At 43.1% G+C, this 72,089-nt stretch overlaps 1 protein-coding gene across 1 annotated transcript; it reads left to right on the plus strand.

The window, feature by feature from the left end:
* Positions 1-31,382: 31,382 nt before the first annotated feature.
* On the plus strand, positions 31,383-55,325 carry Tnfsf8 (TNF superfamily member 8). The gene is made up of 4 exons (XM_057785572.1): positions 31,383-31,592; positions 41,376-41,418; positions 52,528-52,599; positions 54,931-55,325. Exons 1-4 carry the CDS (start codon positions 31,383-31,385, stop codon positions 55,323-55,325), a joined length of 720 nt encoding a protein of 239 aa, XP_057641555.1.
* The last annotated feature ends 16,764 nt before the right edge of the window (positions 55,326-72,089 follow it).

Raw genomic sequence — 72,089 nt, forward strand, 5'->3', positions numbered from 1 at the left:
AAACTACATGAGACGTAGAAAAAGACAAGATCTCCTGAGTAAATTGGGAGTATGAGGGACCATGGAATAGGGTAGAAGTGGATGGGGAGGACGTAGGGGAGTGGAGAAAAATGTATAGCTTAATAAAAACAGTTTGAGTGAGGTAACCCAGACCCCAAAAGATGAACATGGGATGTACTCACTCATAATTGATTTTTAGCCATATAGGACAGTGAGCCTATAATTTGTGATCCTAGAGAAGCTAAACAAGAAGGTGACCCCAAAGAAAAACATATAGTTATCCCCCTGGATATTGGAAGTAGTAAAGATTACTGGGCAAAAATTTGGGAAGGGGGTGGGGTGGGATGGGGGAAAGGGGAGATGGGGAGAGAAAAGTGAGAAGGGGAGGATAGGGAGAACTTGGGGGAATGGGATGGTTGGGATAATGGCAGGTTGGATATGGGAGCAGGAAAATATATATCGTAATTAAGGGAGCCATTTTAGGGTTGGCAAGAGCCTTGACTCTAGAGGGGTTCCCATGGGTTCAGAGACATGTACCCAACTAGGTCCTTGGGCAGCTGAGGAGAGAGAGCCAGATATGGCCCGATCTTATAGCCATACTAACGAATATCTTGCATATCACCATAGAACCTTCATTTGACGATGGATGGAGATAGAGACAGAGACCCACATTGGGGCAATGGACTGAGCTCCCAAGGTCCAAATGAGGAACAGAAGGAGGGAGAACATGAGCAAGGAAGTCAAGACCGCAAGGGGGCACCCACCCACTGAGACGGTGCGGCTGATCTATTAGGAGATCACCAAGGCCAGCTGGACTGGGACTGAAAATGCATGGGATAAAACCGGACTCACTGAATATGGTGGACAATGAGGACTGCTGAGAAGCCAAGGACAATGGCACTGAGTTTTGATCCTACTGCATGTACTGGCTTTGTGGGAGCCTAGCCGGTTTGGATGCTCACCTTCCTAGACCTGGATGGAGGGGGGAGGACCTTGGACTGCCCACAGGGCAGGGAACCCTGACTGCTCTTTGGAGTGGAGAGGGAGGGGGAGGGGAGTGGGGCGTGGGGAGTGAGGGGAGGGGGAAGGAAAGGGAGGCGGGGAGGAGGCGGAAATTTTTAATAAAAAAAAAATAATAAAAAAACAATAAAATTAAAAAACATCGAGCATCAAGCAGAGAGAGGAAACTGGGAGTGGCACAAGGCTCTCAACTCTCACTCACTCACTTTCTCCAATAATGCCACATCTCCTAAAGCTCCTGGCATCCTGTGACGTCATTGCTTTCCTAATAACAACACCAGCTATGGAACAAGTTTCAAATATCTGAGCCTGCTGGGAATACTTTTTCAAAGCACCACACTAGAGGAACTACAAACTCACTTCCACCTTCAGAGAAGATGGCTCTAAGAAAATGAGACTTAAATGAGAATTTCAAAACTAGCCGGCCTTGTTGAGGAAGGAACCATTCAAGTAGAGGGGCAAATGCATGCCTATGAAGTGGAGCATCAATCACTCCGAGTAAGGAAACTTGATGTGATTGACTGGCTCAAAGGGAAGTGTGAAGGTGAAAGGCTTTTGGAACAATGTAGCAAAAACAGTGCTGGTTCTCAGTCCAAAGTCAACACTGTGTCTCTGCATGACTATATCAGTGTATTTATTTAAAAAAAAAAAAAAAAAAAACGTGCTTGCAAGGTCATTAACAGCGTTTGTAGCTTCTTCCTTTCATAGTCTTAGTTTAATTATTTGTTATGAAATATATCCTAGCAAATGCAACTTAAGGAAGAAAGAGTTTATTTTGGCTCACAATTTGAGGGTACAGTTCTTCATGACAAGGAAGTCCTGGAAGCAGAAGTTTGAGCTGGTCAGATTGCATCCCCAGCCTGCGCTCAGTTGGCTTTTCACCTTATAGATAGTCTAGGACCCAAGGGCAAGGAATGGTGCTGCCCACTTTAATGAGTCTTCTACCTCAGTTAACCTGACCAAATTAGTCCCTCACAGGCATATCCAGAGGTGTGTTTCCTAGGTAATTCTAGATCTTATCAAGTTGGTAATATCAACCATAGCATATCATTTTTACATATTAACAGAATCAAATCCACAACCTAACAGGAGAAACTACCAGCCCATGAGAAACACAGCCAGTCTGTCTCTCTTTCCCAACACAACATGTCAAACTCAACCACAGCTGATGAACTGTTCTCTCCATGTCCCTGACATCTTCTGGAAATGGTCACTGACTCCTGAGGAATGTCTTCTTCCATTTATGAGTGGTGGATCCTTTGGAAGCTGCTTTTTCAAGTAAATTCCAACTGTGTTGCTGTCCTACCTGCTCCTGTCACTTACCTCTCTTGGAGTGTTGCGTACAAGATCCCCTATAACCTCTCTTGTGTTGATTCTTGCGCCCTACAACAGCAGCAGTAAGCACCTACATCACCACCACTGGCTTTTTGTGTTGGAATTATTGAAGAGAAAGTACTTTTTATTGTGCTGGGACTAGAGAACAGTGGATTAATAACATAAGCAGTGGTCATCAATTGTTTTGGTCTGAAAATTCTTTTTGAAAACAACGAATCCAAAGAACTTTTATGCTTATGACTTTAGCCATGTCATATCAAGAAGCTTTTAATATTTTGTAAACTGATTTTAACATAACAATATTGATCCCATTACATATTAAGATAAATATATCAAATTGAAAAAACAATTTTTAAAATTACTAAGAAGAGTGACATTGGTTTTACAATTATACAACCCTGTGCTGAGGTGACATCTGTTAATGCGAGGCAGGGGAATTCTTATATTCTGTGCCTTCATTCAGTCTTTTGCACACAACACATATCATCAAACGTCTGACAACTCCATTTACACCTGTAAGAAAATGAGATGAAAAAAGCCCAGAGCAGGTTGGAGCTGCAGTGGAAATAGATTAATCTCGCTGGTGCCATGAATTTAGTGGTTGCTGTGGTTTAGATGTGAACATCCCACATCCTCCATAGGCCCATAAGTGTGAATACTTGACCTCCAGCTGGTGTTTTGGAATGTATGGACCCTTGGAAAAGTGGAGTCCAGTGGATAAATGAGGTGCTGAGTGGCAGGCCTTGAGGCTTATATCAACCTAACTTCCATCCCTCCTGCCTCCTGCTTCCCAGCAGGAGGAGGGGTCCCCTTTGTCTATCTTCCCTGATGGGGAACCTCAGCCAATCACATTCTGTTTTGGATGTGTTTTCCTGTGCTCCGCTGGAACCCTGGCTTTGTAAGTTCTGCTTCGTCCCTTTATTAAAGCTGAATATTTTATATTAAAGCTAGTCTGGTTAATTCTAATTGCCAGTCGTTTATGCCCCTTCACTTCCCAAACCGTGAGCCAAAGCAAACCCTTCCTCTTTTAAGTTGCTTTTGTTTACAGTATCGAGGAACACAGCTATTACAGGGAGATTCCTGAGTCACGTGCTGAGAACCATGGACCCAACTACCATAGAGAAAAATTCACTTACACAAACATTTTGTTTTGATATTCATTGTGAGTATGCCACTTAGATCCACCATCCATCCCATTATCTCAATTCCTCTGCATATGAATGAATATGAACACGTATGTGGCAGGCAAAAGTCAGCATTGGTACGCTCATCTGTCACTCTCCACCTTACTTTCCAAGACAAGATCGTGTGGTTAATCCAGGGCTCGCTGACCCAGCTGGACTGTCTGGCTAACAAGCCATCGAAGGCTTCCTATTTCTTCCTCCCAAGAGCACAAATGTCAGCTTGTGTTTATTTATTGGTTGATTGATGATTGATCGATTGATTTAATGTGGGCTCCAATAATTAAACTCTGATTCTTCTACTTAATGCAGAAAGCACTTCAACAACTGAGCTATTTTCCTGGCTGCTCTTCCAGAGGACCCGGGTTTAATTCTTAGCAAGGATTGTTTTTTCTTCTCACCAAAAATTATCTCAGTAAACTTCAAAATCAGTGCCTTATTGTGTAGTCATAGCTGATACCCAGTCCCTATGAGACACTAAACAAGGATATCTTTGTGTTGGCTTTCAAACTCTTTATTCTAAAGTTGTATTTAGAAACTAGTTCTCTAACTAGTGGGTTTCCCTAAGGCTTAGCTTTGCTTCTTCTCCCCCATTTTCCTGCCTCATCACTACTTAATCCTTTAACCCTCAGGATCCTCACCTCTTATCTTTCCCCATGTGTTCTACTGACTTTAAGCTGGGATTTTCAGTCAGGAGATTCCATGTGGCTTTTCCTTTGTGTGAGCTCCTCCATCACTCACCCCTCATTTACCTCACACTCCCATACTCTTTTCTAGTTAAGCTTTTCTCAGTATCCCAACTTGGCATATTCATTCCACCTATGATCTTCTATCTAGCTTCCCTTAACATGCTCCTACACCCCACAAAGACCTCTTCTGCTTTCCTGACTCCTATTTATGCTCTTAACATTAGAGGTCGAGAGCCAGAGTTGAGAACATTTGTCAGGCATTTGTCTTTCTTGGCCTGAGTCACCGTATTCAATATTTTTTTCCAGTTCTATCCATTTCATTTTTGCATTTCATAATTTCATTTTTCTGTACATCTGAGTACTACCCCATTGTGCCTTTGTATCACATTTTCTAATCCTTTATAATTCTCACCCTATTTGTCTGCTGATGGACAGGCATATATAGGTTGATTCAGTTTCAGGATCTTCTGAACAGAGCAGTGATGAACATGGATATATGTGTCTCTATCATAGTCTAGAAAATGAATAGAGCATCAAAGAGTATGGATGCATGTGTCTCTACCATAGGCTGTAAAGCCCACTGGATGTGTTCCCTTGAACAGTAAAGCTGGGTCACATGGCAGTTCCATGTCTATGTTTTTCAAGGATGAAAGGGTATCTTTCATTTTGATTTCCAAGTCACTATATTGGTTTATACTCTCACCAAGAGAGAGTAACTACTCCCCTTTCACCACACCCATTCAACATTAGGTGTTATTTGTATTCTTGATAATAGACAACCCTTTTGACTGAAGTGAAAGAAATCGTAAAGAAATTTTAATTCATATTTCCCTGATGGTTAAGTAGGACTGACAAATACCTTTAAAAAAGAGACAGGATGCAGACTTAACACACAAAATTTAGTATCATTTCTATATATCAATGACAGACTGAAAGAGGAATATAGGAATAAAGGAAACAACCCCATTAATAACCACCAAAAAAGAAATAAAAATGTCTAGAGAACAAACTTAACTGGCAGGGGGAAAAACATCTATGATGAAAATTTTCAAACACTGAGGAAAAAATTAAGGAAGACATTGGAAGATAAAAGACATACCATGTTTATGAACTGGAAGAATTAACGTGGAAATGACCATTCTACCAAAATCAACCTGAAGATTCAGCCCATGTTCAATCAGAATCCCAATGTCATTCTTTACAGACATAAACAAAATTTTAAAGTATATAGAAGCACAAAAGACCAAGGCTAGCCTAACCCATCCTGAGCAAAAAGAACCCTGTTGGGATAGCACCATACCTGATTTCAGATCCTGCTATAGATACTAATAAAAACAGCAGGGAAGTGAGATGAAACAGACACACAAATCAATGAGAGAGAGAGTTAAGAACTCAGATATAAGTCCACACAATTAAAATTAACTGGTTTTTGGTAAAGATACCAAAATACACACTGGAAAAAGAATATTTTCAGCAAGCTTTCTGGGAAAGCTGAATTTCAAAATGCACAAAAATGCAGCTAGATCTTTATTTCTCCTCCTATACAAAACTCAATGTCAAGTGGATCAAGCACCTCAGATAAGACCTTATATGATGGAGGAGGGTCATTTTTCTATCTGTTGCTTTCATTGGTTAATTAATAAAGAAAACTGCTTGGCCTGATAGGGCAGAATTTAGATAGGCAGAGTAGACCAGAATGCTAAGAAGAAGGCAGTGAGGCAGATGCTATAGCTCTCCTCTCCAAGATGGACGCAGGTTAAGATCCTTCCTTGTAAGCCACCACCTCATGGTGCTACACGGATTTATAGAAATGGGTTAATCAAGATATGAGAGTTAGCCAATAAGAGGCTAGAACTAATGGCCCGAGCAGTGTTTAAAAGAATACAATTTGTGTGTTATTTTGGGTATAAAGTTAGCCATGCAGGAGCTGGGCAGGAACACAGCCTGCCACTCCTTCTACAGAGTGGCACTCCAACGTGATAAACTGGATCCATGTAAAACCTGAGAGAGCTTAATTTTAAACACAAGAAAAACGAGTTTAATGCAGCTTTTTGCTGTTTATGGGTGGTGTGCCACAGAGAGAAGTTCCTGACTCAGCAGCCTTTAAAAAAAAAAAAGCTGTGCGCGGTTTTAAAACGCGGCTTCCTGGGCCCTGCCTCTGGTGCAAACTCCAGCTATGGTGTGTTTGTGGGCCTGGGTGTTTGTGTTCCCACTTGGAATCAGGATCAGGAGGAAAGTACTCTGAGACCATGCCTGCGCTCCCCACCTGGGCAGACTGTGGGATCAGGCTTAGGCAGGCAGGAGAGCATGGTGATTCCTGCCCTCATACAGAGAGATGTTTCCAGACTGCAGTGCTCTGGGTGTCAGATTTGACTGTAACTTGGATGAAAAGAGTTTCTGTGCCACACACTCAGTCTCAGAATTAAATTACTGAATGTGACTCCTGCCTGGCAACCCCAGAGCTAGTAGAAAATGGTACGTCCTCCATTTTGAAATTGGAGAGAGGTAGAGCCAACATCCAGAGCAGCCTGCCGCTCTGCAGCTCAGAGGCACAACTGATTCAAAGGCGATCCCGATTTCGAGGGGGAACACAAACACCCAGGCCCACAAACGCACCACAGCCGGAGTTTGCACCAGTGGCAGGGCCCAGGCTCCACTCGCGGTACCTGTTTTGGAGCTAGGAATGTCACAGCATAGATTCTTAAGTGCTTAGTGATTTAAAGGCGCAAATCAAAAGTGCTCCTGGACAGTAAAAAATTACAGATTCACGATAGGACAGATTCAGACATAAAAGACCTGTAAATGGGTCACAGTGTTGGATGAATGTACGTAGGCTGGGAGAGAGAAGAAAAAGAATATAAAGAAAAAGTTAATGTCTTAAAAAAAGAGTAAAGTCTTTAAAGAGACAGAGTACAGATAGTTATAGGTTAAAAGAAATAAAGAAAAATAAGCCACGTAAAAATGGAAAATTCACAGAAAGTCTGGATTATGTACATTGTGTTTTCTTTAAAATTTTTGACTGTGAAGGAGCTAAGTACAGAAAGATATTTCATTATATGGGCTGCCAAGCTAAACCAGAATGGATATCATAAGTGTATGACTTCAGAATTTGGGTCTAAGGATATGATGCTTTGGAGAGGGTCTTCTTTTGTTTTCACAGAGGATGAGACCCTGTGGATTGCTTCTATCCCAATATGGTATGATAGACCATGCCCTCCTGAAAGGTTGGTATGAACACCTTCAGAAAATTACTGGTGCTGGGTGGTAGTGGCGCAGGCCTTTAATCCCAGCACTTGGGAGGCAGAGGCAGGCGGATCTCTGTGAGTTCGAGACCAGCCTGGTCTACAAGAGTTAGTTCCAGGACAGGCTCCAAAACCACAGAGAAACCCTGTCTCGAAAAAAGCAAAAAAAAAAAAAAAAAAAAAAAAAAAAAAAAACAGAAAATTACTGGTAACTGAGATGTACCTACCACACAGGTTATACCATGAAAGACCTAATTAACAGCGACCCCATTCAGCACAAAGCAGTTTGGAGAGAAATAACTGCGCCCATATTCCCAATATTGTTTATAAATGTTCTTTTACATTTAAAGGGGGATATGATATAGATATGAATAATTTGTATTGGTGTGGATTTTAAGGTCAATTTTGTTTTATCTATATGTATTTCTGATATTGATTAAGGTATTGTGATTGTGTGGTTCATTTAAAAATGTAATGTATAATTAGGAAATATAGGTTGTTAATGGATAATCGTCAATGATGATCAACCTTGTAGTCATGTTAGCTAGATTTTCTAGATTGATAGATATATTTCAGTTAGATAGGCATTCTTCATATCTTTCAAAGACTGCAGAATATGGCATTTTAAATATTTTAATAACTTAAGGCTTTTCATGACAATGAGACATATCTGCTCCTGGCAGCACCAATCTACTTCAAGCGGAAGATGGGCATCAAAGAGGCTCCTTATGGAGTTGGTTAGCCATTTGGGCAAGAAACTGCTCTTGCCTGGACTGATGCATAAACTGGACACAAAGAACCCACAGAGAGAGGACTGCTGAATTTGCCTAAAGGTGAGATGATTCTTTGGGGTTCCTGACTCATGAAAGAGTCTGCGAGACATTCTACAGGACACAAAAGAAAGTGACTGAACTGTCTTTGGAATTTCTGGCTTCATGGAAATGTCTGCTGGATACTATGGTCCTGAAGGCTGAAGATGGATGGCCCAATGGTACAGATGAACTCTGGGTGACTGTTCAGGCAATGAGATGTCTCTGTCATTTCTAGAGTTTTGGAAGTTGCTTACTTCTTGTTTGCTTAAGTAATATTATATCCTTCTGGAGTCTTTGATGGAGTTGAAGAATAGATAGATAGTTATAGTTTTCCATTGTTATGATAAAAGATAAAATAGATCTAAATATTATAACTGTAATTCTTGCTTAATAACTGTTTTGTTGTGTGTAATTTTACTATGTTAAAATGAACACCTTCTTTTTTCTTAAACAGAAAAGGGGAAATGATGGAGGAGGGTCATTTGTCTATCTGTTGCTTTCATTGATTAATTGGTTAATGAATAAAAAAACTGCTTGGCCTGATAGGATAGAACTTAGATAGGCAAAGTAGACCAAACAGAATGCTAAGAAGAAGGCAGTGAGGCAGACGCTATAGCTCTCCTCTCCAAGATGGACGCAGGTTAAGATCCTTCCTTATAAGCCACCACCTCGTGGTGCTACATGGATTTATAGAAATGGGTTAATCAAGATATGAGAGTTAGCCAATAAGAGGCTAGAACTAATGGGGTGAGCAGTGTTTAAAAGAATACAATTTGTGTGTTGTTATTTTGGGTATAAAGCTAGCCATGCAGGAGCTGGGCGGGAACACAGCCTGCCACTTTTTCTACACTTATATCCTAAAACGGCCAGAGGAAAAGGTAGAAAGCATGGTCCAACTACAGGCCCAGTAAGGGCTTTATGAATAAGATCTGTGAGCACAGGAAATAAGATGGGAAATCAATAAACAGCATCATGAGAAGCTGAAGTACAGCAAGGGAAGCAGTGGAGTGAATGAAGGGACCGAGTGGAAGGAAGAAAGCTTTGTCAAGTATTCACCTGAGAGAGGATTTATGTTAAAAATATACAAAGACTTCAAAAACTAATCCTTAAGAAAAGTAACCACAATGTAGGAGAAGACGTGCCAATAGACTCATTAGTAAGAACTTGAAGGAGAGAGGATGTGGAAGGAAGGTAAGGGTTTCAGAAAAGGAAGAGTTTACAAATGATTTGGGGTCTGCTTCAAAAGATAGAGAAGAAAAAAATCCACCCCAATTCAGCCTTCTCTTCTTCCTGCTAACAGTTTCAGCACACTTCACTTAGCACATCACATGTGTGCAGGCTTTCGCTCCACGCCAAGCATGCCATTCTGTGCCGGAGGACTTCAGTTGGATGCCCTCTAATTCAAGTCAATTATGAAACTCCATAAGTGAATCTAGCATCAGATGCCCCAGGTTCAGGCTCAGTGTCCATGGGGACCTTCCCCCCAGTTCAAGATGTATGCAAAGGCCCAGATGGGCACACTGTGCCTTCTAAACTAATTTTTAAAAACTTTTTATTGACTCTTTACAGGTTTCACATCATGCATCCTAATCCCACTCATCTCCCTATCCCCCTACTTCTGCCATCTGCTGTTGCAACCTTCCCCACAAAACAAAATTCAAAAGTAAAACCAAAAAAAACAAAAAAAATTAAAAATCTCAGCTTGGAAGCTGTAGTGTGGAATAGTAAGTCACACCATATGTCCTTTAATCTATGCATCTTTACTTGTAAGTGTTCATTTCAATGAGTCTTTGATCTTTTTTGAAACCTCTGGCTTCTGCTACGCTAGGGATACGGGACCCTCACTGGGACTACGTTTGTATATCCTATTGTATGTGTGATGGAGACCCTGTAGATTTGGATCTGCAAGTCCAGACTCTTCACAAACTCCAGAAGTTCACAGATGAGGTGGATGTTGGCGTGAGTTAACTCATAGTCCTGGTTCTAGGCCTGGGTGGTAGCTTGGTTGTTCAGCCTGCCCACTTTCCCTCACCATCACCACCCACACAAGCTCTTCAGCTGGCTCACCCAATATAATGGGCAGCAAGAAACTCAAGTAATATTTAATGCCAGAAAGTGTTCACAAGAGCTTTCCATTTCCTACATGGCCTGAATGTGGGTTTTTCTCTCTTCCCTCCCTCTCTTCTTCTTTTGTAAACCTTCCTTGGTCCCTCTCTTAGTCAAAAAAAAAAATAGTAAACTCCTTGCACACAACTAAACAATATTCTGACAACTCACGAATTTCTCACCACAACTCACTTGTATCACTCAAACAAGTAGAAGTCTGTGCTAAAACTTCACAGAAGTCATAGATTATATATAACAATGTTTCCATGCCCCCCGAATCAGACTAAAAGATTTCTATTCTATTTCATTGAAGACGAACTTCCTCATGCTTAGAAGTTGATATAGGAGGGTGGCGGTAAATGATAGCACATTTGAGACCACAGCCAGCATTTCAAAGATAAAACAAGGCCTGCTGCTAATAAAATCACAGGAGAGACAGCTCAATCTCTCCAGTGGTTTTCTGATAACCAGTCCACACTTTTCTCCTGGGAACCTATCCAGTCCTGTTCTGTTTGATGTTCCTATATGGAGCTTAGAAATGTTTCAGGAGTAGGAAGGAGGAGGGTGCTAAAGAGATGACTCAGTGGTTAAGAGCACTTGCTGCTCTTCCAGAGCATCTGGGTTCAGTTCTCAGCCGTGTCAGGTGGATTATAGCCTTCTGTAACTCCAACTCCAGGGGATCTGATGCCTTTGGCATTGTGTGTATATGGCCACATGCAGACATACATCCTCCACATAACTGAAAATGATAAAAATTGAATCTTTAAACCAAGTGCTACATCTTGTAGCAGAAACCAGCCCGACAGAGACGATTACTGAAAACCACAGCTGGTCAAAGTGCCCATGTGATGCCCAGCCCCATTGATCACCTTCAACACAACTCCTGCACCTAATTTCAGGGACACTGAGAAAAAGGGGCAGAAAGATTGTGCGATCCAGAGGAACACGGTGTCTGCTGTGAGATTTCCTTTCCTAGAAATGTCAGGAAAGTGTCCATGAAGTCTCAGCAATGTAGCAGCCTAAACGAGGAAAACACCAACAGACAAGCTAACATGGAAGGGGGAAGTTCATGGGCTCAGCCCTACAGAAGAAATTACAGGTAAGTAAGGAATTCTGAGGCAGGAGAAAATAGCCTTTCTCAGGAAAAGTCCACATCCCCCAATTGGTTATCCAACACCAAGTGCTCAGCCCTAACACTTGAACAGGTATGTACACACAAGAGGCCAGAGGCTATGGATTTGAGAAACAGCAAAATGGAGATGTGTAAAAGGAATTGGAGAGAGAAAAGAGAAAGGACAAAATGATAAAATTACACTTCAAAACATGAATAACATTTAAAATAGTATTTCAAAACAAAACTAGGCATGACTGCATGTACCTTTAATCTCAGCACTCAGGAGGCAAAGTCGGGTGAGTATCTGTGAGCTAGAGGCCAAGCCTAGTCTGTGTAGGAAGTTCCAGGTCAACCGCAGCTACTAAATGAGACTCTACCTCTACACACACGTGTGCACACACACACACACACACACGAAAATAAAAACCAACAAATACAAATGTTCTATGGATCTATTGAAAATGCTTATTTTTACAAATAGTTCCTACAATGACTGGTGACCTGTGTTCAACCCCTGAGGTGCACAGCATATAAGGAAAATATCTATTCCTACAAGTTATCCTCTGACCTACATTGCCATGGCACACACACATACAATAAATTAATTAATTCTGCCATAGTCAATGTCCTTTCCCAGGCCACACATCCAGCATACTGGCTGAGTCTGGTGTGCACTCCTGACCTAGTCTAGCCACATCTTATGCAACCTCCAGTTCTACCCAGGTTACACATCCTGTGTTCCAACCCAGTCTGATGAGCTCACCTAACCCTAGTCCCCCGTACCCTCCCCAAGCTCCAAACCTAGCCCATGCAGCACATCCTGGGCTCTGGTGAGTCCTGCCTGTACTGTTGCCCAACATCTTGGCTTAGCCCAGGCAACACATCCTGCCAGCTGGCCGAATCTGTGAGTTCCTTGGGTCCTAGCCTACCTGTACCATGTCTACCCTCCAGGCCTAGTCTGGGATACACATTTGTGCCTAGGCTGGTGAATCTCTGGGAGTTTACCTGCCTGTGCCACCTCCAATCCTCAGGCTTAGCCTCCATCTGTAGACTGCGCTGCAGACTGGCATCTCTTGGTGGGTACCTATTTTAGTGATTCTTCTATTACTGTAATAAAATACTGTGTTCAAGGTAACTTATAAGAAAGCATTAATTTCAGTTCAGAGTATCAGGGGGTAAGAGTCCATAATTGTGGAGCTGAGAGTGTATATCTTGATTTGAGGTAGAGGCAAAAAGAGAGACACTACGAATATCACAAGTCTTTTGGAATCTAAAAGCCTGCCCGCAGTGACACATCTCCTCCAGCAAGGCCACACCTCTTAATCCTTCCCAAACAGTTCCAGTAACTGGGAAGCAAGTATTCAGACTTATGAGTCTGTGGGTGTAGTTTTCATTCAAGCCACAGCAGTGTCCATGATCCCTAACCAACCACAGTATCCTCGCAGTCCCAGACACAGCTTCGGTAGAACAGCTGGCACACCAGCCTGAGTAGATCTTGTCATTTATCCCACTCACATTCTTTCCTGTTTACTGATGAACTGGAATCACCCTGTCCTTCCAATCCATAATCCATACTGAGTATCTGAAGGATCCACCTACCGATTCTTCATAGGTAATCTTAAATCAAACAAACTTGGGCAACAATAAAAATAGAAGTAAACTTCCTCTCAACAGAGGCAAACTAGAATCTCATATCAGACATGCAGACAATGAAATAAATCTGATTGCCTAGGTATCATTACAAAACCCAAACTATTAAAGGCCAAGACAGCATGCCCCACTCCCAATCCACTGGTGCTGTAGAAATGTTCTCCAGTGAGATTTAACTAGATGAACCTCAGAGCACATAGCTTAAAAGAACTATCACAAACTTCGTCCCGGAATTCTTTCTTATTTGTGATTCACATTTCTAAATCTTTAAATAAGTTGGAGTAAGCATACAAACAAGAGAAGTAAAAGGGACAGAGGTAGGGTCAAGAAGGAACTCTACATAGGAAAGCAGGAGGACTCAGAGGGAGTGAAGTGGGGAAGGAGAAAACAACTGGGGACTTTATCTTGGGAAACAAAAGAGAGAGCAATACTGAGGGAGGGGGAGGGAGAAAAGGGATGGAGGAGTAAGAATGAGTAAAAAGTCATGGGAAAACATTTTGTGTTTAAAATACATATATGTATGGATATATATGCTTATTTTACACACGCACGCCCCCCCATATATATATATATATATATATATATATATATATATATAGAGAGAGAGAGAGAGAGAGAGAGAGAGAGAGAGAGAGTCAAGCTATGCCATTTGGGGTGCTAATGATCTTCACAAGAGCCAAAAAACACCTAACAAACACTTCATTGTTAGCCATGAGATACATCCCTTGAAGCCATTTATCAGAGGACTCCAAGAGACTCCAGAAACGACACTGGCTATTGCCTCTCAAAATTTGCAGTAAGACCGTATTGCTGAAGACACCACCTGCTTCAGGCACAGGACTTGGAGGAATTCCAGCTAGTCTGGAAGCCTGATCCTGAAGATTAGTTCTCATATCTGAAGGCACTGTTCACGCCCTCAAGGAAATAAGCAGTTCAAAGTCCTACCCAGCTAGAAAGTCTACAAACCACAGCAAAGAGCAGCATTGCAAATTATATTCAGGGTCTCAACAGAAGCACTTATGTTTTGGGGGTTACCAACAACTATCTTCTTGGACTTAAGGCCAATTCAATAGGAAGTACACCATGTCTGCTACCATAGCCCTAGCTTCAACGCCTGTGGCTGGTGAAGTCTTAGCCCAAGAGGAGAACTCACTACTGTCACTTTCCTAAAGCAGTGTAATTCTTACCTGCATTCTGAGTGCTGTACTCACCTATGAAGTGATCAAAAGTAAACAAATAAACAAAATTTTTAAATTTAAAGCAGAGTTGCATGACTCACCACTGTCCACAGCATAAAGCCCTAACTCTCTTCCCTGGAATTACTGTACTCATGGGGGACGCCTTGTCTCTCTTCAGTTTGTCAACCTGCTTTTCCTCTCATGGCTCCTCTAGCAGCTTCCCACTGATTCCAAGTAGCCGACGGCAAAACATCCTGATGAAAGGCATGTGCGGTCTCTTTGGTTCACACACCAATTGCTTTGACTGGCAATGCCCAACACTGCTCTCCTTTCTTTTTCTTTTTTTTTTTTTTTTTTACTTATTTATTTATTTTTATTCTTTTTTAATTAAAATTTCCACCTGCTCCCCATTTCCCATTTCCCTCCCCTCCTCCCAAATATTGCCCTCCCCCCACTTCCCTCCCCCTATCCCCACTCCTCTTCTCCTCCCCCCACTCCATTCCCCCTCCCTCTCGATACTGAAGAGCAGTCCAAATTCCCTGCCCTGCGGGAAGACCAAGGTCCTTCTATCTACGTCCAGAAAGGTGAGCGTCCAAACAGGCTAAGCTCCCACAAAGCCAGTTCATGTATTAGGATCGAAACCTAGTGCCATTGTCCTTGGCTTCTCATCAGTCTTCATTGACCGCCATGCTCAGAGAGTCCGGAATCAACCCATGCTTATTCAGTCCCAGACCAGCTGGCCTTGGTGGGCTCCCAATAAATCAGTTCCACTGTCACAGTGGGTGGGTGCATCCCTCGTGGTCCTGATTTTTTGCTCATGTTCTCCCTCCTTCTGCTCCTCATTTGGACCTTAAGAGCTCAGACCGTTGCTCCAAATTGAGACTCTACCTCGATCCATCGCCAGATGAAGGTTCTAAGGTGACATGCAAGATATTCATCAGTATAGGATAGGGTCATTTCAGGTTCCCTCTCCTTAGTTGCCCAAGGTACCAGCTGGGGACATATTCCTGGACACCTGCGAACCCCTCAAGAGTCAAGTCTCTTGTCAACCCTAAGATGGCTCCCTTAGATAGGATATATACTTCGCTGCTCCCGTATCCATCCTTCCTATATCCCAACCATCCCAATCCTCCGAGCTCCTCCCATCCTCCCCTTCTCATATTTCTCATCCCATTTCCCCTTTGCCCCATGCCACCTCACCCGCAAGTTCCCAGTTTTGCCCTGGAATCTTGTCTACTTCCCCCTCTCCATGCGGATGACTATATGATTTTCTTTGGGTTCACTTTCTTATTTAGCTTCTATAGGATCACACATTATATGCTTAATGTCTTTTATTTTATGGCTAGAAACCGATTATGAGTGAGTACATCCCATGTTCCTCTTTTTGCACTGCTCTCCTTTCTCTGGTCTGTGTTTCCACTGTTGGTAGCCAAGACCTATCTATCTGTCTCGCAAAGTCCCAGTCACACGCTCGCACCCTGACCAAACCCTCCATAGTCACCTCATCTGTGGCGGTGTTAGATATTGCTTTGCCCCAGTCATCTGCTAACATTTTGTATACATCTGTCTCCCTATGGTCCAGGATTCTGCTAGGAAGAATTAGGCCTTTAATGCCTGTGGAGATGCCCTCCCCTCCCTGGTAATCTATATAGATCCCAGATACAAGTAGTGTTCATTGATGCTTTTGAGCATTTAATAGGATGATGAAATCAATCTGATTATAGCACCCTCCTTCCTAAATCCATCCATTTACTTCACTCAGACTGAAAATAAATTCCTTCCACTGTCACTGTCCATTTCCAGCCTCTTCTAGAACTACATCCTCTTTGTCCCTATATGTACAAACCTCCCCACCATGAATCAGGAACATAGAAACTTGTCCAGCCTCAAGACCATCAGATACATTTTGACATATTTTCTAAAACTCACTTCCTCCCATTAAGTACATAATCTATAAATTCTGACATTTTGGGTTTCAATACAAAAAATCATATACTCGAAAGACCCTTTGAAGTATACATCCATTGGGGTAATGTCAGGAACAAGATGTTGTAGACAAATGGGGTAAAATGTTCATAAACAGCTATAAACAGAACAGGTGGGGTTTAGAGACACCAGGAAGAGGAAGAGACAATATAGGTACCGTGGCTAGTGATAACAGGAAGAGGACTGAAGCAGGAGGGGGTACTTTTAATTCTAGCACTAAGGGGACAGAATCTCTGCGGGTTTGAGTCTAGCCTGGTCTACATAGCAAAGTCCGAAACATCTGTGAATACACAGCAAGACCCTGTCTCAAAAACAAACAAATCAGTAGCATTCAGTACAGGATTTCACTCAAGTTGGAGTGTCTCATAAGAATCTGATAGGGAATACCCAGCTATTTTCCTCCCACCATCTGGAGAGCAAATTCACAGCAGAGAGGAGAGAGATCTTCAGGAAACCCATGCAGATCAGGCTCCCTGGGCTAAGGGGTGGTGAAACGGGTACCCAGCACACTTCTCAGTCTAACAAGACTTGTTTACATGTCTCCCAGCAGCTCATCTATTTTCTTCTTAGTAGTCAGCAAAATTTCCACTTCTTTACTTGACTTTTTGGCTGATTTCATAAGCACCTTTCAAGTGTACATCTCATGGGCACAATATCATAAACCTCGTTTCACAAGCACATTCTGGGTTCCCCACAATCCAACCTATTGAAGATGCTAAATATTTGCCATAGAGAGGACTTTTCTGTATGGTTGACATGGGCCATCATCAGATTGCGATGCATATGCAATTATACATTTAGAAATCTCAGCTTCAAAGGGATAAACGTTAGATCTGAAATTAAGAAATACCAGAACTTTTCATACTTCAGTCAAGTCAGTGTGGGAATGCCGCCTGACGCAAAGCTTACCCTCTAACTTCAAACAGAACAGACTAAATTCTAAAACAGATGGGGAAGTTTTCCAATCACCTTCCCATAAAAACACGCAGCTAGATGAGCCATGACAAAGCACATTAAATCAGATCGTTGTCTTTAGTCCACAGTGCAGGTTATGTCAACAGAAGACTCCTCTTTGAACACTAACCTTATAACACCTTTATCTCTCCTTCAAAGGAAGAAAGATACTAGAAAATCTATTCTTAACAGTTCTACACATTTTCCCCAAACCTATATTTCCCTGGAGCCTTGTAGTAATGTTGTGAGGGCTCCACACAAAATCTTCTAATTAAGTTTTCCATGACGTCACGCTATATTACATGTTAATTTCACTTATGTTGCTGTGATAGAATGCCCTGACTGACTTAAAGCAATTAGAGAAGGAAAGGGTTTGTTTGATTTGGCTTACAATTTCAGGTTCTCTTCTATCAATGTGGGAATGTCGAGGCTGGACATAAAGAAGAACAAAAGGAACAAACACATCATGCTTTCTTCTTCATCAGGGATCAGCCTAGGGAGTGGTGTCGCCCAACGTGGGCTAGGTCTTCCTATATCCACTAAAAATCAGAATAATCAACCTGACCTATTAATTTCCAATGAAGACTCTTCATAGGCGATTCAAGGTAGTGCCAAGCTGGCAGCTAAACTTCACCGGCACGTATATTAATGCATTTTATATAGTTGTATTTGACATACAAACACAAACTTCCAAATTTTCTTCTTTCCTACTTTCTCCAACATAAACATACTTTAATGGGCAGCAAATAATTTTACTTTAGCATTTTGTTGGGTATGATCCCAGATACTTTCCTTCAGTTTCTCAAATGACTCGTGACACATAATCTTTCCAAACATAGGAAGTCTGCACTTCCTCCTTTTTACTGTGAAATGCACTTTTCCTTCTCCAAAAAACAATAAAAAACTATAAACAAAAAGATAATAACTAGGCCACGGTGATTAAATGACCTAAACAATACATAAAAATCACTTAGTATAAGGCTCAGAACATAGTAAGAGTTCAATAAGTGCTATTATTATCATCAATATTATTATCTTTTTCCTAATTATTCTTTGCAAGGAGTAAACCTCAGTGTCTAGTTGGCTACATTTGGCGTCACCAAGGAGATGAGATAACACTTCTGAGCATGCCACCAAGGGTGTTTCTAGAAAAGTTTAACTGAACAATGAAGACCTGCCTTGTATGTCAGTGCTACCATCTCATGGGCCGGGAGTCCTAGACAGAATACAAGATGGGGAGAGGAAAGCATGAGGAGCAGCACTCATCTCTCTGCTCCCTGGCTGCAGCTGCGATGTGAGCCTCCTGCCGCCATGCCCTCCAGATGTCAGCCACAGTAAACCTTCCTCCCCTGAGTGATTTGTGTCACAATGAGAAATGTAATAAAATCACCTGATCTCCAAGTCTCTGTGCAAGTATTATTCCCACCCCATAAAGTCCTATGTCCATTATCAAAGGGGACCAGTTGCCCTTATAGGTGTGTGTGTGTGCATATATAATATCCTGTTTCCTTTTTTACACCAAATTAATAAGACTACATCATTAAACAAAAAGCACAAAAGTAATACAAGTCTCTAAGAAAGAAAATCCCAAGAGGACTGTTCAGCAAGTGCATGAATTATTGGTCACCATTGTATCGAGTTTCTAGAAAATTGCTTTGGACTTAGTGCTCAGAAGACACTGGAAGAAGAGAAAAGCAATTCTCCCTCTCAGCCTGTGTCATGACAATCACATTGTTTACATTCATCTCCTCACTTCCCACTCTTTGAAGGCGTCTAAAGAGAGACAGTTAAGAAAACTAAGGCATCAAGAAGCCACATGAATAGAAATTCCAGTTTTCAGAACCACAAGAGGGCCAGAGCCCACTGAAGCATATTTCAAATCATGAAGTGTCCTGGGATGGGGAATAAAAATGCAAGAAAACATGCTATGGAGAAAAAACTTCTGTCCTCTCCAAATTTGTGTGCTGAATGGCTTATCCAATATGCTGTCGTTCAGAGGTAAAGAATTTGGAGGCTCTTGGGCTTACATAATATTATGGGGGAGAGGTTCTTATGATTAGCCCTTTCTCTCCCCTGTGAGCACAGCAGAGGACATTTGTCTTCAAGACAGAAGTCCCCAGAAGTCTGTGGTAATAGGAGCTGCGGGGCTGTGTCCCCAGCACCCAGCCGCCCACATGGCTAGCTTATGCCCCGAAATAATTACACGGAAACTGTATTCTTTTAATCACTGCCTGGCCCATTAGTTCCAGTCTCTTATTGGCTAGCTCTTACATATTGATCTAACCCATTTCTAATATTCTGTGTAGCACAACGAGTTGGCTTACCAGGGCAGATCTTAACCTGCGTCTGTCTGGAGTGGGAGAATCATGGCGACTCACTGACTCTGTTCCTTTCTCCCAGCATTCTGTCTGTTTACTCCACCCACCTAAGGGCTGGCCTATAAATGGGCCAAGGCAGTTTCTTTATTAAATGAAAGTAACTCCTCCATCAGAAGTCAAGCATGCTAGCACAAGACAGGAGAGAAATAAATGTCTGATGTTTAGTTCATCTTTAATCTTTATTTTATTACAGCCGCCCAAGCAGGCTCATGGTCTCCTATTAAAAATTGGAGTGTGAGGCCGGGCGGTGGTGGCGCACGCCTTTAATCCCAGCACTCGGGAGGCAGAGGCAGGCGGATCTCTGTGAGTTCGAGACCAGCCTGGTCTACAAGAGCGAGTTCCAGGACAGGCTCCAAAACCACAGAGAAACCTTGTCTCGAAAAACCAAAAAAAAAAAAAAAAAAAAAAAGAAATAAAAATTGGAGTGTGAGATTCTTTCTTTCAAGCATGTGACCATGAGAACTTCAGTCTTATTAAAGAATTTCCTATTAGTTGCCAAGGCCAGGTCTTAAAGCATAATTTTCTTTCTCTTTCTTTCTTTCTTTCTTTCTTTCTTTCTTTTCTCTTTAACTTTCTTTTTTGAGACAGGGTTTCTCTATGCAATAGCTCTGTAGAACATGCTGGCCTCAAAATCACAGAGATCCACCTGCCTCTGCCTCTCAAGTGGTGGGATTAAAGGCATGTGCCACCACATCTAGCAAAACATAATTTTCAAAACTAGTGAAAAATGCTTTATGATCACCACAGTATTTCTTCTTGCAGGATACACATACACACACATACACACGCACACATACACACATGCACATACACACATGTGCACATACACACGTGCACACATACATGCATGCGCACACATGCACATATACATGAATACACACATGCACACAGATGCACATATACATACGCACACACACATGCACATACATATGCACACACATTGTATTTCCCAGCATCACTTGTACTTGGATTGGGGTCAGATTCGTTTCCATCTATAGAATGCAGGCAGCAGTACAGTAACTCCCAAATGTGCCCCAGAGACTATTGCATGTGTGATGTTCCACAGTTACCTTGCTGCAAAGGTTTGAACATTGATGTTGCTTTTATTCACTTGCCAAAGGCTTGGTTCCAGGTTGTTGCTGTTGGGGATTAACAGAACCCTTAGAGAGTTGAACCAAGCGAGAGGTCATAAGGGCATCGATGCATGCTCTAAAAAGAAAGTGTGCCATTCCCTCCTCCTTCCTCTTTGGCCTCTTGACTATGAGAGCAGTTTGTTCTTCCATAGGTTCCCTGCCATTAACATCTGAGCCTCCACTTAGTCATAAAAAAAAATGGCTCTACCATATCATGAGCTGGAATCACTAGAAACATGGACAAAACAACCCTTTCCTTTGTGAAAGTCAGCATCTTAAGTAACTGGTTAAATTGAAAGGGAATTTACTAAAGCCTGCTCCCCACTTTCGAGGCTTCTGGAACTACCTGCCACAGATTACATCTCACAGAAATGAGAAATAAATTGATAGTTTTGATATTTAAAGGTTAGCAGTTTGTGGGTGCTTATCCTTGTACTGCCTTGACGCATTTGAAGACATGTGTTAGAACATTAGAAAAAGAAAGAAAAGGATCAAAAGTTTCAGGCCCACCTTTTTCTCAGTTTAGAGAATGAGACTAGAAAGTCATATCCTCTCTAGCCCCAAATTACTCACCTGTGTTGCTCACACATGAAGAGATGATCATACACAGCTCCTGATTTCCCCATCTCTATCTGGAAGCTGAAGTCAATGTTTCATTACAGCCTTCCCTCCCACACGTAGGCAAGACTCTCTGTGGACTGGTGAATCATGTGTTTTCACTGAAACAAAAATAGTCCATACCTAGAGGGGCCATCCATGTCCATCAGTTTGACTAGAACAGTTCCATTTATACCTAGGTATATACATACATACATACATACGTATGTATGTATGAATGACTGGTGTGTCTAGATGTGTGGCCTATGTGCGATGATCTTCCAATGTGTCTAACACTTCAAATCAACAAAAGAAAAGTTCAAGTATATTCTGAAAAATGCAAAATGTACCCACTTTGGACTTGGAGGGATCCCAACGTTTCTCCAGTCCACAACTTCCTCCCAACCCAAACCATACCAAAAGTAAAATGACCACTATATTCCAATGAAAGCAACCAAGATTTGGGATGACTGGATGCCTCCCCAGCTCAAAGACTGCAAGGACCTGCCCCACCTGGGGCTCTCATCAAATGCTTGCTTTGAAATAGAAGTAGAGGGAGACACGAGCTTGGCTCTATATTCTCTGGATTCCTTTATGAGTGATTTTTAAATACCCACCAGCTTCTAACATTTCATCGAGGCAAGATTTCTCAGCAAGACCCTCCACCTAAGGTTTCTAACTTGGGTCCCCACAAAGTTGTATCTCTAGCCCCATGACCCACAGGTAATAAGTACATTTGCACACTTGCGCATTTTTTAGCCTACCAGTGTGCTCTGCATTTCATAGCTGAAAGATCACTATTAGAAAAGGTAAAGTTGGGTAAGGATGTTTTTGTTCTCAGTAAAAATAATCACTGTGCAAAACGCATTGGTGTAGTCTCTTGTGTTCACCTGTTCCTCCCTGGCTTGGTCTTTCCCAGTCGTTAATATGCCCCTCCTGCCCGGCTAGCAGAGCTGACCGAGGCTTTACCTGACTGCCCTAACCATCTGCAGATAAATGGAGTTTTACTTCAAAGTCATGACTGTTGAGCTTACCTATTTCCTAGAAACTGAAAGAAGAAAATGTAGCCCACTTAAAAGAGAAAAATGTCACTTCCTGATTCTGCATCAGAAACGAGTTCTGTGGGGCATGGGTGTCTACTCACACCTCCCATGATTCTCTATGCGTCCAATACAGTGTGCAACGAGACTGCTCACATTAAATATTTCGTTAGACCCTGTCCAGCTGGCCTTGGTGAGTTCCCGAAAGATCATCCCCATTGTCTCAGTATGTGGGTGCACCCCTCGCGGTCCTGAGTTCCTTGCTCATGTTCTCTCTCCTTCCGCTCCTGATTTGGACCTTGGGATTTCAGTCCGGTGCTCCAATGTGGGTCTCTGTCTCTGTCTCCTTTCATCGCCTGATGAAGGTTAATATCCAGGAGGATGACTATATGTTTTTCTTTGGGTTCACCTTCTTATTTAATTTCTCTAGGATCACGAATTATAGGCTCAATGTCCTTTATTTATGGCTAGAAACCAGTTATGAGTGAGTACATCCCATGGACTGGGTCTAAAAAAGCATGGGATAAAACTGGACTCGCTGAACATAGCGGACAATGAGGACTGCTGAGAAGTCAAGAACAATGGCACTGGGTTTTGATCCTACTGCATGTACTGGCTTTATGGGAGCCTAGGCAGTTTGGATGCTCACCTTACTAGACCTGGAAGGAGGTGGGAGGTCCTTGGACTTCCCAAAGGGCAGGAAACCCTGACTGCTCTTCGGGCTGATGAGGGAGGGGGATTTGATTGGGGGAGGGGGAGGGAAATGGGAGGCGGTGGTGGGGAGGAGGCAAAAATCTTTAATAAATTAAAAAAAAACCTGTATCTCTAAAAGCAAAATAAAACCTACCAACCAAACAAGCAAACAAAAAGAAAGAAAGAAAGAATGAATGAAAGAAAGAAAGAAAGAAAGAAAGAAAGAAAGAAAGAAAGAAAGAAAGAAAGAACGATTTCATTAGTTGGGCCACAAAAGAGCTATTTTTGTAAAAACAACAGCAAAACGATTTCTACTAAGTGTCATTGTATAATCATATGGTTCCAGAACTGAGGTAGCTGAGGCAGGAGCATCATAAGTTTGAAACCAGCCTAAACTACAAGGTAAATCCTGTCTAATAATAGTAAATAATACTAATATGACTAATAATAAATAAAACAAATCAAAAACAACTCTCACACCCAAAACTTCCAAAATGTATGGCCCTCTTTGCCCTCCTCACTTCCCCCTCTCTGTAAATGACACTGGTTTGTCCAACTCTTCACAGTGGTTACCAGGCATCCATTCTGTCAGCAGTGTGAGAGTTTCGGGCTCTTCTCTTTAGAAGACATGCATGTTTGCTATGCAAAGGAAGGGCTACCATGGGGAGGGCCAGCACAGGGGAACATATATAAAAGCTGGCACTCAGGATTGTTGTAAAATTACCAAAACAGTGAACAAATATATTCAGGAGGGAATAACACACACTTGAAGTTTACCAAAATGCAGACAAGTTGTTGAATCTATAGAAATAATTGTTCTTCTTCTAAGTATTACTAGTAACCAGAGAAAGAAGCATGCTATAAACCCTAACAGAGGAGAGGTCAGTTGTAGTGATGCACACAGTAGGATTTGCTGAAGGAGGTAGAGACAGGAGGATCATGAGTTTGAGGTCAGCTTGGGTTACACATTTTTAAAAAAAAAAATAACAAAAAGAGAAAAGCAAGAGTTTTATTATTTACTGGAAGTGAAGGATAAAAGAATGGCAATATTTGAACAAGAACTTAAAACATGTACATACAATCAACATTCCCTGGTCTGAGCAGATTGTATTTATATATTTAGGAGTGTGTGTATGTGTGTGTGTGTGTGTGTGTGTAGCAACAACTAGAGAAAAATGCCATGAGGTTGGAAGATTGATTGCCTAGTGTTTAAGAGCACTTGTTGCTCTTTCAGAGGACCTAGGTTTAATTCACAATACCCACATATCAATTTATGATTATCTGTAACTCTAGTCTGAGTTAATCCCATGACTGCTTCTGACCTCCTCGGGTACCAGTTACATATGTGCTGTGAAGACATGCATGCAGGCAAAACACTTACACACATAAATAATAAAATTTCTAAACATATTGTTTTAAAAGAGAGGTTATAAATTTGAATGAGGGTTTCAAAAATTAAAATAAAAAAATTGTGGTGAGTTTCAAGAACGAGAGATGCAAGAAAGAGCTTCTGATGTTACCAAAGCAGTGTCATGGAAGAGGTTGACAGGTACATGTGTTGGAATAAAGCATTGCATCTCTAAGAAGGGAATGATTCAGTAGGATGGATCAGATGAGAAGCAGAGGGAGGCAAAGGAAGCCTTGCAAAATGATCCAGCTCAGATTCTGTAGGCAAAACAGATGCTGACAGATTTCAGTCCAGAAGGGGAATGAGTTGGGTGGCTTTGCTAAGAATTGGTGGTGGATTCCTTCTTGTTAGTAATTTACAGCTAGTATAGAAGTCAAAAAGATACTGCCGCCCCACCCCCACAAATGAACCCTAAAGAATGGTAGATCAGCACGAGTTCCCCATGTGTGCACACAGCACTCTGACCAACGTTAAGAGCACCATCCATGTTATCTTACAGGTACTTATTTAAATGAGCGTCATAGCAGCCTGCCCATAAGCCCCATGCAAGAAAGGATGATTCTTGGTTATCTCCGTGATGTGATGATGCTCACCTCCATCTTTGTCATCTCAATAATGTGATGATGTTCGCCCTCCTCACTGTTATCTTGATGATATGATGATGCTTGCCTCCCTCAATGTGCCTTGATGGTGTCCTGCACATAGACTCCCCATGCTCAGTGAGGATGCCTCTTCCTGTACTGTTACTTATCAGCAAGGAAAACCCTTTCCTCAACTTACCACACAAATGCAATGCTAACAGTATTCTGAAGGACAATTACAAGCATTTGAGTTTTCTATACCAACTAACTGGAAGAGGTCAGGGAATTAATATATTTTTTAATCTCTTGTTTCTTTGTTTGGTTTTCCGATTTTTATCATTAGTTTTGTGTCACTGAACTAATTAAGAAAGTAAATTTCTTTGCTGAGGCAAGTTCTCACTGGGTACTCTGGACTAGTTCCAAACTCTGGGTGCTCCTGACCCTGTCGTCCAGGTACTGAGATTATAAGCATGTCCTGACAGGTCTGGCTAAAGCTACATTTGTTTTTAAAACATGCTTCAATGTTTCTACTGGTTAAAGTTGGTTGTTATTCTACTTATTCAGAACGGCATGCTTTAAACAAACCTCAGTCATTTAAAAATATTATATATTTCAAAGCGTCTTTATAACAAGTAAATTGTGCATTTCTACTTTTGAGATCCTTGCTTTTCATGAGCAAAGAAGAGTGATGTAACCCACTATGCTCCTTTCTTGGCCCTGATGACCAAGAAGCTTATAGACACCGTCATACTCAAATGTATTTCTCAATTCATAAACCTTACCTCCTTCCGTTTAAATCTCTGACTTTATGTTGACCATTTCCATTATTACCAGTAAATTTTAATTGTCAGAAAACTTCTGCATGAAATCTATAAACAAAGGCATGGAAAGCTGAGAGTGTCTATGATATGTTTCTCCCAGATGCTTTTCACCCCACCTTATTCTCAGATGCTAAGTTCTTTCCCACAGTCAGCTTTTATATTGTGCCAACCCATATACATAGCTTCTCTACAACAGCAGAACCCTCAAAAGAATCTTATATGAAGTATTGGTCAATAAGGTAAACTTTCACAAGGATTTATGAAGGAAGTTTAACCCTTCATATGTCTCTGTTATTCCCCCCAAGCCTTCTTGACTGTTTTGCTTTGAGTATATTTTAGCATTCTAAATCAGTAGCCACCAAACTCTATAAGGTGCTAAATAGTAAAGATTTTAGATTGTAAAGACTATGATGTCCTTATTGTGTTGACTGAGGTTTCTGTCCAACCAGGTCCTTCAGCCGTCCAGTCCCAATGAAACACACAGAGGTCTACATTAATTATAAACTGATGGACGTAGTAGCTCAGGCTTCTTATTAATTCTTTTAATTTATATTAACCCATAATACTTGTCTGTATTAAACATGTGGCTTGGTATCTTTTTTGGCAAGGCAGTCACATCTTGCTTGCTCTGTGTCTGGCTTCTTCTGTGTCTGGATGAAGACTGTAGATTTAAGCTTCCATCTTTCCAGAATTCTTGTTGCCCTGCCTCTACATTCTGCCTGGTTGCCCCGCCTATACTTCCTGTCTGGCTACTGGCCAATCAGCATTTATTATAAATACAAGTGACAGGGTACAGACCATTGTCCCACAGCACTACTACAGCTACTTATCTCTACCATTATATATATAAAAAAAAAAAAAAAAAAAAAAAAAAAAAAAAAAACAAAAAAACACAGCCACAGAAAGTACATAAACAAATGTTCATGACTATTTCAATAAAACTTTATGGAATAAAATAGGTGATTGTCAGATTTAAACATGGGCCATATTTCACTGACCATGCTCCTAACCTGTCACTGTTTCACTCACAATGACTCTTAGAAAACTGCCAAGTCTATTGTCCAAGTTCTTGAAGCTAGCCCCAGAAAGACTGAAGGCTCTCAAGTCCTCCTCCAAAAGTAGTTTAGTTCTGGGCTTTGTTGCTTAAAACATACCTTAGGTGAATTCATCCCCTTTCACATATACTACATATTTTTAAAGTCTTTATTACATAAAGATATTTCAAACAAGCTATAGATAAAAAATTATCTCCATTTTGTTCTAGATATATCTCCATCTTCATGAGCAACAGTAGGTTTAGATCCCACAGTTGTAACTGAGGTTAGACAGATGGCTCACCAAAGTACCGGAAAAACAGTCCTCATACCAGCACTTCCCAACTATATGACTCTGTAGACTAACTTTATTCTTCACTTTTCACAGCTGCATAGTAGTACAGAATACCACTATATCATACCTGCCCAAAGCTGACCTTAGAGGCTCTTTCTTACTCATTATCCCCCTGTTTGTCAAACTTCCCAGGATACTCTGAGGTGCTTTCCCAAACATGTATTCCCTGATGCCAACTCAAGCAATTACTTCAGTAGCTCCAGGAGCTTTTAAATTTCACTCTTTCCCTAATGATGCTGATGCCAATGGTGCTGAGCTGGAGAACACCCCTTAAGTGCTCCTAGGTATGATGGAGTTCCCAAACTGCATGCTACTAGGAAGCAATGAAAGGTGGGAAGCCACAGCTGTGTCCTCCCTACTTTTTCAAAACAATGTTTACTCATCAAAGGATGAGAGATTAGCTTGTTTATCACAGTGTCAGGTGCTGGAAGCAACTGTTACCTTAGCAGCTACTAATACACTAGAAGGACACCAATGGAGAATTTCACTAGAGCATGCTGGAGTAGGAGTAGGGCTTGGGAGATAAGTATGGAAGGTGGGACATAGAAAACAGTGAAAAGCAAAAGAGACAGAAATGTCATCACACAACCCTCTAGAACGTTCTTGTTCTATAAACACCAAGACGACCCATTGATTGAGAGTTGACCATTTATAGACCCAGCCCTAAATCATGCAGATAGAATGGAGAGAATGAGAAAGTACATAGTGGCTTGGATATTCTGTTATCTCACAAGGTAGGGAAAAATTATACACATTCACACACTTGTAAATAAGTAGAGTTAGGTAGGTAATTAAATAATTAGGTCACAGGGCCTGGACTTGGGTCTCTAGAGAGTATGTTGGTGGACTGCTGAGCTATCGGCAAGTTTTACACAAGGAGATGAAGCCAGATGGCCAGAGGTCAGAGACTAGAAAGACAGAGCCAGAGAAGGTAAGAAAACATTCAAGGAAACCTGTATGGGCCCAGCATAGTGTCAGCACAGACAGTTGGAGAGCAAGAATGGGGGAGGGGAGAAATCTGTCTCTCTCCCTCCCTCTGTGAACCTAGTCATTCCTTTTGAGAAAGGGGTGTGTGTGGTGTGAATGTTCATGTGAATGTTACAGGTACATGGAGGCTACAGGTCAGCTTCCAATGTTATTCCTTAGGAACCATTGCTCTTGCTTTTGGACACAGGGTCTCTCAGTATCCTGAAACTCACTGGTTAGGCTGGGTGGACTAGTCAGCAAATTCCAGGGATCTATTTATCTTTGTCTCACCAGCTGTGCAATTATAAACCCATTCCACTGTGCCCACATTTTATACATGGGTTTTGGAGAACACACTTGAGTCCTCACGCTTGATCAATGTGTGAGTTCCCAACCCTTCAAGTCACTTCATTTCAGTGTTTCCATTTCCTTCTTTGAGAAATGAGTAATTTGAGCTAAACAATCAAAAGGCTCCATGTTTTGTTTATCTTGTAATGACTCTGGGTCTGATACACCTAGCAATCAGCTAGCATCAGCCTTTCTGCCTGGCCCTCCTCTGCTCCTACCAGCAAGTTCTTTTATTTTTTTCATTTTCCATTTCACATTTCCTGTGAAGTTTTACTCCAAGAAGGATTTGAAAATCACTCAGCAAAGAACTCTATGGGATCCTTCCATTTGCATATCGTGTGGCTTAAGTAGAAATTGAAAGGATCCTGTTAGCACAGGGAAATGACTCCTAGGTTATGGACCAAATTCTACAGGTGCAAATCACAGAGTAGTTGAGAACGAAGGAGTAGGGAATAGGGAGCCATGGAAATTTCATGAGCAGAGGAGTGCACCAACAAAAGAAGTGAAATTTGGCCCACAATCTGAAAATCTCAACTGTTGAGAGGGTTCTAAGAACAAAGGGTGATTTTCCCCCTTGTCAGCCTTCCCTCCCAGGACATTGTACTGTATGCAAAACTGTAAGCAGAAGACAAACATTTTTTTCCACTGCCTCCTCAACCCCACAGGCCTTCAGGAAGACCTGAACTTTAAGCAAAGCCCTTTTATTTTTCAACACCCACAGCTTCCATTCAGCAATCAGAAGTTTTCCATTTTGATCAAAGGGGCTAAACAGAGAGAGCCAAGGGAGCAGCCAGTTCTCAGCAGCCCTGGGCACATTGCCACCCACTCCTTGTCCGTACCCAGCAAAGGACGGGGCCTTCTCCCCAAGTCAACCAAGTGTACCCCCCCCCAAAAAAATACTAGCTTACTTCATCCTACAAAAACCATCAGGCAAACTAGTGTAGATGTATATTTCTTCCAAACCTAAACTCAGCTGGGACCAAGAGGGTTCAGCCTCCTTGACAGTCAAATGTCTCCATTTGTAATGACTCTGGCTGCCAAGAAACCTGTTCACCAGTTCCTCTCTCATTGCCTCTCCCACCGCTGTGGATTTTGATTTCATGAACCCACCAGAAAGGGTCTCTAGATTATCTTCCAAGTCTAAAATGCCTTGAAGAATGCTCAAAGAGAGATTTCCAGAGAGCCAGAAAGTTCCAACCCAAGGCTGGCTTTGGGCATGACATTTCTTTGGGGCTTCTGGTATCTCCCATGGCTCACAGAGGTGACTACAATCAAAAGGGAGGGATGCTGTCAACACCCAGGGAAACAGAAAATGAGGTTCCTGAAGGCCACATCTGGAAGCAGCTATGAAACAGTGATAAGTACTTTAAGAGGTATTCTGAAGTGAAAATGGTTCATATCCACAGATGGGCTCCAGTTCTATGTCCCAGGGACTTTATTTATCATATTAAATTCCAGACGTGGCCCAGAGGGTAACTCGGGCTGTTTAACAGGAATTGTTCAGCAGCAGCTGCCAAGCCAATTCCCATTCAGGAAGCGCTCTTACATCATCTTGTTTGATCTTCTCAATGACTGTAAGGCAGAGGGAGTTAAAACGAGGGCTATTGTGACTTATCCCAGGACCAAACTGAGCAGAGGAAAGGTTAGGATGGGGTATATGAGGCTTTCAGCCAGTAGCAGAAGATTCCTGCAGGCTTTCGGGACAATGTTGGTTTAGACACCAAGTTCTTCCATTATATTAGCACTGGTAGGTTTCATGGACAAGTTTTCATGCTTGTCAGGCCTCTGCTTTCCATTCTGTAAAGAAGAAATGTTACCTGCCTCTGAGGCTCGTGAGGAGTGTGAAGTCAGCCACTGTACCAAATTCCCAAGACTGTTCCTGAACCAGAATGCTAAATTCTAGTAACATCCATGCATGAATTCATCACAAATACCTGGAGCACTATTTTCACCCTGGCACATCCCACAAACACCTCACACATATGCACACACATTCCACACCCCTCAACCTCCTTGTCCTGACACCTCACTAATTTCTTCCTTTTATATGAACTTGTGGCAAGCCAGCTCCATCAGCAAATTTAACAGACCCCAAAATCACACTGCAAGAGTTTTAGGAGTTTTAGTTCAAAAGTTAATTGTTTCTAAATTCTTATTCTCTCACCGTTTTTTGAAACTATCCCCAAATGTCCTACAGCCACAAGCTTGTCACCAGGTACGTGAGTGTCTACACTGTGGGCTCTTCTTTCCCAAGAAAGGGTGTGTTTCCATTTTCCATCAGGCCATGACTGTCAGGGAGCCCTAGCAGTCACTGCAGGATTGTAGTTTCCCAGGGAACCCAGCAAAGAGACTAATCTGGAAGCGTTTCGGGGCCACCAGCGTGTAGAATGCAGTGTGCAGGATACCCAGGGGAAGGCGTTCTGTGGCTGAGCCTAGAGGAAACAGAAGTGGTTGGTGCACACAAATGCGGAACTGTCTTCTTCCTACCGCCCTCTGACATCAGCCATCATCTGTCGCTACAATTTCTCTGCACTCAAATTAATCCCGGGCAATGAAAAATGAACCTCTCCCCCACCCTTGCATCCACCCTTCGCTTCACGCCCCCAGAGAAGAGTTTCTCTGTCCGGCAACTGGTGAAGGCTTTTTTCCAAATCACATGATCCAGGATGCAGGGGGAAAATCCTTCTTGGAACAGAGTTGAGGGCAGAATCAAATCAGATGAGGAGAGATAAGGTGTGATGTGGGGCAGACTATATAAAGCATGGAGCCAGGGCTGCAGCAAGCAGGCAGCTGTGGGGCCCTGTCCCCTGCCCCAGTCATGCAGATGCCACCCGACTCGGTGGCCAGCGCCTGGAGAAGCACGAGATCCTGGAGAACCACAAGTCACAGCTACTTCTACCTCAGCACCGTCACGCTGGTGTGCCTCGTTGTGGCAATGGCGATCATACTGGTCCTGGTAGTCCAGAAGAAGGTGAGTAAACTTGTCTTTGCTTCTCTTTCCTTCTTTATAATCTGTGCCCCTCTAGGAGAGAGAAGAGAGAAATTGGGAGCAAAAAAATTAAAAATGCAAATAAAAAACTATGCATATATACAGACGTTGTAACAGGGGGAAGGAAACAGGAATGAGTTCCTCGCACTAATTTATAACTTTTTAGAGGAATGTAACTGGACTTGAGCTCAAAAATTTCCAGATGTGTTTGAGCCAAGAGCAGAGAGGAACCACTGGCCTTGAGAAAGGATGCTGGAAGCCCAGCTGAAGCAGAGCCTCGCAGTAGGAGGAGAGAAGTCACCTCTGTAAGGCGCTCAGCCTGCTTCTAGGGTTATGTCCCCAATCCATGTTCCCAGGACTTCCCAGGCCTCTCTACTGCCAAGAGTTTGTTGTTACCGTTGGTTTTGTTTGTTGTTTGTTTTTAGTTGTTTGTGTTTTAGCTAAGTTTCAGAGACTGTAGTATAGAAAAAACAAAGGAAGAGAAGCCAAGGCTCCCTCCAGAGCTCTGGGCACTTTAGTGTTAAAACCCACAAAAGCAATTGAAAGCTTCCGCACAAGTCACTGGCTTTGAAGAGCCTTGGGTGTTGAGAGAAACAGAGTGGAGGAACAGAAAACAGCGATGTTTTTTCACCCGCACCCTCTGAGGTGCTCACACAACATGCAGGACCACGCTGACTTGGGAGATTTACTTTGTTTGAAATGGGGGAGGGGAGTAAGAGAAAAAAACTGAAGACGAAAGCCAAAATGTAGAAAATTAGAAACTCAGCCTCTAGACAATACTGTGCCATCAACATGCACAACTCAGGCTCGGGTGAGAGCCAGTCGTGGGGATTTGAGGACCGTATGAATGCCATCCACGTAGACAACTCTCTGGCCAAGTGTGAATGCGTCTGGTACTATTTCATAATTCTCATTCATCATCGGATTATAATCTTCTAGACTTTTTCTGGCTTCTCTTTTTTGTCTTGGAGGAAAGGCTCAGCAACTTTCTAGCTGTTGAGAGAGAACTCGGGCCTTGGTGTCATTAACTACTGACATTTAAAGGCAGTGTTGAGGTTGCTCTTCCGCGGGAGTGTAAGAATGGTGCTGTTGACATTTGATTTGGCTGTCAGGGCTAGTGGGGCTCATCACCTGCTAAGAATGACTCTCTAGACAAACCTTTGGGCACCTTCTGGACACACTCACCACTGTCAGTGTGATTTTGACACAGAAATGTGCTGTTGTAAAGCAGTGGTCAGAAAAGACAGACTGCGGGTACCTTGAGAAGTTCTTCAGCTGAAGGATGCAGGTAGAACTGCTGAGTGTGAGGGAGAAACCAAGACGGGGAGGGGTGATGATGGTGGTGTGAGAACCAGAGGGAACTCTGGTAGAGTCAGTATGAGTTCCAGTCTGCTGTGGAAATGATTCCTCCTGTGAACGCTGGACGGGCCTTAATCTTCCCTGCTTCTGCAATACAGAAAACGAAGCCCAGGAAGCGGACAGGGCTTGAAGTCAGCTGCCCTGAGCAAGAGGCACAGGGGGGACTGCTTAATTGCTTTTGATTGTTCCATGGGAATGCTGCTCCTTCTGCTTGCACTGACGGTGGCAGAAGAGTGGAAGGCCTTGGTTCCCATTTCTCTCTCTGAAGTTTATCCTCTAGGGCATCGATTTGACTTACCTCCATGCCTGGGCATGGAGAGATGCACTTCACAGTCTGAGTCTGTGTTCTGGTGTGCAGTGATTTCCCAAATGGCAGGTACTTCGTCACAGGCTAGGGCTTTCCATCTTTACTCTTATGGCACAGAGAATCTAATGCTTTGTGTATATCATTTCTAGTACATTAACTGTGACAGGACCTAGGGAAATGTGAGGTCCCCAGGCCTGGGCTCTCAGGGATACATCCAGTAGGAAGAAGGATGGGGACTGTTGGAAACAGGTGGACTTGGCATCTGAAGAACTCAGGGGGAAATCTGTCAAAGAAACCAAGGAGAGGGTTCAAAGAGTTCAGACTCAGATCCTATTATTAAACATGGGATGGGTGATGGCCACACAGCATTCTCTGTGTGCCACTGGGACTGGTTGGGGAGCCGTGAGAATAGAATCGCTTTGCTGACATACACAGGACCACCTGAGAGCACCAGCGAAGGGATGTTTACCCAGTAGACTGAAGAAGAAATCGGTGTCTGGTCAGAGGGAGAAACAGGAACACTTTTCAAGGAATGAATGAAGTTAGGGAGAGCCCTCCCCCAGGACAAAAACAGAGTCTGAGAAAGAAGATGGAGAAGGGTCAATTAACCATGTCACGCGTGAGACTTGGCTAGAGGACCAAGTAGCTCCAAGTGAAAGCTCCAAAGGAGAGAGAAAAGGGAAACAGAGGCATCAGTCTTGGTGTTTATCGAGTATCTGCTTTGTACAGGACACTGCTATAGACACCGAGTATACAGCTTTAGCCAACACCTTTAGCAAAGTTCCTGTCCTTGCACTGCTTATACAGTTTTCTCGTGATGTCTTTGAAGCCTCCTGCAATATCCATACTTATTTACCTTTAACAAAACATTTATTATGAAATACATTTACATTGCTTGGGAAAACTAACTAACAGTTAAGGGGAAAGAAATTAAATGTTTCTCACACCTTGTCCTCCTAACAGCAACCTGTATTTGCTGAGACAGCTACCATGGACAAATTCCTGTGCACTCTTACATAAATGTGAAAATCTACAAATACCTAACATACACATGTCATTCTACTCACTTGGTGGTGTATCTTAGAGATCCCTCCATGTCTATGTGCAGAGCGTGCTTTGTGTCACTGTAGAGCCACATCTCACTCTGTTGTGCCGATGTGTCGTGATTTATCTGTGCCTTGGAGGGGGCTGTTACATTTCCCTCTAGGACTTTTTGCCCTTTGTGCATTTTTTCCCAAACCATTACTTATAAATGAAGCCCTAAGAATGGGAATAGAATGTGTATTTTGTTACCTAAATAACTGTTGTCTATCAGCCTCCACATAGCTGGTACTATCTTGAGGAAAGGAAAGTCTACTACAAAGGGAACATCTCTTTACATCACTATAAAAAGAAAGGAAGAAAGAAAAACTGAGTAATTCGAGTGTATGGATACTTTTCCCATAACCTAGGAAAGACTCCAGAGTCAGGATGAACTGTCAACCCACAGAGTAGAGCAAAAGAAAAACTACAATAGAGCATCTCCTATGTCCCCGGGAAAGAGGAATCCATGATGGCTTCCCTGTCACTTTACAGACAGGTGTTTACATTTGAACAAAAGCTCTGGACCCTCATCCTTTTTCACTTCTTTGCTTCCTAAACCAGGAGGCTTACTTAGGCCAAGGCAAAAACACACAAACAGTCCAGAGTGGTATAGCAAGGTCTCGGGTTGTCTGATTTCCACATATTGTATACCCTCTCTAGAAAGAGAAAGCAAGTAAGCCTACCTTTCTCTTTTGAGAGAGAATGGGTGTGTCTGGGTCGAGAGTGCACTGACATGGGTGTGGTGATAGTTGGGAGAGCTGGGATAGGGCTGGGGCTGCTTAGCAGTTTGTTGTTCGATAGTAGATAGTGGGAGTGAGTTGAAGTGCCCTGGAACACTTTTTAAGTGACTCCCTGAATTTGGATTCATTCTATTTAAGAATTTGTTTAACTAATTGAGCTTTTCCCGATGCTGAGAATGTTCTAAGGACCAAGCCCCACGCAGGGTTTTGAAGGGAAGACTCACATGGACTCTTCCAGTTTGAGAAAATGAAGCCTATGAACTTGAGCTTCAGGCAAAATGTTCCGTACCAAAGGAAGAGTAGTGACCTCTGCTTAGGATAGCGAGGGTTTTGTGGAGTAGCTAGAATGTAAGCTGATACTGAGAAAATTTAGAAATGGTCTTTAGAAAATGTTCGAAACTGGTATGATAAAGCCCATGTAAGCTTCCACCTAAGCTAATCAAGTACCCACCACATTCATGCTGCCTCTCTAAGCATCAGAAAGCAAGCTGTAGGCATTGCGGCCTCACTCGCCTGTATTCTGCTGTCCGTCTTTATTTTCTACGACACTGTTCCTAGAGCGGAGAAAGCTCACGCTAACTCGGCAGTATTGCCTAATGGCATACAATCAAGTACAGTCTATATTTCATCCCCATGTCTTCCGTGGCTGTTTTGTTTTATCGTTATTTGGAGAGTCTAGAATTCAACCTAGGCTCACACACTTGTCTTATGTGTGGTAACTACGTATGTTTAAATCTGAAACATGTGATTTAATGGGTAGCCCTACCAGGTTGAGCTTCACATACCTGCGGTCCTAGCTATTCTCAAAGCTAAGGCAAGAAGGTCGCAAAGTTCAAATCTTCTGGGCAATTTAATGAGACTCTGTATCAAAATAAAAATGTTTAAAGGCCTAGGGATATAATTCAGTGCTAGGGTCCTTGCCCCGTTTACACATCAAGGCTTGGGTTCAATCTCCAATACCACAAGAAAAATAAAATAAACAAGCAAATCTGCCTGGCGGTGGTGGCGCAGGCCTTTAATCCCAGCACTCGGGAGGCAGAGGCAGGTGGATCTCTGTGAGTTCGAGGCCAGCCTGGTCTACAAGAGCTAGTTCCAGGACAGGAACCAAAAGCTACGGAGAAACCCTGTTTCAAAAAATCCAAAAAAAATAAAATAAAATAAACAAGCAAATCGATAAATAAATTATCCTGAGAGCTTCTTAGAAATACAGACTTGGTTTGAGAAATGGCCCATTGGTTAAATCCCTTGCCACCAAGCACAAGGACCTAAATTTGCATGTCCAACATTTAGGTGCACAGTCGTAAACCCATTGTTCCTAGAACAAGATAGGAGCTAGAGACAGTAGAATCACAGTAGCTTCTCAACCAGTTAGTAGGGAGTAAACGCAGTAGTGACCAACAAAGAAACAAATATGGCAAAAGCTAAGAATTGCTACTCAAGGCTGTCCTTTAACCACCACAAGTACATCACTGCATATACATACTCACACTCAGACCCATGAATATTAACAGATACACACCCACACAATAATGCACACACAGAGAGGGATTAAGATTCCTAGCCCCATCCCCGAGCTACTGAGTCAAACCTTCATTTTAAGAATCTTCCCAGAACATCTTTGAAAACAAGAAAATTTGGCAAGCCCTGAGCTAACCATCATCACACCTACCCTCAAGTATTTTGTGGCATTGACTATTCTGCAAGAGACAGGCCAATTATGTAGTAGAACATACGTTCTAGGTCTGCCTGAGGTTTATCCATGCTTGGTCTTGTTATAGCATATCTAGGGGAATATGTCTGGTTATATACGTCTATATGTTTAGTCCCATCATTAAGGGACAGCTAGCAACATCTGACTTGTGAGGCACTCTTTCTTGGGAATTACATTTCTTGTGAGTGGAATCTATGAGGTGACATTCTAAAGACATGTCTTCCGCTCAGCAGTCTGGCATTTTTTGATGATCCTTATCTGAATGCTTTACCATCCTGAGGACTGATGATGGAAGATTATTAGATGCTGTCATTCCTTCCGCTCACTCGCTATGTTATATAAAGATGAGATCTCCATTAGCAGGATGAAAGCAGCTGGAGGTGGGACCCAGCTAGTCAGGCAAGGAGTGGAGGCATGCATGCCTCAGAGAAAGACAAACTGGATTGTATGAGTTACTGCAGTATGAACAATGGCCGTACTCCAGAGCAGACAAAGACAAAGCAGGAAGTGGAACTAGATAACAAAATACATTGATAGATGAAGCCAAGGGCACAGAGTACCAATTCTATCTTCAGAGCAGGAAGATTTCCTGATCTCAATCCAAATTCAACTCCTTGGAGCCACCTTTCAAGATCATCAGTATCATACTTGGCTATTGTGTCGTGACTTAAAGTCAGTAACGCTTACAGAGTGGGCCACGACTCAGACATGCTGCCATAGCCAGGAGACTGACTAGACCTAGTAACACCTCAGAGCTTACCCACTGCATCAGAATCCCTAGTTTCATGAATGTAACTCACAGGATGGTAAGTCTTGGCAAGTAGGAGAAATGCTGATTAAGTCACTGTGGTAGCGATTTCAGACCTGCCAAACCACAAGTTCCCAAGACAAACACTTTCCTTGGCAGTCTTCGATGACTGCCATTCAGTCTCCCCTTGGGTTTTGGGAAAACATGCTGCTTTTTCGTCTGCCTGAATCTAGAGAGGCAACGCTGCATGTCATTGGCCTTCACAGACAGTGTGACCAAGTTTCTCATCTCAGTGATCTTTTGTGGTCCTTAAGTCACTTCTCTATGTCTTAGACAACTTCTAATCTGGGAATCTAGTTAAAGACCATACAATAAGGCCCAGAGAGGATTTGACTCCCAGAGCAACCTACTTTAAATCTTTAATCATCTTAGCGTAATGATAATAGAGATGTTCATATGCTGTGAGCCAGAGGCCCACCATAAAAGACAACAAAGCCAGAAAGGCAGAGGGTCTGGAATTTTCTCTAGAACATCTTCACGTTGGTAGCCTTTGGTACTTTCAGTAACAAAGCATTTGGTTTGAGAAGCAAATTTGGGAAGAAAGGAACTTGTACACATTTGTTCCTTGAGCTTCCAGGGAATTATGACAAATTAAACACATTCTAAGGCCAAAGCAGTCCCTCTCAAATAGGCACTGTTTTCAAACAATTGCTAATAATTTATATCTTGGTGTGACTCCAACAGCCTAGAGCAGGAATCACTGGCCCTCTAATCACAGTAATGAAAGGAGAGAAGAAAACAGTGCTAGGCTAATGATTAAGGTGGGGTCATTTCACCTGGGGACAAACTAAGCACGACCATTCTTTCCTTACACAGAAAGAACCCTAGGACTGTTGGAATGCCCATCAGATGTCCACAGAGGCTAAAAAAAGGGGGAATATGTTTAAGGAAATGTATAAGGGGCTGGTAACCATGGTGACTGTTTTTTCTGAGCTATTCTATGGGGCTGAGACAACAGCCAGGGGGTATTCATTTGTTTGCATCTAGGTCAATGCTGTGCCCTACCTTACCCAAAGCCAAGTCACTAAGCAGGATAGCTCTCCTTTCCCCCAGCCAAGGTCTTGAATTCCTGGGCAAGGTTTATTAAAACAGTTTCCAGACTGCACTCAGCATAGTGCCCGGGGTCTAAACAATCTCTGACAAAATCTAACAATAATTGTCATGTCTGATGAAGTGAGCAGTCATCATACCCTCAGGCTTTGCTTCTCCATCCTCCAATACAAGGACTGCTTGCAAAATAGGGAGAAAAGAACAATGAACCGCTCTGTCCTCGGCCAGAAGGAAGCTCTCTGGAGAAGTTTAGCCCAGTGTTGGCCCTTGACTAGAGTATCTTGGCATCCTTCCTTACAAAATCAGCTTGAGGTTCTGAAAGACGTCTGGGCCTGTCTCTCACTTTAACTCTGGAATTACATCGACTATAGGTAGCTAGAGGAAGCTGTAAAGACCTCGTGTTCTTCAACATAGGAACAGTTACACTTCTGTCCTGAATTCCCTAGACCCTGGGTAAAGGATTAAGCTACAGGAACTCTTGCCAATGTTTTTGGCATTTCCCTTCCTAAAGAGAAAGAAGGAACTCTCAGTTAACAGGCAAAAGCAAGGCCTTCCCTTCCATGACTGTACCCCCATCACATACAATCGATCCTCCTCCCAGATACTTATATGCTTATCCCCTTGATGTTCAAAGCTGATGCTGTTCTGGAGACCAGGAGTATCAGCATCACCTGGGAACTTGTGAGAAATCATGGCAAGCCAAGCTCTAACCAAACTTGCTGAATGAGAATTTACAGATCAATCCTCAGAGTTAAAGCTTCAGAAATTCTGTCTTTAATCACTCTGGTCCTTTCATAGCTCTGCCACAATTCACAGTTATGATTCCATATTTTCTAGTAGTTCTTCAATGGCAGTATTTATAAACTAGGTATATATATAGCATATCTATATGACACAGTACACACCACAGGTCACCCAAAGCTGAGCGAATGATTCGCTAGCATCTCTGCCCCTAGGGTGGCTCTGCTGGTGTCTTTTCTCCTACCAGTCACTCTAGGTACCTAGTTGGATACAGGGCACTTGGTGCATTCAGTCACATCAGGCTTCATCTAAATGAAGATTCCTTTCTTCGTGTGTTTGAACTTCATGTCAATCAAAAGTCACGCTTAGTATTGAGTCAGCTGCTTGATAAGTTTTGAAGTCCTGCCTGTCGTCTGACAGAGACAACATAAAGGGGAATTTTGTGATGTCAGGTTTTCCTAAGAAGCATATGGGTGATCGTGCAATCACAGACGTAAAACAGTATTACTCTCGTTCAGAATTTTCAGGGGAAAAAACACAATCAGAAAGCAAGAAGGGGGAAGTGATCTTCAAAATCAATTTCCCATCCCTTCCCCTGAAAAACTGAGGCCCAAATTTATAGACTGACACCAGGACTTGTATTCCCAAGGCCTCCCAGGCTGAGCGCCATCTTTTGGACTACAGAGAAGACCTACTCCTCAGATAACAGTGTCCACAGAAGGAGAATGACGGGGTTCCTGGGGACATAAATTAAAACGGTACCTCCAGATGGTCATCAGCCCTTGCCTGGCAAATCCCATCGAGTCAGTGGCCACCTTCCAGCTTGGTAGATATGGGGATGCTATTTTTCCCATGTGAATACTCGTCCTTTCTGTTCTGCATTGTTCTCTCAGAGAAGGGCACTAGAGGTGACTATAACCTAGATGTCCAAAGGCAAATGTGACATTCCATTCCTTTATGGAAGATCTCTTTCATGCCCTCCTAGACTAATATGTGAGTTCGAGGCCAGCCTGGTCTACAAGAGCTAGTTCCAGGACAGGAACCAAAAGCTACGGAGAAACCCTGTCTCGAAAAATCCAAAAAAAAAAAAAAAAGAAAAAAGAAGAAGAAGAAGTGAGGAACGTTGGAAAGGTAGTCTCTGAGGAATCTGTTGGAAACCAGTGCCCCTCCATCTCCGTGGGACACCGTCTCAGAACACTGTAGCTACCTTTCTCTTTAAAGCCTCTCTGGCCGGGCGGTGGTGGCGCACGCCTTTAATCCCAGCACTTGGGAGGCAGAGGCAGGCGGATCTCTGTGAGTTCGAGACCAGCCTGGTCTACAAGAGCTAGTTCCAGGACAGGCTCCAAAACCACAGAGAAACCCTGTCTCGAAAAACCAAAAAAAAAAAAAAAAGCCTCTCTGACCCCCAGCATAGTTTCCTCTCTAGCAGACAATGTTCCCATCAACCTCGTACCCATTTTACATAAAGTCTATGTAGACATTTATGATTATTATAGAAAGAATCATATGCAATACAATGTGAATGAATATACTTCTGTTCGTGTTACATATTTATAAATACTTGTTCATTACAGCTGGACATAAACTTGCAATAAATCCATATGGTCAGAGAACAAGTTTATTTACCATATCATCAAATCGTTGGAATATAAACACTAATTAATACAGAATTTCCAAAAACTATCTAAGTAGAAAAATATTTTCCATGTATATTCACAGCACTTAGAGATGAACCAAATCTGGAAAAAAAGTGCATATATTTATTGACTTTATTTGATCTCATGTTGACTTAAGGGGAAAACCAGTCGCATGTGAGGAGAGGAAGAAAGCTCTCAACTGGGAGGTGGAAGCTTCACTTGTGGGCCTGAGTTCTGTGAACTTGCTGTGTTCCGCTGGTCGAGCCATCTTGTCCTGTTTCTTGTTTGTGAGATATGGATGTTGACCCTGCTCTTCTCTTTCTTTCCAGGACTCCACTCCCAGAACAACTGAGAAGGTTCCCCTGAAAGGAGGTAAGAGCTCAGATTTAGGATGAATCATTCAGATGCCATCACAAGACGCAGTGCCTGCTTATCTACAAGAAATGCCATGACTGTCTGCAATAGGAGTGGGGAGGATGGAGGTGGGGGCTGGGTGAGCTGATGCTTCTGACTTATCTGGGTAATTCCCGATCGCTGTGCCTAGCCACACAACCTCCCACCTGCCTAACAAAACTCACCATTGGTGCAGCCAGGATGTGAACTCTGGCAGGGACACAAGGCAACCTTGTATATAGAGCTAGAAACACAAAATTGGAAAAATTTTAATATAACTGTATGTCCCACAAGGAAGTCTATTACACTTCCCTTCAACAGAAATTACTGCGGTTATCTCTCTGTGGTTCTAGAGGAGCCAATCAGAGCAAGCTCATAATTGCTTGGCCTCACAAGCAGCATCTAGTCATGGTCAAATAACTGGCAATAGCCAAAATGCCTAAGGAAGCTGAAGAGCTGTGGAAACAGACTCAGTCGCTCTACATTACCAGCCACAGAAGCTATTGATTAGCATATTGTCCCTACTAGTACCTACGGGCATATATGCAGAATTCAGACAATACTGAATATTAAACTCAAGATCATCTATCTAATGTCATAGCTCAGAGAAGGACAAATCAGACTTAGAGAGAAAGTGTCTTGCTCAATATCATAAGGGCTACACAAAAATGTCTATGTCTCTTAGTTTCTCTACATTCAAAACATCAGTTCCCACCTAAATTCCACCCACAATTTTCAAGGCCTGCGTAGCAAGCACAGATAATTAACCACAGAACTAAGAGAGGAAAGGGGAGTAGACAGGATAGGTATGAAATCCCTCCCAGACAGCAAGGTAGAGATCCTGGGCATTCTTGAGACCAGAAGACAAACAGATACAGGTCCCTACACCAAAAACATGGCACTTGTAGTTTCTCTCCTTTAGGGCATCCTACTGGAGACTTAGAAAGTGTGGGCAAGGAGCCCTGGATGGACAAGCATCCTGAATATTTTCGGACAAACAAATAACCTCAGCTTGATGAACAATATCTCAATATTGGCCAAAGTCACTTAGTCTCTAGAATGTGATCCCGTTTCCCATGCCTGAACAAGGTAAAGTGTAGAGACCACAGACATTGTGTCTCCAGAGATTCAGGTTGTAAATATGCCATGCTCTGCACATCTTCTCATCTTGACTGAAATCAGTCCTGCAGTTTGCCGTGATTAGGACAGACAAACAATTGTGCAGGCCTGACAGCATTCCCTCTAGAACTCATTTACAGAATGAGCAGTGGTTGGATTTGACCCGGGGACCAGAATAGCAGACAGTATATGTGTGTGTGTGTGTGTGTGTGTGTGTGTGTGTGTGTGTGTGTGTGTGTGTATAGTTGTGGTACAGGAAGTATATACAGTTAGACATTCTGCTAACTTGTTACATATGTTCCCATGGAGCTCTTCAAGGAATGATCAGCACTGATTAAAGATAAATCCCCCCAGTCTATGCTTCCATTGTCCTCTGCCACCTCCACTTAGATATTTCTCAGTAAGAGTGGAAGTTTCCATCTGATGAGGGGCAGGAGCCACCTCCCTTGGAAATAGTGCCAATGACAAAGATAGCCTTTATTGGGCATCAGGACCCCAGCCACAGTGAAGATATGTTGTTTTTTGTTTGTGGACACTCCAATCATAGGTTGGCAAGTACAAAATTCCACTCCAATTAGCAGGTTATAGTCAGTACCAGATCACATGGAATAGGAAATAGAGAACAAAGCTTTCCTCTTAAGGTGAAAACATTCTTTCTTGGAACTCACACCCTCCTGTGTTTTGGTGAAAATGCCCCTCCCTTCAAGGTAGGAAATAATACAGATAGATACCAGTTGTTTGCTCTGTCACTGATTTTGTTCTAATGATAAGAAGAAGCAAAATAAAATCTGTCTTCTCTATGTTGTTCCTCAGATTTTTATTTGAGGGAAAAATTTCTTTAGTTCACGAGATGGGAAATGTGGGGACCCCTGGGTCTGACCCTTTACCAGTCCCTCCCTTCCCCGGCTCGTGATTCAGAGCATCAGAGCGAAAACTAAAAATGACAAAAACTGGCTTCTGATTCAGTGTTTCTACAACCAGATTCCGTTCATCAAGGCTGGTGATACCCTCCCTTTTCCCTACTTCCTCTGGGTAGGTCAAAGCCAGCCCCAGGAGTTAGGAGTACAGGCGTGGGGTTGCGCCAGAGACCGCAGTGTGACAACCGTGAGCTTCCCTCTGAGGAGCTAGCACCCTGCTCTGCGCTGCCCCTGCTGCCCACTTTTAATGCACACCTGCACGTGCCTTAGCTCTGCAAACTGTGGCCATGCTAGCAAGGGGAGGGAGAAAGAATAACATCTGAGGGCAAAACCTGGGTCCCCACACCAGCAGGGTAGGTCTCTTTAGGAACATCTTTTCTCCTCTCCAAACATCACTACTAAATATTCTAAAGTATTTGACATTGGGGTGGGAAGAGTGCTCGCTGCACAGACTTGTAGGTAAGTAAAGTGCCTACTGTAGCATGTGAAAGCTCCATCAGATCCCGTCGTCCGCAGAAAAACCAGGAGCACCTGTGTATACTTACAACCAGCACTGAGAAGGAAGAGACAGGAAGATCTTTGAGGCTCACTGACCAGCCAGTCTAGCCAAATCAGAAGGCTTCAGGTTCAATGATAGATCTTGTCTTAAAAAAATAAGATAGCAAGCAATTGAGAAAGATATCCAGTGTTGACCTCTGACCTCTACACACATATACATAAAGGAATACACACCCCCCCACACACACACACGCAGTAGCAGAGTTCTTTGACATTTCCTGCAACTAGAACCCTCTTGTCCTGTATACAAAGAGGGAAGCAGCCTGACACTTGTCTGAAGAAAATCTGAAGCCACAGCCTCTTTCACCACCAAGCTGGGCTTCAGCATAAACAAGAAGCAAACTGCCTTCTTTGTAAAGGAAAGAGGAGGAGAAGAAAGGGAACACTGTTAGGAGGCATCCCAGGCGGGGAAGACCTACCTTCCACAAGGATGGGGAGCCCTCAGTCATGACAGCTGTTGTAAATCTTCCACCTCCAGGAAACCAGCAGTGACCGGAGCCTGGGATGCGGGCTCTGCAGACATACCGAAATACCCTGGCACAGGATATCCTTAGCAACAGGGAAACCACAGAAAACCACACCCGTGTTGGTAATGAGTCCTACCACAAACTTGCCATTCCTGGCCAGGATAGGCCCCAGGAAACTGCCAACCCACACTCACCCCACTTGAGACTTGTGGGGCATTCTGAGGGCTCAGATAGATTCATGGCCAAACAGAAGCCCTGGGAGGCAAACCGTTCCCGTATTCTTCTCACTGGGTTTAGTGCCTCCTGCAGGGAGCCTACCATAAACGTGAAGTGAACCGAAGTTATATCTTCATTTTCCTCTGCGTTGAACCTCAGAGCATCCGTCTGGCATGCTTTGTTCTCCCACGTTCCATGAAATGACCCTACCTTCTCCACATACTAAGGCTCCTGGATCGCTGCCCCACTTCATAGTCAAATGTTCTGCTTCCACAGAATTTAGAATCTTTTATGTTCCTTGTGCGCTGGGCTTATTGGTCCAAATCTCAGATCGCAGCCCCCTTTACCTGGATTTCCCAGGAGTTCCAACAGAGCCTTGCTTCTTTGTATGGCAATATCTGCCGAAAGATTTGAGACATGCAGAAAAACTAGCATGGCGGCAAGGGACAGCACAACGTCTCCCCGCAGGTGACACTGTGGAAACCTCTGAGACTCTGCCCTGTATGGCAGAAGCTATTCCAACCACTAGGAACTTCTCAAAAGCTAGCATACTCTGTCATTAAGTTCTGGAACACAGGGGGCCACTGCGGCTTCTGGGTAGATTTGAGGTCATGTGACCTGGGTTGATTTCATCCCTGTCGGCAGAAAAAGATATCTTTTCCCTGCAAAGGCTGTGTGGTTCATGGGACCCAGAGGTCCCGGAAGCCCGAAGGAAACTCAGACATTAAATGCAGGTTCTGGGGATCCCTTCTGCTCACTATCCAGTCTGGCTTGAATTCTGCCTCCAGCTGAAAATGGACCCCAAAGACAAAGACCTAGACTAGAACATGGCATTCGTATAGTCCTGGCTTGGAACGTGAAGCAACTCTGTTTTCCTCCCAGAGTCTTGTGTTTCCCACTTCTGAGGGTTTATTTCATGGCTAAACCATAAGGATGAAGCATAGGACAGGTGGATTTTGCTTCCAATATAAAATCTGCGAATTGAATAGCTATCCTAGAATTTTTTGACCATTTCATTATGTTGATTTTTTTACATGTTTTGGCAAACTGCCTCCCCAGCCTCTGCAACTCAAAGGGAAACACGGGCATTCAAAGGGACTGCACGGGGAGGGCCCTGTGAGAAAGGCATCCCGAGGTGAGGAAACTGAGCACCCAAGCTGACCAGGCTCTCCCCAGGACACCTCTGACCCAGGCAGTCTATGGCCACATGCCGTACGGAAACAGCACTAAGGATAAAGATGACAGAGTGGCAGCCTTCCTTTCCCTCACAATCCCGTCCTGAGAGGGGGCCCAGCTTCACTCTGAGGGATGGAGCAGTATTCAGAAGGCCCCGAGTCTCCAGTTTGTTACTTTGTTCCATTTGGTCTTCTTTCCCCTTTGCCGACACTTGCCCTCAGCTAGTCCGGTGGGTGGGGGCAGTGGTAAATTGCCTTTCCGCCAGTTACTGCACTGGCCACAAAGAGACAATCTGTCCTCCACTCAGTCCGAACACTCTCCCTAAAATCCACTCTGACGGCCACTTTCTCTTACTCAAGGCAGAGCTAAGAGGAATCTGTCGAAAATAACCAGGAAGTGAGCCCTTCAGACTGAAGTACAATGGAGTTCTGGAGAGGCTCTGGAGGTTCTAAAGTCACGCTTCCTAATCCTCACACCCAAAAAGAATGAGGGGGGAGGAGAAAAGAGGTAGGGCAGGGGAGAGGAGAGAACAGGAAGAAGGTGGAAAGGCTGAAATTTGATGCTAGGAGCCGGGCGATGGTGGCGCACACCTTTAATCCCAGCACTCAGGAGGTAGAGGCAGGCGGATCTCTGTGAGTTCGAGACCAGCCTGGTCTACAGAGCTAGTTCCAGGACAGGCTCCAAATCCACAGAGAAACCCTGTCTCGAAAAACCAAAAAAAAAAAAAAAAGAAAAAAAAAAAGAAAGAAATTTGATGCTAGGATTGGCAGATATAACCCAGCGGCTATGTCTCCTTGTCCTATTATCCTAAAGAGAGCCAAGGAGAGGGAAGGAGGAGGAGAAAGGGCAGAGCGTCCTAGACCTCAAACTGGTTTCTTTTTATACTCAGTTCAAGCCCCAGATACAACATCTGTGATCCTGAATCCCTGCCAGCCAGGTAGCCCAGGCCCCAGGCCAGAGAAGAGGAACCAACTGCTTGGTACTGTTTGTGTGGTAGATAGCAGGGCCGGTGGTGTACACAAGGCATTCAATCTTCTGGCCAGCTGCTGAGGTTTATATTATTTTCACCTTGGAGAAGAAAGAACATTTCAAAGAGGCCCACACGCTTGTGCTAAGCCATGCAGCTAGCATGTAGCCAGGATGGGATTCAGACCCGTGTCTGAGCCAGTCTAACTTTCTCAGAGGGTTTCTGTGCTTCCTCGTTGCAAATAAGCTGCGCACTGTAAGGGCTCTTTGGAATGTGAGAAGAACTCTAAGGTGTTCCTTAAACACCAGGCCCAACAATGCCAGCTCAACCTGCCTTCGCTGTACATGAACTCCAGATGAGTTCTCCTCGAGTCGATTATATTTACCGTACATACCACAACCGTTTGGTATTTAAAAGGCTTCCAGCTCCCAAAAACCTTCACAGGATTTATGCGAATTCCAACTTGATTTCAACCTTTTTTTTTAACCATTGTTTTTTCTGTGTTGAACCATAAGCGTGCTATTTATCTGGGGCTTCCCAAGTGCTGTCCTGAATCCAGAGCCATCAGCCATGTGCCCTTTACAAATGGCTTCTTACTTGCTCTTTATGTCTGTATCATAAATGCTCTTGGCCTGGTGGCATTAAGGAAATGGTTAGATTTAAGGCCTGTGAAATGACCCACCCCCTTTACTCCCCGCCCCAACTTGACCCCACCAGTTTAAGGGTTCGCTTTGGTCCCAAATGCTCCTGAGAGTGGAGATTCCTCTAGGTGTCGCTGTTGGGACTTTCCCGAGTGCTCTCCAAGGGAGCTGAAACTAAAATACAGGATTCTCTGTTTCTTCAAAGATTAAAATATTTCCAAGAAGTCCTTATACTTCCCTAAAAGTATCAGAAAGCCTCGAACAATTGTTTACAGAATCTAGAAAGTCTAATCTGACAGGCAATCGCATGGGTTTCATTTTAATGGCGTCTCGTTAGCCAGTCCTCTCCACCGTGCTGCCACAGCTGCGCCGAGGTAACAAGAGACAGGAAGAGAGGGACCTCACATTTGCAGTGTCTCTGAAAGCCATGTGCTGGGCCTGCTGCCATTTGTAATCTTGATGTGTGTCACATCAGCCCCAGATCTGTGTTGTTACTGTCCTAACTTTGATGGTACTGAAGCTGAAATCCGGGAAAGGGAAAGATGGAGCCAAAGCTTTCAGTGGAATCACGTGTGCTCTGAGAAGCGCCGTCCGCCTGGTCCCAACAGGAGAGGCTCTGCAGAGCATAAGCTGACTGTCATTTAGATCACATATCATCTGACTAGAAAGCCCAGTTACCCTGACCTTTGACTTGGCCCGGTTCTGAACACAGACTTGAAGTTCTCTTCTGCCATTCTCCCACACTGCAGGATCGGGAAGGCTCCGGGGCTGCTTTCCCAGCCCCTCCCTCCAGCTGTGTCCGAGACTTCAGCTGCACTGTGTGGAATGGCTGCAGACTCATTTCTTCCTCTAAAACAGCCCTGCTCCACAGGAAGACAGAGCCCAGCACTAGGAGTGAGGACAGCAAGTGTTCTGAGCCCAGCGCTGGTGATCTTTCACCTGCTGTGAGGTCCCCAAACTCCGCATCTCTGGGCTCAATCTTCCCACTCATAAAATCCATCATCTCCATTCCCTTGATCCTTCGGTCACAGCATTATAAATTCTACAGGACAGGGTCTAGTTTAAGTTTGCCACAATCCTTACCATCCAGTGCACGGCCCATTCCACTACCTTCAGCAATCTCCTTCCCTACCCCCTTCTCTCCCCTCCTCTCTGGGAAAGGAGACACTGGGGTATCGTTGACATACCTTTCTCTCCAGTTTTCCAAAGCAAAAGATTAATCCATCATCCCTCTAGAAGTCAGAGCTTGCCAACAAAAAACACAAAGCACCAACTCCATCTATCTGAAAGCTTTGATTCCCAAGACATTTATGGAGTCCCCAACGAAAACTCCAGCCAAAGAATCTGGAGTTTTAGATTCATGTCCTGTCTCTGTCATAACTCACTCTGTGACCTAGGACTAGCCTGCAATGGGGCGACACTGGGAGCATGGAAGGCGTGTGCTTCCCAAGTTTGGACAGGGGCTCTTGCAGGCAGCTTCTGTTTCCAAAACCATATGAAATTCTTACAGAAGAATGTTCATAACTTAGATTGCCACCGAGGTGAATTTTTTCTCTTCTGTCCCCTGGGGCTCTGAAAATCTGAACATGTGCAGACATGGTCTCCTACCTGGGGTTAGAGCAGCAGGCACAAACATTGGAGTCAGAACTGACTTCCTGGCCCCAGTTCCCAGCCCCCCACCACCCCACGTTGGTACCATCACTGCAGAGATACAGCAAGTCTGTCTGTTAGAATCATCTAGAGAGGTACTTCCAGATCTCAGTCTACAGTGCTCTCCATCTAGATAGGAACATAAAATCTAAAAGAGAAACTCCCAGAATCCCAACACCCAACCCATCAATTTAGCCTCCACGTCCAGATAGTTCTCATATTCTATTTCTCAAACTAAGCCCCTCTAGACTCATATTCACTGGGAAAGCAGAGAACAGAGATTCACAGTCTCGGCACCCAATCCTCAAAGCTCTGGGGCCCCTGCAGGGTTCCTGCTTCATGGAGTCCCCTCTAGAAGTCTTCATATCCACAGTAGAATGTCTTATCATTGAGTCACAGGCTGATGAGACTTGATCTACATGGCTGGTACCCCACACAACACTGTGTAGGTCATAACAAGAGTCCTGTGACTTTCAAAGCAACCTACCCAGTCCTTGATCAGCCCTGGCTGGCCAAATATTCAAGCTTGCATCTCTCTGACTTGGGTTATAACTTAGGGTGTACTTGGTGTAGGTCTGTCCACCACTATGTGTGAGAAAGCGCGTCAGAGGGGTGTTAGTCACTGGCTGAGGGCTTTTTAATCCTTCAGAAACCACTGAGATCTTTGGCATTTGGGCCTCACCAAGCATCTGTTACTCTACTTCTCTGACAATATGTCCAAATGTGAAAGAACAGACATGTTGCCTCTGAGGTCTTCCTAAGCTCAACAGTGTGACTCCCTTGATAACCAGCTCCAGCAGCACCATTCTTAGAAGGAGAAGTCCATGTTTCTCCTTTAGCATGAATTGATTCTTTAAGAAAAGTTAAAAAATGCCTGCCATTTGACTTCAGGAAATGCAAAATAAGATTGCTTTTTTCCATCGTTGGGTTTCTCAGAATTACAGCTGAGGTTACCCCACTATACACGTGAAGACCAAAGGGGGGAAAAACAGAAGAAAAAAAAACCTGCATGTGTGAAAGGCAAGCCTGGGCTTGTACTTCTGCCACCATCCATTTGTAGATGCTCAGCTCTTGCAAATGTCACCACAAGCCACCTGATGCAAAGGGGCCTTTGGACAAGAGAGACAGAGCCTGTATTTTATGTGACATCCTGACTCTGGTCAAGGGCGCGAGTCCTACTTTCCCAACTAACTGGCGGAACCTGTGGGAGTGGGGTCAGCGTTCTTTCTGTGGGGGTGGGGGGACGAGTCAAGCATCCCTGCTCACCACACCGATGTTCCAAGTACCGACTGAGTTGGTACCTACCAAAGGAGGTAAGAAATGACCCCAGCAGCAAATGCTTATGAAGGGTCTTCTTGCCTGAGCAGCAGGAGAGACTAAACAGCAGTCTCTGCCAGGGTGTGTTTCAAAGGACTTGACGGAGGAAGGGATTCCAGGGGCAGGAACGGGAGGTCTTCAGGCAGAAGCATGTCTATGTGGTTGTTTGGGGACCAGCAAGCCTCCAAATTCCAATGGGTGGGAGAAAATGTGTTTTGGCATTAGAGTCTCATTGGCTGAGTTTTAATCTCCAGCCTACCAGCAACTAGCTGTGTGGCCGAGAATAAGCAAGTTAACCTTTAAAACCTAGAGTTTCTTATATCCATGATGGAAGCAACTATAAACTGTCTTTCACAGGACAGTCGTGAAAATGAAATGAAATCATGGCTGTAACGTGTTCAGCAAAGTACCACAAAAAATAGTCACCATTAGCTATGATGCTGGTAGTGATGGTGACCTTGTTTACTATTAAGACACAGAGTAAAGGGGGGTGAGGGATGGTACAGGCTGCAACTAGAGAGATAGGGAGGAGTCAGAACCCAAGAATTCATGAATACCACTCGTGGGAGCTGTAGGTAACAGAAATCAGAGAGTGGTTACCAGCAAAGAGAACCAGATTTGCATCTCTCTGTTTCCTTCTGGTTGATGTTCCACAACCTCCAAGATTACAGTGGACAACAAGGAGTCTACTGCAGTCACAATCCATTCAAATATCACACTTTTGGACCTGGGTTCTGATTATATACACTCATGTCTGTGTACAGGGCGGCAGCAGGCCTCATCAACACTGCTTAAAGGATGAGCATGGATAGGACCTGGAGAATGAATGCTGGCCGTCAGCCCTTGCGGAGCCAGATGCTCCCTGTGGGTCAGGAGCAGATGGGGAAAAACACTGCCCCCACTTCTGCTGGTCTGGTAGTGAACTTGCTCAGACAGCAGAGGGAACTCTTCACTCAACTTTGAAGCACTTTCAGGTTCCAGGGATTTTCTCAAATCTGGGCAGAGAAAGCAAGGGGATGGGTGGGGTGTTCATACTACTCAGAGACAGAATAAGAAAGCACAGCAGGGCACAGGCCCTAGTGCATGAGCTTATGCCTGATAGTCTCTAATGACTGGATTGAGTGGTTATCTCTAATGACATCATCAAAAAGACATCAGCATCAATTTACAGACAGGGGAGCCAGGGCCCAAAGAAGAGAAGAGATTTGTTCAAAATAAATCGAATTCATAAGTCATTACAGAAAATGTATAACTTGGTTCTTATCATACAAAATAGCTTGTTATAATAAGAAAGAGCTATCATCCTTAGTGAAGACATTAAAAATACCTATATTTCTCAGATGCTGTAATGACACAAATACTGTGCTTGCCTCAACCAAAGAAGGCCCAAATGGGAGGCTTCCTGTAAGATGCCAGTATTGCTCTGTCCTCTTAAAATTAAAAGGGACTTTATTTAGATTGTTGTTTAGCAGGGTTGCCTAAAGAAAGAATTCCATCTTCTAAAATGAGACAAATGTAGGGAATCCTCACATTTCCACCTGTTTACTTAGACTTAAGAATGTCCTTGAGTGTCTTCATAAAAGTTGATCCTGGCTTAGTCTGAGAACCAGATTAGCTGATGCAGGTAAAAGCCGCACGTCTAGTGTCCACATGGCAGGTTGGGTAGCAATAGCTCCATCAGTGTTGCTGTTGGGAAGACCAGTGTTTGGGATGAAGGACATGAGGTTCCCAGCCTCCCTCCGCCTATTAGAGGTACCCAATAACACCTTTCATGAGGACTGTCAGAAATGGTGCCCAGTACACTATGGCAACTAGGATTATATTTGTTTAACTTCCATAATCTTCTATAACAACCCAAGTAGCAGCAATAAATAAAAAATAAACTCCAGAAATGTGAAAATCTTAAGCCTTTTAATATAAAAATGAAAACCAAAGTTTGGAGTTGTTTTCATTTAATCCCACAAACAGGGTAGTAAATGGCCGTCTCCGAGGGTCACGGCAAAGGTTGTCTGCAGTCCCCAGAGAAGCACAAGATGATTCACAACTGATCTTCTTTGTAGGAAACTGCTCGGAAGACCTCTTATGTACCCTGAAAAGAACTCCCTTCAAGAAGTCATGGGCCTACCTTCGAGGTCAGTAACCAAAGGCAGAAAAATCTAACCCTGTAAAGGCCATGCCCTATGCCAATTTCTACTCCAGAAGACCCCGTTAGAGTCCTCTAGCTAAACCTGATCCGCGCATGTGCTCTTAGCTAACATCATACTTTTCATAAACTGAATTTGAATGTCTTAGAGGAAAAAGATGAGAGTATTTCTCTCCAAAGCTACAAGATTCTTTTTTCCTTAGCCCCATTTGCTGAAAACAAGAACAAAAAGTTGTAGGTTTAGAAATGGCACAATTCAGTGGCACAGTTAAAATACATACATAACCATGGGCTCGGAGGAAGCCATGTTAGGGGTTATATAGTGGGTGAATATGGCCACAGACAGATGGGCAGACGTTCAAAAGCTCCCTCAGCAGGTGGGAGCCACTGCATCACCCGTCTGTGCCTCCTACCTGGCCTTTGAAGACTCTTTTGTCCCTCACCTCCATCACCTCTCCCTTCTCCCAATACCTCACGGCTGTGCACCTGTCTTCTCATTTGGGTCAAGTCTTTTCCCCAATGTGAAGAAAGAACAGCCTCCATCTCTACCTTTTCCAAGTTCTTCTCAGGGGAACTACAAAATTGTCTGGTCTTCAAACTGACAGTTTAATGAGCTCCTTAGAACAGGGTCTGTTTGCATATTGTGGTGTCCTTCAGGTGAGAGTCCCTTGTAAATGAGCAAGTAGAACATGAAAGAGGAACTATGGAAGAGATGGCCAAGATTCTCTGAACAGCCGTTTTGCAGTCAGATTGGCTCATGCCTTTCAGTTGAATTGCAGCAAGGTTAAAGAGAAAGCGTTGACTCAACTTAAACTAGCACACCAGCTTCCCAGGTCTGGACACACCTTTACCAGTCAGTACCAATTTTCATTTGTTAGGACTCAGAGAATTGGCTTTCACACAAACATTTTAGCTTAGAGGCTCTGTTGATTCTCTGCCTTTCTAACAGTCTTAGGTGGCAGGCCTCTCACTGTGCTTGTGAGCAGCCCGTGCAAGGATGCTTGACTGCCCTTTAAGGAAAGGATACATTCAAAACTTCAGACCAAGTTTAAAGGTGTATCTTATTTTTTATTAGCATATGACAATTGCCTGCCATAACGGGTTTCATTGTTGACAGTTTCATGCATGCACAAATCATACTTTGATTTTATCTTAAACGCAAAAGTTAACAGATTCTCTTGGGCCACTCAATACTGAAACTGAACAATATTGAGTGTCACCTCTCTGACATCATCTTCAATGCCTATCAAACCAGTAGTCAACACTAAATGCTCATTCATGACAAATGACACAATAGCATAGACCTTGTTGCAAACTACAGTCCAGGTAGGCAAGGTCTAAAAGAGAAAAGAGCCAGGGAAGTGACTTTGGGGTAAAGTGATTGACTTGTAAGCATGAAAATCTGGGCTGGAGTACTGGAACCTTCTTTTTAAAAGCCAAGCATGGTTCCTCGTGTTTACAATGCCAGGACTGCCAAGGCAAGGACAAGGGATCCGTGGGGCACATTGGCTGACCAGCCTAATCTATTTGGCAAGATTCTGGCCAATGAAAGTCTGTGTCAAAAACACAAGTCAATGGGCTAGAGAGATGGCTCAGCAGTTAAGAGCACTTCAAGAAGACCCAAGTTCAGTTTCCAGCACTCACATCAGATGTCTCAAAACTACCTGCTTTAAGTTCCATCTCCAGAGTATCTTATGCCCACCTCTGGTCTCCAAAAGCATACACACACACACACTGCATATACTCATATACATATACACAAATACAAATAAATCTTTAGGGAAAAAACAGAAACAAGATACATAGTGTGTCAAGACTGATACCCAAGGTTGTCCTCTGGGCTAAATACACACTTGTACATGTGTGTACCTGCACTTAAACACATTCATGGATCTAATACAAACACATATATACATATACACATAGACACTGAAAAAAAGTAAAAAGAAAATATCAACAATCATATGTGATAGAAAATAATTAAAACCATCTGTAGGTGCTGCCTTCCTTTAGGAAACCCTCCTGCTAGGTCTTTCCTTTTCCTGCACTGTGTTGTATGTGATCCAGCCCTCCAGCTTTGAGCATTAAACAAACAAACAACAACAACAACAAAAAAAAAGACAGGTGGTGTTCTTTCTGTGCCTTCCTAAATAGAAACAATGAGCTATGAAAGAATATTCTAGAAAGAGTACTTCAGAAGATGTTAAATGTGTGGTACAGTGGGCAGTGCTCTAGACAACACGGTTGCTGAGTGGGAACCTTGAACAACAGCTTTCCAGCCTGTACCTAACATGTAATAATTCTGCTTCTACCATTCCAGTGTCAAAACAGCTCAACAGTACCAAACTGTCATGGAACCAAGACGGCCACATTCATGGAGTCGGATACCAGGACAGGAGCCTGGTAGTCCAGTTCCCGGGCTGGTACTTCATTATTTGTCAACTGCAATTCTTCGTGCAATGCTCCAATCATTCTGTGGACCTGACATTGCAGCTTCTCGTCAATACCACGGTCAAGAAACAGGCACTGGTAACAGTGTGCAAGTCTGGAATTCAAACCGAGAACATCTATCAGAATCTCTCTCAGTTCTTGCTTATTTACTTACAGGTCAACTCCACCATATCAGTCGTGGTGGATAACTTCCAGTACGTGGATACAAACACCTTTCCTCTTGAAAACGTGCTGTCCATCTTCTTATATAGTAGTTCAGACTGAATAGTCGCTCTTGGCCTTCGGGTAGAAAAAAGCTGTCTGCAAGACAGCACTTCATTTGTCCAAATGTGGGCAACAAGAGAGTGTTAGTGCAACTGAAACTAAGTGTGTGAATTAGTGTACTCTCCTTCTGTCCTTGGGAAATACACAGCCTTGAAATGTGAAGTCTCTTTCAGATGGAAAGCAAGGAAGGGATATAGTGTGTGGACAGACACTCACGTGGGCTCTAGAAAAAGCCGGGTAGCCCCAGTCTAACCACTAATTCATTGTTTGATCTTGAACCTTTTTCCTCCCCCTGAAACTCAGGGTCTGAATCTGAAAGGCTAGGGGGTGGATTTGTGTCTCCCCAGGGTTTCCTTCATCTCAGAAGATGAAACTTGTGAGCTGAGGTTCCAAATAGAGTTCTGGAAGGTCCCAAACAGAGACAGGCCCCACATGGCACGATGAAAGTGATACCGCCAGGAGTATCTGTCTGCTCATCATCTCAGCAGGTCCCAGGGACTTCCATGCTGCCTTGTAGAATGATACTCTATGAGCTTGGAACGCCAAGGTGATGCTGTGTCTTTTCTAGGGAAGACCTGCTGACATCTCCTGGGATGTGCATATAGCATTCCCTGCTTCAAACACCTCTTAGCCCATTCTTCGTGTGGCTTTTAAGTCCCCGAGAAAGTTGTTGACAGATAATGAGGATTGTGAAAAAGGGGAGTCCTTCAGGACAACAAACAGCAAGAGCTTCTCCTGACCTGAATAGCCACTTAGTTCCCCAGTCTGGTCAGGCTTAAGATTTCTGCACCCTTGTGGGGGACAGACTTTGACAAATCATTTGAATTGATGTGGGGGCCCCTAGGAGGTGGTACACTTTAGCAAAGAAAGCAAGTCCTGCCTGTCCTGTATGAAAGGATAGAGAAAAATGAATTTCTCTGAAATAAAAGAGGAGAAAGTTTTTAACAGAAAGCCTAGGAAAGAGTTAAAATTATAAGAAGAAAACTCAGCAGTTTGATGTGTGAGTGGAACACAAGAAAACAAAGCAGAAAGGAAGGCTGGCTGCAATTCTCCTCCTTGCTCCCTTCTGCAGGTATTGGAAAAGGAATCGCATTGTATAGGTCAAAAATAATCAAGTGTTGTGGACACAGTGCTGGAGAATAAGGGGACCTGCAGTGTCTGTGATGTGTGAAATGTGGGGCAAGTGAATCTTAGCTTAAGTCAACTAGAAAGAACCTTGTAGAAAAGGCACATGTAACCTATGTGAGAACTAAACAAATGTTCTACCCTCTCAGATTCTGAGTCAAGAAAGATTCCATTTTTGTTTTTCCAAGACTATCCCCTGGGCAGAGGTACCTGACCTTTGCACTATGGTTTGATCTGTTTCTAATTGTAATCTTTATAAAGGTCCAGGAAGGAGGGCACTTCAATTAAAAGAAGAAGTGAAATATGGCAAAATGAAAATAAATAATAGATAATAATTATTGATAAGTCAACCGGAATGGAAATAGGGAGTGCACAATACAGGGACTATGATACTTTACAATCTAGGCATTATGATACTTTTGAGGGAACTGCCTGGCACATCTGCAATAACTATATTTTTCATTGATATGACAGAATACCTGCTGGACACAACTGAAGAGAAAGATTATTTTGTCTTACACTTCAGGAGAGGACACAGTCCCCTCAGCCGGAAGACATGGCAGCAGGAGTGGGGAGCTGGTCACACTGGATGCACAGTCAGGAAGTAGAGAGGTGGACACCAGTATCCATCACACGACCTCCTTTTCTCGATTTATTCAGTCAGGGATTCTTCAGGGTACAGGTGCCCACATTCAGGATGGCTCTCCAATCCCTAGTTGAATCTCTCTAGAGATATTTCCACATAAACAACCAGATGTGTGTCTCCTAAGAGACTTCAAATTCTGTCAACTTGACAATTTTTGTCCTCACGCATATGTAAGTGAGCATGCTTTTCTTTCTTTCTTTTTCTTTTTTCTTTTCTTTTTTTTTTTTGTTTTGTTTTGTTTTGTTTTGGCTCGGTTTGGTATTTTTTTTCTTGTGTTTCGAGACAAAGTTTCTCTGTAGCTTTGGAGCCTATCCTGGAACTAGCTCTTATAGACCAGGCTGGCCTCAAACTCATGGTGATCCGCCTGCCTCTGCCTCCCAAGTGCTGGTATGAAAGCTGGTGAGCACATTTTTCTAACTGGATACTTAGGCTACCTAATACATATGCTTATTTAATAAAAATTCAGTGATTTTCCACACTGTGCACTCATATGCTCCTCTTATACTCTACCCACAGCATGCACACGCACACGCGCACACGGGCGCACACACACACGCCAGCCTCATCCCGCCCTCGAGGAATGGCTCCCAGCCTCCTGACTCCTGCTCTGCTGTTCTCACTGTGCTTTATTGGGCCCCGTAGTCTTGGTGAAGTTTCAGGTCACATCTTTCCAGCTCTGCATCCAGGGAATCCTCCATCCCCCTTCTCTACCCCAGTCATCTCCAGCTTCTGTAGATTGGGCCATGACCAAGTCACAGAAGAGGCTTGGAGCTGTTAAAGTTAAACCATAGATGTTTGTGATCGAGCCAATATCATTTCTTGATTGAAATAATAAAGCTTACTGTTTAATTTGTACCTATTCACATGTATAGGTGTACATGCAAGTGTACAGGTATGTTCGTATATACACATATATGTTTGCATATGCTTTTCCAGTCATGTTTTGTATAACATCTGCTTAGCCTGCTTACGGGGAGGAAGCCTGACTCTTGTTTGAGCACTGCAAAGCTTGTATATGATTATATATTTATTTTTAATTAAGACGAGAAGTGAAAATAATATTTCTCCCAGGCTTCATCAGCTTATTTAATAATTATTAATATTTCACCATATTTACATCTGCTTCTTTGACAAGAAAAAATGCAGCTAGAGCTTCGCCCTACTCTCCCATCCCCCACGCTCTCTCAAGGGAGTCATCACTGCTGTCTAGAAGTCTGTGCTTGCCTTTCATTTACATAAATTTACATTTATTTTCTAATAAAGATATATGTAGTACAATTTTGTGTGTTTATAAATTTTTTAATAAAAGATATACTTTATGTACCATTTTGTGACTTGTATTTTTTCATGTAACAGTAAAATTTTGAGGTTTACCCTGACACACATAAATCTAGTTCATCCACTTAAATGTGAGATATTTATTTCCTTGTTTCAATATACCTTTGCCCATTCTCATAAGAAAAACACTTAATTTACTTCCAAGGCTTCACTATTTATTGCAGTGTGTGTGTGTGTGTGTGTGTGTGTGTGTGTGTGTGTAGCTCCCACTTATCACTGTCATTTTTCCACACAAAGGAAAATGGTGGTTCCCATAGCTGCTAGTCCACCTTGGCTAGGAGGACATAAACACCCTGGAGAAGTGGATCTCAGTCCTGGGAATCTGAAATGCCCCTTCCATCATGAGAACTGTGCCTGTCTGTAAACTCATTTGGCACTCCTGTCCTGAGCACCAGCATACAGCAAGTCCCATGCAAGGCACCCCTGTGTGACCCATCATGGTGGAGTGAATTTACACTCTATCTTTCCAAGGCAGTCTGGGTCTTTTCTGGATGCCGTTCTTTTTCTGAGAAGTACCAGCATACATAAGGATAAAGAAAAGTCCCAGAAAGAGGTTCTTTTCCAAGACGAAACTAGATTCCTGGTGTCTGGTCCAGGTCACTTTCCTCATCTTCCCCAGTATCTCATGGGGTGGCAATCCACTTTTCTGTCTTTGAGTCAGCTTTCTCCAGGCTCTTGTAAAAGTACATCCCTACCTTGCTTCTATCATTAAATCCAGTCATGTGCCTTCAGTAGCCATTGGCATCTACCCATGGTTCTCTCCTGAGACTTTATACAGCCAGTACAGTGCTTTTTCCAGAACTGATCTTTCCAAACCAGAAGAAATATCTCACATTGCCAGCTAAGACCAAGATTAAAACACAAAGAAACAACAAAATAACCCTTGTATTTACCACCTTGACTATATGATAATCTCATTAGTCGCACACTATGTTTTGTAAACCACTATTATAATAAGCAATTCAGATGTTTCAAAGCTAAAATATACTTCCCTCACTCCAGAGGAGCAAGGACTCCAATGCGATTGAGTCCGGGACAGGCAGGACTTGGGAACGTTTGTCCCCTCAATGAGCAAGCACAGCTGCAGAGAGGCACTTGGATTTATTCTACATCTGTAGTGGCAGAAGACCCAGTGTTCAGTTACAAGCAAAATATATCATGATGGAGGGCTGGATAGAACAGGGAGAACATCCATTCTGATAATGCAATGCTGTCCACAGCAGTGCAGCAGCTTCCTGGTTGCATTGGTGTCCAGGTCATGACAGTGTTATGGTTCTAGAAGGGCCAGGCTCCTGGTTGCTGATTATTGAGGAGGTGACTGCTACTGTGCCATCTCACGTCCTGGGAGCTACCGTAAAGTTGTCCTGTAAAGGCCCATTCTGTTCTGTCAGCCCATTTCAAGCACTGTTAGACTTGGTAATGTCACTAGAATGAAGTCTGTTCACTCCCATGATTCCTTTGGGTACACTCTCAATATGTTCAAGCTGGCAGCACTCAGCCACTGTCGTCTTCCTGGTGGTCTTTCCTACCCAGTCAGCATCTGACCAATCCTCCAGTATCTCATTCCAACCACCGTCAACTCACTCACACTATCCAAAATCCTTCCCAACTCACATCCTTGGCGGTCCTTACGAGCCCCTCCCCAGATAGCTTTCATAAGTGAGCATAGTGGTGTCATTCATCCACCTGGTTGGCCATTTTCCATACCCACATTCGTTTCTTCCTCAAACCAGCCTTAGGAGAAGACAGCATTACCCCTGTGCTCCCACCTGTGCTCCCGATAATGACAGAGTCCAAGCTACTGAGTGTATGGTCAACATCTCCCAACCAGCAGAGGGTAGAGCTTAATTCAGGAGTCACACGGATCTCTCCTTTATAACTACCCCTCCTCTTGTTGCCTTTGCACAAATTACTTTTAACTCCTTCCCATCTTCCCATTCCTCCAGTCTTCCATATTTTCCCTGTCACCATTCACGTGGAAGCTTCCTTCCCATTTTCCTTTTCAACGCTCTCTTCCTTTTCCTCGTTTCCTCCTGCAGGCACCTTCTGGCTCTCCTGTTGCTCTCCCAACCCCAGTGACTGCACTCTTCATTGCATCCCTTGGTTATCTCTACAGACATCACCACCGACTTCCAATCCCAGAATGCACTAGGACTGCACAGTCAGCACAGTTCCTGGGATGTGGCAGACTATTTATTAAATATTTTATAAATGAATATTGAAGAAAGTCATTTAAAATCAAAGTCCATTTTATGGAAAGGACATTGCATAAGACTTCCTGATTCCATTTCAGCACTTAAAAATAACCCAAAACAGAGATGTAACTTGAGTGTGCTATGTGCAATCTTTCTTATGAATGATTTTCAACACTCCAGGGAGGCCCTTTAAATAAAGATACAGAAGATAGCATTCCCTTGTGCTTTCCAGGAATTTGAAAGGGGGAAAGACCATCCTTCCTTGCCTTACTTGATGGCTCTTCTAGGCAAACTGTAGTGTATATGCTGTGGAACGATGCACTCCCCTCTTCTTACTCTTGAGTGTGGTTTGCTGTTTTCATCATATTGATATCAGAAATAATTAGTGAGGGAACTAACTTTAGGGAGTTTTTATTAACTTTTGGCATACCTCTGAATCAAACAAAAGTTGTGGGGGTTTTTTGATCCTAAAATTGCAGACTCCATACAAGAGCAATAATTGTATTACTTATATAATTATATAAATCTATATATAATTATATAAAATATAGTTATATTAAATTATAATTTCTAAGGTTAGACTCTAAGCATCAGAATTATTTTACTTTCCCAAAATTTAAAACAAATTTAAAAGTTAATAGTTTTGTAGAATGGGAGTAAAGAGAGTTATAGGGAATGGGTTAATCAAAACTAAGGATGACCTGCTCCATATTTGTAAAATAATTACAAAATATAATTTTAAAGGCTATTGAACAGAGATACCCTGTATGGGAGGACAATGCTGCTCCCAGAAGACGTGAGTTAATACATAAAAATTTCAGTGCTTGGCATGAGATACCTCTCTATGAATTATTGGTCAGGGAGGCCCCAGCAGTCTCCAAAAAACACAGTCTCTTATTGTTGCTCTTAGTTTTCCATCATAACTAGATGATAAGATCCAATGAAGACATCACACTCTCTGGCTGCAGAATACGGAGGAATCAATCTCAAATTAGCCAGGAAACTTCCTCTACACTAGCTAGCTCTCATAGTGCCAAAAGGTGCCATATTTACCAATGAAGAGAAAAGACATCAGTGATCTTATCTAACTCTGGACCCTGAAAGCTATAATACTTGTCTACTAGACAAGATGTGCCCACTGGTGCAATGGTGGTATGACTGTCATTGGTGTAACAAACTGTCTTCTGGTTGATTTTGAGTTCTGCTCCCCAGGATAGTGTAAGTCCTGGTCTCTGGCCTCCAGCAATGGAGGCCCCACCCCTATGGTTGCCAAACCTTGACCCCTCCCCTGGAGGAGGGTCAAAGCAGCCCACCAAACCTTGACCACTCCCCCAGTCTATTTAAACTGCTCCTCAGAGAGTCCCTTTGTGGTTCACCCCACCACCACCACCACCAGATAGAACTCCTGCCTGTTGCCATAAACATAGTCAAAAGTCCATGGCTGGGAGGTCTTTGGCCCTAAGGAGGATCCCACTGTTGTTAATTGGCTGAATTAACTTTGCAAACTACTCTCTAAATTCTTATGTTTATACCCATAAATCTGTGCTACACTCAGAGAAACTGCTTTTTGCAGTGGGCACAAGTCATAAGCAGTCTGCAATAAGTGACTATAGGAACTCAGCCCTATATAGGACAATTATAAACTCTCACCAGCACTTAGCAGCAGAGGAGGCAGAAAAACTGTAAGAGCTAGAGGATGGTGGGGGAATGCTGTGGAATACCATCTTCCAGATACAACATGGCCGTTGTGCTTATGAACTCACAGAAATCATGGTTAGCGCATAAAACCTGCACAGATCAAGCCAATTAAATTACCAACATGATGGGGCAGGAACTCACAAGGTCCTACTCATAGCTGAAGATCTGTTGTCCATTGATGGAGAAATAAGAATCATTTTTCTTTGGGGAGAGTAGCCACTAGGTGGTCACCCATGCGTCACTGTGCAGCCCCCAAGCCCGTGTGCACACATATGTCACTCTCTGGACTAGGTGAGACATTATAAAGAAAGTGAGATAGAGATGGAGACATGGAGAGGGACAGGAAGATGGAGAGAGAGGAGGAGGAGGACATGATATTGGGTTGGGGAGAGTTGGAGAGGGAGTCAGGAACCATCAGAATGTGTTTGACTCATGTATGGAATTTTCAAAGAATAGATAAAACATCATTTCAAAAAAGAGTCAATGGACTTGAAGGACACAGAGTTGGGCGGATTAGAGAAGGGAATGAATCTGGAATGAGTTGAAAACAAGGGTAAACATGATGAAGACATGCTGTACAAAATTCTCAAAAATAATAAAAATTTTAATTAAAAAATTCTGCATGGGATAGCTTGCAGTGTGTGCTTTCTTGTGCCACGTGTGTTTTGTTCTATCTGTTGTATGCTTCAGGAATGAAAGCAAAGCATGAAGAAGTGGGGCCATTGTACGCACTCCAGGTGCCCAGACCTGGAACGAAACAACTGTGCTGTTTAAACCCTTCCCACTCCTCTTCCTGACTCCAGTACCTGAGTACAAACATTTCTTGGGGGAAATATTGGCAATTAATAACTAGGGAGCACCATTTTCCTTTGTGGGTGTAGCTGCTGGTAGGTTGCTGTCGCAGTCCCCCTCGTCCAGCAAGGATGACGCGACCACCGGAGCTCTTCTCACTGCAGTTTTATTCCAGGACCTTTTGACAATTGTAAAATCTCTCTCTCTCCCCTCACTCTTTTCCTCTCTCCTCCTCTCTCTCCAGGCAAACCTCTCCCAGCCCTTAAGAAGGCATGGGCAACCAACCCCGGATTGCCAGGTGGGCACTGCCCATAGGTCCATGCATATGCAAGCAGCTGACAATCATTGCGTGATAATAGCATAAGTCAGGCCTTAGCCATAGGAGTTGATTATCACAGAGAGCACTCGCTTTCGGGATTGTGGAGGGCGGGAGCCAGCACCATCATGTGCGACTCCACGCAGCTCTCTACATTGCCATCAGGTGTGGCTTCACGCAGCTCGCTACAGGTTGCATGTGAACATTCAGACAAAACTAATTAAATTCAGTGGGTCATTAAAACAAGAAAAGAAGAGATAAAGGTGGGTGGAGCATAATATGAGCCAGATGCATTGTATTTATTCTGCAACTGGTAAAGAATAATTAAAAATATTTTAAATTAAAAGTGTAAATGTGCTAAATTAAATAAAATATTAAAGTTAGTGGTTCAAATAGCGTCTCTTATAGAGATGAAACATAATGTGGAATTTTGTTAAGGATCATGGGCTATCCCCAAATACCAAGATGTCTGGAGGACGCTGGCTTCCCTAGTAAAGAAGATTGATTAGAATCCACTGTGTCCCCTATCTTATCTGCCTTTCGAAAATAGAGTCTCCCTTCCCTTTGTGCATCTAGGCAAATGTGAGAGTCTAAACTTTAGAGAACACATCACTGAGACAACATTATGTTACTATTCATTGGTAATTGTCATTAGCTTTTAAACCTTGCATTTTAGCCTGATTTCTCCATTGAGACTCTTGGGGAGGAGCTGGAGCTAGGATAAGAGTCTGGCCATTGTGCTGAAAGCTTTGGCCACCCATCCAGAAGAATCAGGGAAGGTTGTGCTTTCCCTGAGGCAGAGAAAAGAGAAAAGACACATAATGGCTAGTGGGAAAGACAGTCCTTACAGTCTCAGCACACTCAAGGGTGAGTTCTGATTCAAGCGATTGCTAGCTTTCTGACCTTGCCAAGTCTCAAAGAGACTTCATTCCTCTGCTTTAAAATGAGAAGAATCCTTCCTCAATCATCAGGAGAACATGTATACTAAGCTTGAACAATATGCGACTGGGGCATGTGTTTGTTGATGCTGTCTCTGAAAGACGTTAGCTTGTGGAGAGCAGAGCAGAAGAAAATGAGTCAACTGGGGTTTGAAAGAAGTAGAGGTTTATTATGCACACATAAAGATGTTTTGTTCTGCATCTGGAGAAACAGCCACTGTCTCAGCAAAGATCTCCATGAAGCAGACACTCAAAGGGCGAGTCTTTCCACAATCCCCACAAAACAGAGAGCTCCTCCTACGGAGGCAGAGCGCCCAGGGCTCTCTCTTTAAGTATCCCCTTGAAGCAACTCCAGACACACCGCAGGTGCGCCACTTGTCCATACAGAAATGAAAATGGCATCCGTCTCTGAGACAGCACAGAAACAGGTGTCTAGCACAAACAGGACTCTGGAGATTAGAATGAGGGAATGACCAGCCCGGGTTTTTGACTAAAGTGTCTCGGGACACATGAAGCTGAAGATCAGTATTCCTCCAAGAGATCCCCAGTCTAAGTAATTAACCATTCCATTCCCATGGCCAGGACCAGAGATGGCGCAACTGTCCTCTGTTGTCTCTCTGCTTTCTTCTACTGGCTCTCCTCACACAGTGCAATTAAGGAACCAGCACCCTGATGCTGAAGGAGATCTGGTTTCTTGCGCTGCTGCACTCTCACAAATGCACCGTGCTCTTCTCACGCCCCTCTGATGTCAGTCACGGCGCATTGACTTAGTCCACTCTGGCACATAAGCATGATGGGTAATGCTTGCTGAATCCTTGCTCATCGGGTTCCAAGCAGCGAGCAGAGGCCTCCAGAGACTGGAGCCCTTTCACCCTCCCGCTAGTCACACGAGATTATTGGAGAAACACGGGTTCGAAGAAGTGTAAAATTTTGTCCTAGCATAAGCAACTTCTTAGTTGAAAAAACAGATGTAAACATTGTCCATCTGGCTCCAGAATCTCATCCAGTCTCAGTGTGCTACGAGCGACAGGAAGCCACTTGACCTTGTGCAAGCATTATCCACAAGGATTTTGCCCACCTCTACCCCTTCACCTTGGTTAACTTAACTTCTTTGATAAAATCTCAAATTAGACGTCATTTCTCAAGAACAACTTCAGGTTAAATTGGACCTGCAACAGAGCCTGCCGGCCTCACCAGCAGCCACTCACACTTGACACCCTGTGTGTGTGCCTTTGCTCTATAAGAAGCCGTCTAAACGCAGACCCTCTCATGTCTGCAAAGTGGACATTCTTCCTTCAGTTACTCCGGCCTGATCCTCTGCCCTTCAGTCTATTCTGGGCTGTTAAAAAGGACCTGCCCTTTTGAGCCTCTGCAGAATCTTGAGTTTTGAGGCTGGCTGCTCCAGAAATGCCGTATCTCTCCTTTTTGCCACCGACACTGGCGAGTGGAAAATTATGAACTGAATAATGCCAATCACCCTAAACCAAACTCAGAATAGCCAGGAAACAGCTCACTCCCCCATACAGAATCACCCAGATCTTTCTGTAATTTGGAGTCTTGGCACAACTTTTCTGGGCACCAGAGAAAGGAAGAAGCTTGGCCACCCCCATCCCAAAGTGTGTACTCATTTCCTGCCCAGGACAAACCACTTCCCTTCACGAGTGCCTGTCTGAGAACTCATTCCTTCAGGGGTAAAACCCCACCCCAGTCTCATACTGTCATCTTATGCTAGGAGCCCAACCTGACAACCAGCCAGCACCAGCATTAGTGCCTTTCCTAAACGTCATGTGACTCCTCCGGCTCTATCATCACTGTGATCCGAGGAGCGCTCTTGACACACAGTGAGGATTTTATGTATATTTCTTCAATAAATGAAAGATGGAGCAAATGCTATCTTCGATGCCTACACAGCACTTTTGAGTTTACAAAACAATTACTTAAAATGACAGATGAGAGAACTCAGCAATGCTGTCCACTGATAAAGACTGGGGGTCCCTGGTATTGATATCTTTTTTACCCAGTGCTACACTGTGCTTAGGGGTCAGCAAGGGGCAACCTCTGCCAATTAAAGGAGAACAGCCTCATCCTTCATTGCTCAGAATGCATGGCTGATTTTGTTTACCAGCAGTGAGGAGGCTGACTCCTCTAGCAAGAGCTCCTACACTTCTGAAAGTCTGTTGGCCCTTTACAGAAAATGTTCATCAGCCATGGTTATTATCGGTGCTGTGTATGTTCAGATATACACAGTTCACACTCACACACATTATAAATTCACCCGCAAAGAGAGTCACACTCAACACCTCTACCTGAACCCCTCAAGACTGCCTGCTGTGATAGGGGGTGAATCAAAGTTTTAGTTATGTCTGTCAATGTTTGTGGGATTCACAGACCTTAACCATGTACTTGGTAACATTTCTTTATCTTCCTAATGTGAAAGTTTTGAAAAGAGTGGAAGACAAGGAAGAAGGGAGGGAAGGAGGGAAGGAGAGAGGGAAGAAGGGAAAAAGGAAAGGAGAAGGAGGGGGAGGGAGGGAAGAAAAGAGAGGCCTCTGACACAAATCTACCAAAAGTAGAAAGAAGAAAAAGGTAACAGCATGAACCGTCTAAACAGAGGTAAAGTCCCGCCCACTCTTAAGTAAGGAAGTCCGCCATAGCTGTGTTTTAACAATGTATTTATTTTTCTGTTGTAGTATTGTTGTTTTGTTTTGCTTTGTTCTTTATTTCGTTTTAAATCTTGATGGACTGAGTTACAGAATCAGCTGCTAAGAGCTTCCTACTATGTAAACTTTGGATTTGATCTGACAGGTCAAGAGTTCCTTTGGTTTTAAAAGGTGAGCCTATCTGGTTACCAAAGCCAAGTCTGCATGTGTCCGGAAATGAGGAGGCTGCCCTGTGAGTCTTTAGGGTAGTGAGGAGGCTTCTGAGCTGGGCGTGGGGTGCACATGTAGAACCAGAATTGTGGGGGGTGGGGAGCAAGGCAGGAGGAGAGTTTGAAGATATAGCAAACTAAAGATCTCATCTCAGAAAGTTAAGAAAATGTAAGGGAGTTTAATAAAAGTCTCTCTAAAGAAGATATGAGAAGGCAATGCTTCAGGAAAGCTATCACATAGTTTCTGCTCTGTGAGATCTTTGTTTTGTTCTTCAGGTAGCTACTTACCCAAGGTAGTACCAGGTGGTGATCTGGAGGGAAAGGAAAATAATTTTTCCATTTACACTAGTAAGAGGCATTCAGTGACATGGATTTTAAAATTCTCTTTACAGTATATTTTAGATTGAACTACTCCACCTTCTAGAATTATAATATCAGACATGAGGGCCTGCTAAAAACATGCACCAAAGCACATCACTGAGAGAGGAGAAACACAGTAGATGACCAGTAAGGACAAAATGCCACCACCATCGCTCTTTGAGTCACGTGGTGGGCAGCTTGATTTAAATAGAAGTTGCTGTCTCTTACAAACACACACTTTCTGTGTTTTCTCTTTTCTCCTTTTATATGAAGCATGAACAAGAATGATGCTCTACTTGCAAAAAAAAAATATGAGGTAAAGAAAGGAATTCTGAGATACAAGCTTCCTGGGGGCATTTCTTCATTTCAAGTTTCCATTGTCTCTAAATTGTCATAATTCTGAAAGTTACAGAAAATTGGTAGCAATACACATAAGTCTTACCCATTAAAACGTAATTTATGTCCTAAACAATAGAACTGATTTTTTTTCCTCTGTGGTTATTGTACATTCAAATTTATGGTTATTCTTTTTTTTTTTGCCTATTCTTAAACCTGCTCCAACCCAAACTGTTAGTATTTTAGGAAAATTGTCCTGGGTAATTGGTCCGCTTTCTTTACAGCTGTTGTCAACTCAACAATGTTGTATTAGTGAACACACAGATTCTCACACACATGCATGACTGCAAAATTGACACTGTAATCCAGTGCTCCAGCAACCTTTGAGAACCATTCTCATTGAAGAGACTGACTACTTGAGTAAATTTAAATCTGAATATGAGAGAAAGGTGAATATGGAATTAAAAGAGAGTCCTTGTGTTTCCACTTTAAAGATATGAAGTCCGGATGCTGAGGATGAGACAAAGGCCACCCCGCTGAGAAGAGCTTCCTTGGTGCTTCAAGCCAGATTTTCAGACAACAAGTTTGTTTTCATTCAGTTTCTGAGAAGCTTTCTTCATCTCTTCCATGGCTACTCAAAAGAACAAAAGATCTGCACAGAGCAGCACACTGCCATCCCCACCTAGGAAAAGCTCAGGCTGATGATATTACCAGAAATATAAATTTTAAAACCCCCAAATTCCAATTTATTATTTCATTTTGGTTAGCAAATTTGATAAGTACAATGGAAATGAGAGATGTGCTTTTGTGGAGCTTGGAAAGCACAAATGATGTACGATGAGATTACTATCTGCCAGTCACTTGTTAAGGACTTTTACATCCAGACGGCTCATTTCATCTTATTTCTGTAGGGTTGATACTATAATTATCCCCAATTTCAAGAGAAGCAATCAAGGTCCTGAGAGACTAATTTAATTCGGTGTACATGGTGGTGGTGGTGGCTGATTGAGGGTGTAGCTCTGAAATAAATTAGGAAGCCACCCTGTAAATCGCACCCACTGGGGAAGAAGGGAGACCATGATAGGAGTGCAGATGTGGGGGATCGAGCCTGGAAAGTATATTAGGAAGAGTACGGAGAGGAAATGGGGCAGGAAAAGGGCCAAATGAAGAAAGAGAAGCCAAGGATCCCTGAACATCATACTTCGAATATGTCTTGCTCAGACAAACATGTTTTATTAAAAAATACTGAGAGAGGCTGCTGAGATGATAGTTGCCTAGTAACATGGATTAGATCCCCAAAGCCATGTAAAACTGCAAACATTACAGAGACAGCAGTAAAGTGGTCACTGTTTCCAGAGGAACTGTCTTAGAAAGTGTCACTGCTGCTGGGATGAAATTCCTTGACCAGAAACAACTCGAGGAAGAAGGGTTTATTTGATTTCCACATCTCTGATCACCTCATCGAAGGCCGTCATGTCAGACACTCATACAGGGCAGGAACCTGGAGGCAGGCGCTGATGCAGAGGCCACGGGTGTCACCACCCACAATGAGTTGGGTCATCCTGCTTCAGTCATTGAGCAGATTCCCTTCAGGCTTGCCAACAACCAGACCTTACAGAAACATTCTTAATTGGGGCTCCCTCCTCTCAGATGGCTCCAGTTTGTGTCAACATGATATTCCACCAGCCAGCACAGGGACCAAGCAGATCAATGAGTGGCCCTTCCTGGGGCTGAATAATGTAAAGAATGGGAGTGTGCCTCCTGCATTCATTGTCCCTTAACATAAAGCCAGGAAACAAAGGAACCATGTTAATAAAAGCACACACTGGAATGAAGCTCCGTGGTAGAATACTGAGAGTTGCCCATTATTGCCCACTCAATACCAAAGTGAGCATCTAGACAGAGTTTAAAAAGTAAAGTAAATAAATAAAGTCAGATATGACATAAAATTTTGCATTATGATAGAATGAAAATAATTTTAAATTAATAGATTTATAAGCAATTGTACTGGTATCTATTCATTGCTCATGGTATTGCATTTCATAAAGCTCCTTATGCACACCGCGTCATTTTACAGTATTTACTCCCCTCTTATTTGCTCATCTTAATCCCCATACTTTTGTTTTCTCAGCTCCCACTCGTCTCCATCTTCCTCCAGTCTCTTTCCTTCTTTAACAAGTTGATAGGTAAAGTGTGGATATCTATAAATAAATTCTATCCTGATGGAGGTGGGTCTTGTATTAATCTGTTCCTTTCATTGGTTAATTAATAAAGAAACTGCCTAGGCCCATTTGATAGGCCAACCCTTAGGTGGGCGGAGTAGACAGAACAGAATGCTGGGAGAAAGAAGCCGAGTCAGTGAGTCGCCATGATTCTCCCACTCCAGACAGACGCAGGTTAAGATCTTTCCTGGTAAGCCAGCTCATGGGGCTACACAGACTATTAGAAATGGGTTAGATCAATATGTAAGAGCTAGGCAATAAGAGGCTGGAGCTAATGGGCCAAGCAGTGTTTAAAAGAATACAGTTTCCGTGTAATTATTTTGTATAAAGCTAGCTGTGCGGGCGGCTGGGTGCCAGGAACGTAGCCCGCTGCTCTTATTACTACACTATCCCTTAAGCTGCTAAGAAGTAATTGGAAAATAATATTCGGGGAAGTAGAGCAATTATAATACTTAAAATTTTACAGAAATGAAGGTAATTTCTAATGAGAGATGTAAACATTCTTCAGACTGAAAACTCTAAAACAGTTCTGGGAGAAGATGAGGACCTTACACAGAGATGGCAAATATAAGCCAAAAAAGTCTACCCAAACTGAGCCTGAGGAACAATGCCAGTTAAATTAGGAAACTAATGAAAAAACATCCATGACAGTACCCATGAGGCCCGTCCCTTCTTTAGGAACTAATGATCACTAGTGACCGGAGGAGGAGTAGCTTGAATGAGAAAGGTTCACCTTTGAAAACTTGATCTCCAGTTGGTGGAACCTTTTGGAAGGGATTGGGGGTGTGGCATTATTGGAGGACTAGGGATAATCTAAGAGGTTTCATAAGATTCTTGCATCCCACTTCTACATCGAAACGTGAACTCTCAGCTGTTGCTGCTGCTCTGCCTTTGCTCTGTCATCACGGACTCTAAGCCTTTGGAACCAACCATAGGACCAATTAAGTGCTTTCTTTTATAAGTTTCTTGGTTTGGTGTTTTGTAAGAACAATAGGAAAGTAAATAAGACAGGGTGTCGTTTTTCTCTAACACAGCCACTGTGGAACTAAGTAGAAAGAAGGGGGGTAAAGCAGGAAATGAAAGGGGGCTGTGAGGGCGAATATGATCACAAAATCATATTCTATCAAATCATGAGACTATCAAGAAAAGAAAAGAAGTTGACAAACTAGATTGAAGACATGGTTCTGTTGCAGAGTTTTTACCTAGAATGTTTGAAGCCCTGGGTCTCATCTCCAGAACCACAAAAAAAAAAAAAAAAAGAAAGAAAGAAAAGAAGTTGACAAACTGTGAAATCAATTTGAAAATGCACAGAACTTAAAATAGCCAAAACAGCTTTGAAAAACATGAGCAAATTGTGAGACTTATTGTCAGAAGTTGACTTACTACAAAGCAAAAATTAAAACAGGAAGAGAAAAACAGGTAAATGAATTTAAATACTTAGGAGTATTTGAATAACAGCAAGAAGATGTCAATATTCTCCCTAGTAAACAATGTCAGAACAATTGACTATCTACATAAAAATGTATTATTGGTTCCTGCACTTGGTACACACCATACATTAAAAATTAGAATCTACGGACAAACCCTGTCTCGAAAAATCAAAAAATAAATAAATAAATAAAAAATTAGAATCAGGCCAGGTGGTGATTGCACACATTTTTTATTCCAGCATTTGAAAGGTAGAGGCAGGTGGATCTCTGTGGGTTTGAGACCAGCCTGGTCTACAGAATGAGTTCCAGCACAGCTAGGACTGTTTCTCAGGGAAACCCTATCTTGAAAAAATAATCTGGATATAGTACTGAATGTAAACAGTAAGACAACAAAGCTTTTAAAATAATATATAGAATACCTTCATGATATGAAGAAGAAGTGCACAGAACACAAATTTTTTAACCTAGAACTTACTGAAATGAAGAACTTTTGGTTCCC

This window comes from Chionomys nivalis, chromosome 11 (assembly GCF_950005125.1).
Source record: "Chionomys nivalis chromosome 11, mChiNiv1.1, whole genome shotgun sequence".
NCBI classification, from domain to species: Eukaryota; Metazoa; Chordata; class Mammalia; order Rodentia; family Cricetidae; genus Chionomys; species Chionomys nivalis.

Coding starts and splice junctions, on each gene's coding strand:
- Tnfsf8 (XM_057785572.1), top strand. CDS start 31,383: ATGGAGCCAGGGCTGCAGCAAGCAGGCAGCTGTGGGGCCCTGTCCCCT. Junction 31,593..41,375: donor TCCTGGTAGTCCAGAAGAAG/GTGAGTAAACTT, acceptor CTTTCTTTCCAG/GACTCCACTCCCAGAACAAC. Junction 52,600..54,930: donor GTCATGGGCCTACCTTCGAG/GTCAGTAACCAA, acceptor CTACCATTCCAG/TGTCAAAACAGCTCAACAGT.